General features: G+C 37.2%; 2 pseudogenes; one reads left to right on the forward strand and one right to left on the reverse strand.

Moving 5' to 3' along the window:
* Positions 1 to 37,713: 37,713 nt before the first annotated feature.
* On the reverse strand, positions 37,714 to 39,114 carry LOC116536533 (annotated as a pseudogene).
* Positions 39,115 to 42,535: 3,421 nt separating this feature from the next.
* On the forward strand, positions 42,536 to 56,676 carry LOC116536534 (annotated as a pseudogene).
* Positions 56,677 to 72,089: the final 15,413 nt, after the last annotated feature.

A 72,089-nucleotide genomic window follows, 5' to 3' on the forward strand; every position in this document is an offset into this window, starting at 1 on the left:
AGTATAAGGCTGTGGGCTGGAGGCTCAAGCTTTTAATGACTATAAGGGACTGATCTGAAGGACAATGGTCTATAGAGAAATAATGGAGCTTATAGAGTGTTATGGTTTGAAGCTTCGAGCCTCAAAGAAGAGCAGTTTCAAATGAGGGCAGAAAAAGTCAAGATCTGGAAAGAATAATGAGAGAGAATGCAGTTGACACCTTGTCACCTCCTGGCCTTCTGGTAGCTGGGATATGAGAAAGAAGAAGTTACAGTGAAATTGGAGTTTTCAATAGAAAACTCATTTTACATTAAGATAGCACTTTTGAAAATTTAGTCATTCAAGATTTTTGTCACTTCTACTTTCTATGTATACTGTTCATTTCTCATTGTTTTTCTTTAAATTAATTTCTACCTTCCTCCCTTTTTTCTTTAATTAAAATACTTCCATTAATTTTAACCTATGTGACAATGTATGTGCAAACATGGCTGATACATATTTTTTTGAATACACATTAAAATAAAATGCAAGTATTAAAATTTAAATATTTATATATGGATATCCTGAAATTGTCTTTGGGAAACACTGCTTTAGAACAAGAAAGTGAAGATAATATTCTCTGAAGAGAATGATTGCGCAGAAAAAAAAGTTGACGGTGGAATGTGACCCCAGGGAGCAAAGAAGAAAGGGTTTGGAAGGCGGTCAACAGCAAGAAGATGAAAGATAGCTTGGAAAGGGCAGAACAGATTTCAAATGAAAGGACAGAGTAAGATTCCAGAAAAGTCTGCATTTTGGGTAGATAAAATAGCATGAATTTTTAGATAAAAGAGTCTGCATTTGGGTAGATAAAATAGCATCATAATTTTATGCTATTTTATCCGACGTATAACCATTCACATTTGGCTAAAGTGCATAATAGACAATGCAAGGTCTAAGAACAGCATGGACCCTGAGATATTAGAGCTTGGTGGGAAATGCCTGTGTGGCTGAATAGTACAATGACTCCAAGTAGCAACTGAGGCCTGAGCTAGTCAAAGGCAATGTCAAATTGTTGGCTAAAATTCTTCCCTGGTTTCAAATTTCCTCCCAAGGTATTTATATCATAACACAGCTAGGGTCACTATTTTACATGGTCCCAAGAGTGTGCAACTAATTTTGAAATGGAGAGGAGAGGAAGGTTATACCCACCTCTTTGGAAGAAACAATTGGTTGTATAAGTTATTTACCAAAAAATGACAGAGGTTTCTGGTTTTCTGTATTCTGGGGTGCTATTTTGTACTTGTACCTAAAAGATATGGGAAGAAAAATAAGGAAGAAAATGAGTGATATTCCCCATATTAATAAAAATTATCTTTAAACTTGTTAGTGTTATTTGAATAGTGACCTAGATCCCATCTCATTAGGGGACAATTTAATAAATATGCTCCCACAGTCCATCAGCCTGAAGAGATAAAAATAAATCAATAATGCAGGAAAAAGAAAAACAATAGAAATGCACAATTATTTCTGGCTGAAGCCCTCAATAAATAATTTCAAGAATTCTAATATTGCCCAAATCACTTACGTTTCTAATACGCTACCATTTTCGTCCTTACTATTGTACAATAAAAACTTACAATACAAACTTCTCTTTCTCTGTGTGAGTAACTCAAATATGCACATCTCTGTTTGTCACCGCCTTAACTGCATCCTTTTCTTTGAATACAGGGTTTCTCTCTTAAAGCGTCTGATGCTATCAATGAATGTTACACTGAGTCACTGTGTGTTTCAGGCTAGAGAGCCAGCCATTCTCCCCTCAGGCTAGTAAATCAGTTCAAGCCACTGAACTGTGACTAAGTCATGTAATGATTTTTCTCAAGGCTGTGAGACTGCTAACACCCATCTTCATCTGAGTGCTATGGCAAAGATGAGACTGCCTTTCCTCTTTTTTCTCTCATTCCTATAATCTTCTGCTTTAATCTCCCTCCCCTGAGGCTCAAGACAAATCCCTGGAATACTTCTCCACAATTTATTTAATTATTCACTTAGTCATCTAACAAATATTTATTTATTGAGCCTCTATTCTGTGTCAATTCCTCTTCTAGTTAATCAACACATTAGTCAACAAGACAGAAAATTCCCTCCTCTCAAGGAAATTATATTTCTGTAAGCAAATAAAATAATATTCAGTGATATGAACAAAATAAAAAATAGTGCCTGCAAATAGTTAATAAATCAGCTGTTATAACTATCTCATTTCTATAGTATTTATTTGTTGCTGTAATTTAACAAGGTTAATATTCATCGCAATTTATGAGTAGATCCAAATATTTGGGACTAGCTACATTTCTTTTATTTGCCCGTGAATGAGATTGGGCTTTTTCCCTCAAGATTCTTTTTTCAGCTGAGCAGTGGCATTTATCTTGGTAACCACAAGCTTCCTACTTCAAGATTACTCTGGAGTCATTGCTTGCAGGATCTCTCTCTTCTTGCTTGCTCTCCAGGTCCTAGGGTTTCCTCCGTTGGCCGACACAGTCCCTGTTTATGAGTGTACCTCAGTGCTCTGTTACCACTATGTGGCTCTGTTGCCTGAGGCCCAGCTTCTTCCCTCTTTCTACCCTCAGCGTCTTGTTTCTGGTTTAAAATGGCTCTTTTGACTAGCATTCCATTGAGATACTTTCGCCTACCAGCACCTTTTAAGACATGTTCCAAGATCAGGTCGGGAGTATACAGTGCAATCAGTATTATAGTAGTTCTCTTTTCATGGATGTGATTATATCCTCATTCTCTGCAATGCCTAGCCCTTTAAAGAACAGCTTAGCTATCTGCATTGAAGAACTGATGACCAATGTTAACCAGCACTGGTTATGGACTGAAACTGACTAGACTCAAATTCCATTTCTACAACTTAAAGATATGTACATTTGAACGGAAAAAACAAGTTAGCCTTTTAAAACCTCATTTTCTCTTCTGTAAATGGGATATACATGCCCTGGGGAGTGGTGAGAACTCCACGTGGTGCAGAGTAAGCTCTTCTCCAATGTCATCCTCTAACTAGAAAACTCCTAGGTGAGAGTAAAGAGAGAACTAAACGGGTAGAGTATAGGCATATTCTGCTTTCTGAACAGGAATGCACAAGGGCTTTCTGATTTGTGCGTCTGCTATTTTGCTATTTGTGGCTGAATAGGTATTTAAGAGATAAACTTGACCCATTGCGACAAAGACACATGGTTAGTTTCCAGAATTTCCAGCAAGGCAGAGAAACAGTGTGAATGACCTGAGGAAGTCAGGCAGACACGAATATGATAGCATGATGACTCTGGTGAATACTGTCGTGGATACGTTATTCAAAAACACTGTGGGCTTTCCTTTCCTGCTTCTGTGCTTTAACCCAGCATTTGAGTACGCCAGGTATCCAATTGCTAGAGGTAGGTCACCTGTGTTTGGATTTGGACATTGTCATTTATTGGTTCTGTGGTCTTAGACAAATAATTTACTCTCCTGTACCTCAGTTTCCTGATTTTTAAAATGAAGTTAATCACATTTCCTACTTCAAAGAATGATTTTTCAGTATCTCTATCGTTCAAATGTTTTGGAATTTTGAACAAAAATTCAGAATTTCATGTGTTGGAAACGTAATCTCCAATGCCACAGCGCTGCAAGGTGGGGTCTAATGGGAGGTGTTTGGGTCATGAGGGTGCCACCCTCACGCAGGAGTTAATGTTATCTTGGGAGTGCGTTGTTACTGTGGGAGTGAGTTTTTCATAAAAGTGAGTTTGACCTCCTACTGGCCTCTTTTGCCATCTCTTCCATGTGATCTCTTCCACACGAGAAGGCCCTCACTAGACGTGTTCCCTTAATCTGGGCTTTTCAGCCTCCAGAACCAGGTACCAAGCATATTTCTGTTCATTTAAAATGATTCAGTCTGTGGTATTGTGTTGTAGAAGCATAAAATAGACCACGACCAGGATTACAAGTGTTAATACAGCTAAAGTGCTTACAACTGTGGCTGGAATGTAGTAAGCACCATATGAATGTTAGGTACTGTGTTTATATGGGGTCCCCAAGACTACCCTTCAGACTCAGAAAAGCTGTCATCTACACAGTTGCAGTTCATTCTAGTGAAAGGAAACAGATTAAAATGAGCAAAAGAACAAGGTGCCTGGGATAAGGTCCAGGAGAAACTAAGTTCAAATTTTCAGGTGTCCTCTCCCAGTGGAATTGCATGGATATGCTTAATTATCTCAGAAATGATGTGTGGCAATATATATTGCTATGATTTGAATGTCCTTTTCAAAACTCATGTCAAAATTTAATTGTCATCGTAACAGTATTAAGAGGCAGGGTTTTTAAGAGTGATAGGTCATGGGGGCTCTACCCTTATAAATGGATTAATCTCATTATCATGGGAGTGGCTTTGTTATAAATACAAGCTCTATCTCTCACATATTCTCTTGTTCTTCTGCTCTTTCATCATGGAATAATTAGGATGGAAGATCCTTGCCAGATACCAGTACCAAGCTGTTGGACTCCTCAATCTTCAGAGCTGTGAATCAAGTAAACTTGTTTTCTTTACAAATTTCGTAGTCTGTGGTATTCTGACCAACTAAGATGCAGGCAAAGTGTTGCCAACCTGGGAATCTCACCAGAACCATAATGTCCAGGGTTTCTATTAGAAATCAGTCATGTATGCATACAGTACCTGAGTGACCAACCACAGATACTCACTTAGACTATAACATCCCAGAACAAAAAGGGGCATTTACCATAAATCTTATTTTTAGCATTAACTATCTCATCAGACTGGTACTGTGTTGCTAAATGCCTCAGATCTACAAAAATGTCTTTTATTAGAAAGAATATTTCCAGGGATCAGAGTTCATATCCCAGGATTTGGCCCAGGGCCAGTCTTGAAAAGATTTTTGAAACGTACAGGGTTAGAGCAAGGCAGGCCTGCACATCACATTTGTACAATAGTTTTCCTGCACAACTAGAATTACTGTCATTGCAATAATGTTACCTAGTATTTTGTCTATACCTTGAGGAAAGGGAGAGACTCACATTAATTGTTATAAAATTTCTGTCACCCAGGTGGCAGAAAGTTCTAATTGAAAAATGAGTTATATACAAGATACAGATTTTGGATTATGAACTGCTACACAAACTGTTATTATTGCTATTCTAGGATTCCTGACAGGAGGGAGACAGTTACCCTAGCTTTTACCTAAGATACAGAATCCTTAGGAAAATCTTCAGTAACAGGGTTCATGTATTCAAATCATCCAGTCTCATACTTGCGAGAAAAGGGAAAGGAGAAGGTTAACCTGCTCTGTGAGTTTCTTCTCAGCTTTCTTCTGCCTGAGAGTCTTTGAACATACTGTTCTGTCTCTTTCAAGTTCCCTCTTGGCGTCACTCTGTTAAAGCAATGGAGTATTTCTTGAGTTTCAGGCTTTGGCTTTAGGGAAACTTTCCCTAACCATCCTCATCATTGTCCTCTTTTCCTAGACCCAGCCTACTTCATAGCACTCATCACCATTAGTAATTGTATACTTATTTGTTTTCTTGGTTACTATCCACCTCTTCCACTAGATTTAAGATCCGTATGGCAGAGAGCCTGTTTTTGTTCTCTTCTGAATACTGACTGTTCATCATTGTGCCAGGCCCAGAGGCTCAATAACTTTGTTCCTGGTTTTAAAATGAGATAGGCCATTACCTCACATGAGTTCTTACTATATCAGTCCATTTTTCTTAGATCAGGGACAAAAAGAATTTGTTTTGCCTGTTAATCTAATACGTTATTATTAAATTTGCAGGACCAGAGAAGTTACACAAAGCGGCATGGGGTGACAGGTGAAGCTTGAGAGTGTTCTTAAATTGTAGTTGAACAGATATAAAAGGTACTGTTTTCCCATATAAAATAGAATTATTTTGTTTCTCATGATGTAAAAACAATCTCTAAACTTAAGGAAAAATAAACAAAGTCATAATAAAACAATATTTGGCTGAAATTTTAATATATTTGTACACAGAGGAATTTTTAAGTCATCATAATTTTACATTCTGTAAACTGGGGTATCCAGTGGAATGTTTAACAATATTTTTATCAAGTTAATACACCTTTATACACAGGTACATTGGTACACTATTTTTTAGTTTTCCCTTGATATTTTTATTCCATAATGAGAATTGGGGGGTGTGTAATAGGTAAGGATGTAAAGGTAAAAAGCCACGGAGGGGACATTACACTTTTGTGTGGATAACAAGAGAGAACATTTTCAATTGAAATGTCATACTTACAGTGAATCTTTTTTTTCACTTTCTGTTCTCTTGATGGGAACAAAGAACTAAATAGCAATTGCAGTCATAGGTCACACCAGCAGCATCTCCCTAAGAATTCATGTTGTACAATGGAGGCTCTGTAGCCACACTCTGGAAGGGTGGGAAGCAATCTGAGTGTGTGTTTAGAAGTCAAGGATAAATACATCTTTCTTTTGCATAATGGTATTTCCTGAAAACTGTAACAGGAAACCTCTCATATTAAACAATTTTTCCTTTAGTTTAAATGGGAAAATTTATTATGTGTTCCATCTCATCCCAAGATAACCAAAGACGCTCACAGATAGAAAAACATGTAAATTCAGCAAGTTAATGAAAGTAACAATAAAAAATTCGAAAATAAATATAGTTTGTACCTAAATGCAATGAACTAATGTTTATGGTATCTGCCGCAGGAGAGAAAGAAAATTTGATAGAATAGTAGAAAAGTGCAAGGAAATAAGTTTTTTGGGGGTGCACACCATATTTAAAAACCATTTTTGATAGTTTTCCTTGAAGAGGTCCTTCACTTCCCTTGTTAGCTGTATTACTAGGTATTTTATTCTTTTTGTGGCAATTGTGAATGGGAATTCATTCATGATTTGGCTCTTGACTTGCTGTTGTTGCTGTATAGGAATGCTCAAAATTTTTGGACGTTGATTTTGTATTCTGAGACTGCTGAAGTTGCTTATTAGTTTAAGAAGGTTTTGGGCTGAAATGATAAGGTTTTCTAAATATAGGATCATGTCATCTGCAATCAAAGATAGCTTGACTTCCTCTCTTCCTGTCTGAATATACTTTATTTCTTTCTCTTGCCTGATTACTGAGGCCAGAACTTCCAATACTACATTGGATAGGAGTGGCGAGAGTGGGCAACTGTGGGAAGTAGAAAATTTCCTTTTTAAAGTTTCCTTTCTTATTAAAGAATAAATCATAAGTGTGCTAATAACTCTTTATTAAGCCCTATCTTATGTAGCTGTTAAACATGCCATGCTTACAGGCACATAGTACATTCTATGTCCTTGTACTTTAGCCAAGGTATCTGTGCTGGATGTGCTCACAGGCATGACCCAGCTCCATTGCTTTTGTCTGTTTGTTAGCCAATTGGGTTTTAGTTTAGATTGTGAGGTCTGGCTCCAGCCAATGGAGATCAGACACAGCCATAGGGAAAACCCCAAATGTGTAAGGGATAAATTTGTCTGATTTCCCTTTGTTCATTGTACTCTCATGGCAAGATGGCTAGTGAGAGTGCCCTTCCGGCAGTCCAGGAAGTAAAAACTGCATCGCTAAAAGATCCTTTGTCTCAGTGCTAATTTTTCTTTGCAGCACCAAGCAGCTATTTCCAATAGCAAACTTATCTTGTGCTGGTTTTCAAGGGGAGTGCTTCCAGTTCTTGCCCCATTCATTATGATATTAGCTGTGGGTTTGTTATATATGGCTCTATTATTTTGATGTATGCTCCTTCAATACCCTAGTTTATTGAGAGTTTTTAACATGAAGGGACGTTGAATTTTATTGAAGGTCTTTTCTGCATCTATTAAACTAATCATGTGATTTTTGTCTTTAGTTCTGTTTATGTGATGATTCACATTTATTGATTTGCATATGTTGAACCAACCTTGCATCCTGGAGATGAAGCTTACTTGCTGGTGGTGGATAAAATTTATGATATAGTGCTGAACTCAGTTTGCTGTGTTTTGTTGAGGATTTTTGCATCAATGTTCATCAAGGATATTGAATTAAAGTTTTCTTTCATTGTTGTACCTCTGCCAGGTTTCAGTATTGGTATGATGCTGACCTCATACAACGATTTAGGGAGGGGTCCCTAGTTTTCAGTTGTTTGGCATAGTTTCAGTAGAAATGGTACCAGCTCTTCTTTAGTGGGTAATCCCATTACTGGGTAATCTATACCCAAAGAAATATTACTGTATATAAATTATTTTACATAGATTGCATTTATATAAAATATAAATGAAATCTAAATACAGATATATCCAAATCTAATAATGTGGGACAGTTTTTGGTTGTATAGGACACCTAACAGCGACTTCCACCCAATGAATACTAGTAACTTCTACAAATTATGGGACAAACGACTTCCTTTTCCTCTTCCCCTACATTTTAAAAACATTCCCTAGAGGACAATACTGCTTTCATGAAAACCTACTGATTTTATCCACAATATGCCAATAGGAGTAGTAGTAATTAGATAGACAAGATATATTATCAAGAGAAGAGAAAAATGCAAAAATAGCACAAGTAAATCATGTGGATTAATAGATCTCATCACCATTTTCCCTCGCTATCAAGAAGAAAGGATAGGAAACACTCTAGTTTATACATACTCATTGTTTTGTAGTAGTAATTGGAATGGTAACACATGTCTGAGAAGCTAGAAATTTTACCTATGCAAAATGAGACCTAATGATATTGTTTAAATTATTACATAGGACAAAAGTTACCATATTGGACCGATTTACTTTTACCATTACACATTAAGTGAGGACTTTCATTTCATACACCTCAGCTTCTCCCAAGAAATGGTTATTAAAAGTTGAAATGTCCCAAGGAATAACACAAAGGCAAATTACAATATAGAGACTTCCTGTGACTTTAGGGAGAAAAATTTTCATGGAGTTATGTGTTGCCATGGGAGATGTGCTTGGGATTTGGGGATATGCAGCCAAGCAAGCCTGGCTGTGAGAAGTGGAAAAATGATAGCATATTGGGAACTAAGAAGCAGAGAAGTATTTGTTGTTTCTGAAGATGGAAACAACTTAAACATGTTTATATGCTAAAGGGAAAGAATCAGTAGAAAGGAAATAATTGAAATAATGAAGAATTGAGCTCATGATTGAAGTGTACATTCCTTGGACATACAGTATGATGAGATAAGAAGCCGTGATGAAGAAAATTTCCTTGGATCAAAAGGGAACAGCCATGGCAATCAAACAAAAATATTAAGTCATTTGAAATCAGCTGAAGTAAAAACCTCAGAAATTTCTGGTACATTTAATCATCAAATTTGAATTGTATTTTGAGTAGATCTTCAGTAGGTTTACTAACGTAGTTTCAAGTAATTCTTCATACTTGGATTGATTTAACTGAACTTTTAAATTATAACACATATAAATAAAACTGCATAAATCATGAAAGTACAGCTCATTGTATTTTTACAAACTGAACAAATGTCTATAACTACCATTTAGGTCAAGAAATGGAATGCTACCAGCATCCCAGAACTTTTCTCTTGCTCTATCCTAGAAACAACCTGCCCCCAAGGACAATCACTAATCTGACTGCTGACCCATATATTAGTTATGTTTTTGAACTTTATGAAACTCATGGAATCATAAAATACATACTCTTGTTTAAGTGACTTTTGCTCAACATGTTTCTGCGATGTATTATGTGTTGTTGTAGTTTTTTTTTTTTTTTTTTCATTTTCTTGCTGCATAGTATACCACTGTCTATATATACACCCAATGTATTTATTCATTCTACTTTTGATTGGCTGGCAGTTGGGTAGCTTCCTGTTTGGGATATTACAAGAGCTTCCACTATGAACATTTTTGGATTTGTTTTTTGGCTTACAAAGGTACACATTTCCATTCAGTATACACTTAAAAATGGAAATGGAGGGTAAATTAGGCTTTTCCAAAATATTTTTTAGAGACAGGGTCTTGCCATGTTGCCCAGGCTAGCCTCAAATGATCCTTCCACCTCAGCCTTCCAAATAACTGTGACTACACTGGCATACCATCATGCTGACTTTTTGGGTTTTTTTAACTGCCAAAATTTGTTGGTTCATTTTACTAGCATGGAGAAACAGTGACATCTGGTGTATGAAATAATAAATTTCAGGTCTTAGTGTATATTGGAAATTTAAGGCATCTACTCTAAAAGTACTCTGGGTATTATAAGAATCCATACATAGGAAGAGTTTATAGTTCTGTTTCTACTATTAAAATTAATCTAAATTTTTTTCACTTTGAACACAAAAATAATTTGGGAATACTTAATCTTTTTATACTTATAGAGAAGAGGTTTTGTTATGTTGCCCAGACTGGTCTCGAACTCCTAGACTCAAGCAATCCACCTGCCTTGGCCTCCCAAAGTGCTAGGAGTACAGGTGTGAGTCACTGCATCCAGCCCAAAATTTGGTATGTGAGTTAGGGCTCTTTAGAGGGACAGAATAATAGGAGATACATATATCTCCAACTAATAGAAGGATAGTTGTGCTATGTTAGGCCTATATGTTAGGCATAACATAGTTATGCTATGTTAGATATGTAAATATATATCCTATTAGTTCTATTCCTCTTGCTATATACATATAAAGGGTAGTTTATTAAGTATTAACTTACATGATCACAAGGTCCTACAATAGGCCATCTGCAAGCTGAGGAGCAAGTAAAGCCAGCCAGAGTTCTGAAACTGAAGAACTTGGAGTCCAATGTTTGAGGACAGGAAGCACCCAGCATGGGACAAAGATGTAGGCTGGGAGCTAGGCCAGTCTAGTCTTTTCATGTTTTCCTGCCAGCTTTGTATTCTAGCTGTGCCGGCAGCTGATTAGATGGCACCCACACAGATTAAGGGTGGGTCTATATTAATGTTAATCCTCTTTGGGTACACCTTCATAGACACACCCAGAATCAATACTTTGCATCCTTCAATACAATCAAGTTGACACTGCATATTAATTATTCTAAGTCCACCCCTTGTCAACTTGAGCCCATACACATCTTCTGCGATCATACATAATCTTTCAACAAAGACCATAATGTCATAATTATTCCTAACATAGCACAACTATTCTTCATACAACTGGAAACACACCAGTCCCCAACCCAAATGCTGTTACATAAAGTTAACAATACTTAAATGCTGATGTAAAGTCAATAATCTTATGTTATGTGATAAAGAAAAAAGGAAATAAAATAAAGACATTTTCTTAGTAAAGTGTATACATGCACAAACATGTTTTTAACAAAAGGGGGAAACACTCATGACAATTACAGTCCCCATTTCTGTAGCTGGTCACGTGGTTGTAGCTGATATTGATGACCACCTTCTTCTACTACTCATTCTGTATTCCTGTTGCCTTCAGCAAGCACCTCAGCAGGTCATGGTTTTTCTTCTGGTTAAGTGACCCAAACCTTCATTCATGAAGCATCTGGGTCATTTGTAGTCCTGCCTGAATTGGGCTGTTGTAGACTCCCATTTACCTTAATCGAGCAGCATGATAATACTAAGAGATGCCCTAATGGATCTCCTGTATTCCATGCATATTCTTCTTTTCCTCCATTGTGGAGTTGTAGACTAATTTTATCTTGATAGTCCAGGTCAGTCACCCCAGCCAACACTATAACTTTCTTCTTAGCCTGTCCACTTAAAGGTAGCAGGAGCTTAAAGTGTTCAGGTAGCAATCTTTACTTCCAATTTAATGGAATTATTGTTGTGTCTCCTGGAGGCAGCATTCCTCCCTCTGGAATTAAGACCTCTAGGCCAGAAGAGCATAATGTCTTGGAAGCAGGAAGCAAAAATTTTGCTAGTGGATCATTAGAGGGAATGGTGAGTGATGCCACTTCCACTTCCACCCGTTGATCCCTGGACCCATGAATCCTGGCTGTGAGAGATAGAGTACCATATATTGGATGTTGATTCAGAACACACATGACCTTTTAAGAACTTTGCCTCAGCCCTGCAAATAATTGTCACCGAGTTGGCATTGCAATTGTGACTTCAAAAGGCCATTTCACCAGTCTATCAATCCAACTGCATCAGGATGATGGAGAATATGGTAAGACCAGTGAATTTCATGAACATGAGCCCACTGCTGCACTTACTTAGCCCTAAAGTGAAAGCCTTCATCAGAGGCAATGCTGTGTAGAATACCGTGATGGTGAATAAGGCATTCCACATGTCCATGGATGGTAGTCTTGGCAGAAGCATTGCATGCAGGATAGGAAAACCCATCTCTGGAGTAAGTGTCTATTCCAGTGAGGACAAACCTCTGCCCTTTCCATGATGGAAGAGGTTCAATATAATCAACCTGCCACCAGGTAGCTGGCTGATCACCGCAAGGGATGGTGCCATATCGATGGCTCAGTGTTGGTCTCTGCTGCTGACAAATTGGGCATTCAGCAGTGGCTGTAGGCAGATCAGTCTTGGTGAGTGGAAATCTATGTTGCTGAGCCCATGCCTAACCTCCATCCCTGCCATCATGGCCACTTTGTTCATGGGCTGATTGGGTGATGACAAGGGTGGCTGGGGAAAGAGGCTGAGTGGTGCCCACAAAACTGGTTGTCCTATCCACTTGATTATTAAAATCCTCCTCTGCTGAGGTCACCCATTGGGACCACTAATATGGAATACAAATATCTTCATGGTTTTTGACCATTCAGAGAGGTCCATCCAAATACCTCTTCTCCAAATTTCTTTGTCATTAATTTTCCAATCATGCTTCTTCCAAGTTCCTGACCATTCAGCCAAACTATTGGCTACAACCCTTGAATCAGTATATAATTGCACATCTGGCCATTTTTCCTTCCACAGAAAGTGCACAACCAGGTGCACTGCTCAAAGTTCTGGCCACTGGGAAGATTTCCCTTCATCACTGTCCTTCAGGAATGTCCTAGAAAGGGGCTGTAGTGCTGCTGCTGTCCGCTTTTGGGTGGTGCTTGGATATCGTGAAGAACCTCCTGTGGACCAGGCCCGAGTCTTCTCTTCCTCTGTCAATGGATCATAGGGACGTCACTATAAGGCCATTGGTGTAGGCTTAGGGAGAAAAGGCAGGGTGGCAGGAGTGGAGGCCATGGTCATTTGAACCACTTCTTCATGTAACTTACTTGTGCCTTCAGGACCTGCTCGAGACCAATCACATATATACCACTTTCATTTGATGATGGAATGCTGCTGTGGATAACCCACTTTATGGCTAGATGGGCCAGAAAGCACCCTGATCATGATAGTCAGTTCAGGTCACATGGTGACTTAATGACCCATAATCAAGCATTCAGTTTCCACTAAAGCCCAGTTAACAGGCCAAGAGCTGTCTCTCAAAAGGAGAGTAGTTATCTGCAGAAGATGGCAGGGCCTTGCTTCAGAATCCTAGAGGCCTTTACTGTGATTCATCTATGGAGGCCTGCCAAAGCCTCCAAGCAGCATCCCTATCTGCCACTGACACCTCAAGCACCATTGGATCTGCTGGGTCGTATGGCTTCAGTGGCAGAGCAGCTCACACAGCAGCCTGGACCCACTGCAGAGCCTTCTCCTGTTCTAGAACACATCCAAAACTAGTAGCCTTTCGGGTCACTTGATAAATGACCTGGGGTGATACACCCAAATGAAGAATGTGTTGCCTCTAAAATCCAAATAGGCACACTAGGAGTTGTTCCTCTTTCTTGGTTGCAGGAGGGGCCAAATGCAGCAAGTTGTCCTTTACCTTAGAAGGAATATCTGGATAAGCCCCCACACCACTGGACCCCTAGAAATTTTACTGAGGTAGAAGATCCCGGAATGTCAGTCAGATTTATTTGCCATCCTCTGACATGCAAATTTCTCACCAATAAGTCCAGTGTGTTTGCTACTTCTTGCTCACTGGATCGAATCAGCATAATGTCATCAATGTAATGTACCAGTGTGATATCTTGCAGAGGTGAAAAGTAATCAAGGTCTCTCCAAATAAGATTATGACACAGAGCCAGAGAGTTGATACATCCCTAAGGTAGAACAGTTAATATACACTGCTGGCCTTCACAGCCAGCAAATTTCTTCTGGTGGGGCTTATGGATAGGAATGGAGAAAAAGGCATTTTCCAAGTCAGTGGCTGCATACCAGGTACCAGGAGATATGTTAATTTGCTCAAGCAATGAAACCACATCTTATACAGCACCTGCAATTGGAGTCACCACTTGGGTAAGCTTACAGTAATCCACTACCATTCTCCAATCCATCCATCTTCTGCACAGGCCAAGCGGGAGAGCTGAATGGGGAAGTGGTGGACATCACTACCCCTGCATCTTTCAAGTCCTTGATGGTGGTACTAATCTATGCAATCTCTCCAGGGATGCAATATTGATTTTGATTTACAATTTTTCTAGATAAAGGTAGCTCTAATGGCTCTTATTTTCCACCAGAATAGCCCTCACCCTACTAGTCAGGGAGCCAATGTGAGGTTTCTGCCAGCTGCTAAGAATGTCTAAGTTGGTAGTGCAGCCACTCACATAAGAGCTTGTGCTCGTTTTTCCACAATTTTAGCTCTTTCTTTACAGGACATAAGACTCTCGTTCAGGGCAATCTTAGCAGATTTGAGACCCAGTATCTGTTTCTGAAGCCAGGAGACAGAATCCCTGCATTTGTCATTTTCTTTTATCATGTCCATTAAACTTAGAAACAACCAATAGCTTCATTATGTTCCAAATATGCCAATTATGCATTTTGGCCCTAAGGAAATGACCACAAGATAAGTCTTGGCCCCACTGGACCCGCTGTAAGTAAGACCTGAGCTAAAACTCCATTAATTACTTGGCCTCCTTAAGCCCCTACTTTAACTGGAGGACCACAATGACATTTTGGGTCCCCTGGAATCAAGATGGGCTCTGGATCAGTGTCCAGTAGTACCCAAAATGTCTGATCATCTCCCTTTCCCCAGTACACAGTTAACCTGGTAAAAGGCTGGAGGTCTCCTTGGGGAAGGATGCAAGAAAGATTAACAACTTAAGTTGATGGTAGGGTAGTGGTGTCCTTCCTCAGTGGGACCTGGTCTCTCCTTCATTCAAGGGGTTCTGGGACTGTAAACTGGCTCAAGTCTGAAAATTGATTGAGGGGGCATGAGTCTTTGTTTTTAAAATTCAAATTAGTCTTTTATCCATTTGACCTAGAAGTTTTCTGCTTATATAAATTAAGTAGGAATGCAGTAGGCTTCCTATCAATTTTATTTATAGAAATACCATAGTTAATTACCCAATGCCAGAACTCTACATAAGTCAGACCATTCTGATTGCTGCTTTGCCTCTGCTGTCCATTACAGTAGCAACACCCACCTTGTTTTTGATGGTTGAGTGCTGCCACTTGGCCCCTGGTATGTTGGAATTCAATTATTCCCATAGTATTTAAATTTTGTAGTTAAGTGACTGGTTCCCACTGTTGGATCTGACATACAGTGAAGAGCCATTACAGAGCTCTTGAAAGATGCTGGTGCTGCCTTTACAAATATATTTTGCAAAGTGTTGCTCAAAGGTATATCTTCTGGACCCTCCCAGCTGGGATGAGTAGGTCTAAAGTGACTAATCCACTCCACCATACCAATCCCCCTAAGCCTTTGGATCACTTCTCTACATTAAACCAAGGGAGATCAGGTATTTTCAACTCATTCAAGGTGGGCCATTGTTAATCCATATTTCAGCTAAACAAGCAAATAAGCTATTAGAACATTTTTTAACTCCCCAAGCCACAACATTAAATGCAGTGTCTTTACTTAGTGGGCCCAAGTAAATAAATTCAGCCTGATCCAACTCTATGATTTTTCTACAATTATCACACACCCTTAATATCCATCCCCATGCCTGTTCTCCAGATTTCTGTTTATATAAATTAGAAAACTCAAGTAGTTCTTTTTGAGTGTAGCATACCTTCTCATGGGTCACACTCTCAACCTCAACTCTAGGGCCCCAATGAGACTTTAGTTACAGGTCTAGAAGCAAACAGGGGTGTTGGGGGTGACTCCCAAGGAGGATCAACATTATCTTGCCTGGCAACTGCCTCAGGGGAGGCCATCACTGTTGCCTCAGGCAGTGTAGAGTTTGTCTTCTTAGACAAAGGTGGAAAAGCTGATGGCAGCATGGGTCGGAGATGTCACTACTGGGGATAGGGAAGCTGTTTCTTCTGGCAAAAAAGGTTAATCAGATTTTACAACCTCAGTGTCTTCAGCTTTATCAGGGTCCTCCCACACATCCCCATTCCAAGTTGCAGGGTCCCATTCTTATTCATTAATGCCGTCACTTTAACAGTAGACACCTGGAGAGGCTGTGCATGCAACTTTCATTGCAGCTCGGCCACTCTCATCATAAGTACTTGTATCTGTTTTTCCACAATTTTAGCTCTTTCTTTACATGAGATAAGACTCACTCAGGGCAGTCTTAGCAGATTTGAGACTCAGTATCTGTTTCTGAATCTGGGAGATAGAATCCCGGAGTTCATCATTTTATGACTTTGTCCACTGAACTTAGAAACAACCAACCAACTTCATTATGTTCCTTGGTTCTCCACATATGGTTAAAGGTATTGCGTATAGAGTCACTAAACTCCTTGCCTCTCATGAGCTGTGAATCAGGAATGTCAAATGCATTTATTTTGCATAATTCTCTAAACAGTTAATTCTCTAAACAGCCAAAGATTATCAGTGTTCTCCATACTATTAGAAATAGGACCCTTAGTATTTTCAGGTCTAATTTTATTAAATAGTCAACTCCGGAAACCCCAAAGTCAATGAAAGAACTCCAACCTTAATATTCTGTTCCTCTATAACCATTCCTGGTACCTAAATCTGTATTAGTCAAGGTTCTCTGTAGGGACATAACTAATAGGATATATACATATATGTATATAAAGGGGAGTTTATTAAGTGTTAACTCACATGATCACAAGGTCCCACAATAGGCTTTCTGCAAGCTGAGGAGCAAGGAAAGCCATTCTGAGTCCCAAAACTGAAGAACCTGGAGTCTGATGTTCAAGGGCAGGAAGCATCTAGTGCAGGAGCAAGATGTAGGCTGGGAGGCTAAGTTAGTCAAGTCTTTTTATGGTTTTTTTGTTTTTTTTTTGGCCTGCTTTATACTCTAGCTTCGCCAATAACTGATTAAATGGTGCCTACATAGAATAAGGGTGAATCTACCTTTCCTGACCCACTGACTCAAATGGTAATCTCCTTTGGCAACACCCTCATAGACACACACAGGATCAATACTTTGCATCCTTCAATCCAATAAAGTTGACACTCAGTATTAATCATCACATTTGGGAAGTTTATAAGTAATAGATACAACCAAGTAATTAGACAAGATTAACAGAAGAAATGCTATTTTGATGTGCACTAATGACAATTTTTTAAATGCAAATCACTCCCCTTAAAGTAGTCACATGATGCAAGATTTTTAGGATTGTGAAATACAAAATGTGCTTTCTAAGCTAACCCCATGGGCTGGATGCAGCAGCTCATGCCTGTAAGCCCAGCACTTTGAGAAACTGAAGGGCGAGGATTGTTTAAATTCATGAGCTTGAGACAAACCTGGGTAACATAGTGAGACCCATGTTTCTAAAAAAAAAAAAAAAAAAAATTAAAACAAAACTAACCCAATGAAGTTGGAACAAAATGAAATATAAACTGTATATTTTTAAGGTAATAAGAAAGTTAAACAAATTTATATATTGGAATTCTTTGGAACTCAACTAAGGGAGCTATCGGTTTCTTTGTAAATTTTCTACCTCTGCTGAAAGAGATAAACTTCTTCTTTCATTACAATATATTATTAGGAAACATGTATGTGCATTCTACTTTGTTGTTTGTCTCTGATCTTTGCTGTAAAAAAACAAAAACAAAAACAAAACAAAACAGGTGGATGAGTCATGTCAAGTATGTCCTTTAAGGCATTATTTGGATTCATATTTACAGTTCCTGAAAGATAATATTGTTTTCTTCTTTGACATCATGAAACTCATAAATCAACGCTTATCACACTGCAACATAATGCTCTTCAATATTTATTTCATAAATATTTATCATAACCCCTTATCTGCCAGGCATACTAACTAGCAGCATCCCAAATAAAGTTTGTCCTCTCACCTTCTCTGACACCCTTGTTTTCTTCTTTCCTTCCTTCTCACTCTCTTTCCGCTGTCTCTCCTTAATATAGAGTAGCTTATGTAAAATTAAATGCTGACAAGAAATTTGATCGTGGGAGAAGGCACATGAGAACTACAGTGATTGGTAGAGCAGGAGAGCATAAATGCAAAGAGAGAAGCCATTTTCCATTTAGTTAGAGAGACAATTCCTTACTAGTTGTGTCAGGGAGGAAAGAAGAAAAAATGAAAAATCAAAGTAGAGTTGTGGGAGGCTGAAGAAGGTTTGGCTACGGTTTCCTATGAAGTAATGATTGAGATCATGTTCCGAAAGTGATTTTGGTAGTTTAGAGAAAATAAAGATTCTATTAGTAATTGCTGAGAATTAGAGTAAGAGAAAGAAAGTAACCAGAGGAAATACACAGAATTTCTGAGAAGCACTGAAGGCTCACTTGAGGCAAAAGACCTTGCATTTCTAATGGTGCCAATTATCATCAGTGCTCATTAAGCAAAGTTTTGCAAGAGAGAAGGAAGATTGGCAAATTGAGCTGCTTGTTTTAAAAATTTATACACACAAATGCCCTTAGAGACACACACACAATCAATATTATATATATACATATATACATACACACACATGCATATATATATATATATATATATATATATATGACAAGAGATAAGAGTCTGATCTGAAGGATGATTATCAAAACATTTCATGGCATTGAGGTGGCTCTGAAGAGGCGTTTTATAGACAAATTATATATAGCTTTTGACAGAGAGAGGTTGATATTTCTTAACTTGGCAATTAGGTAAAGACAATGTATTGCAGTAATAATGAAGTAGGAGAGCTGGAATGGTGAAAAGAGATCAGAGAGGTATTGGACATTTAAGTCTTCAGACTATTTGTAATGAGGGCTGAGGTAGGAGAGACTGAAAACAATGAAGTGGAGGTAGAAGTCCATGGAAGTGAGGAAGTCAATAAAATGAGCGGTAAAGCTATTAGAGAGACATTGATAGACAACCAGAATAACTGCAGAAATTAAAAAAGTCTAAATAATTTCATAAAGTCATTACTGATTTAGGAACAGTTATCAGAATGTTGGTAGATGGGAATAGTGGTGGGTAGGACCAAAAGGAAATGAAAGACACTAATAATATTCAATAGAAGAAAATTAATTGATTAATAAACCTATAAAACAATGTCCAATTTTATCGTTAGTGAGTTAGTAACTAAATTAAAAATTTAAATTTAGCTCAAGACTTAAATTGAAATTAGTTCTATTTAATTAAATAGAAATTAAATTTAGCTCAATAACTAAATTGAAAAAATGAGAAGCCATTTATTTTTGTCCAAGAAATTAGCAGAGATTTTTTTTAAATAGTATTTTCATGGCTATAAAGAAGCAGACCCTTAATAATGTGAATGTAAAGTATCAAAACATTTTGGAAAGCATTTCAGCTATATTTATTAAATATGTATCTTTGACCAGATAATTCTGTTACCAGAAAAATGGGTCTCAATGCAGACAATCAATAGAACAATAAATTTGTTCTATTGATTTTTAAAAAACCTGTTCTTGACACTGTACAGTGTGAGTACATCAAAACATAACCTCAATTATATAAAAAACACGTACCGTTATGGGTATTTGGATACCTGGATTTTGTTGATATAAGAGTGTTTCTTTGTAGGTATCCTTAGGCTATTTTCTCAACTATAAACATCTTATGACCATGGGTTGTGACTAAAGGAATGTGCCTGATTTGTCTCAAGATGAAGCTGAACTTAAAATTGACCTTATTCTGGCTCTCCTAGGTTCCTGCTTCCCTAACAGTTCTACTTCTAGAAAATTAGAAGTACAAAATCACTGCAGAGCCATTTAAAGTAAATAAAACTGAAAAGAATATGGATATTTAATAAGAAAGAAAATGCTTCTCAATTTTTGTTAAATAGAATAGTATATTTCTATAAAATATGATCAAATTATTTAAAACAAAGAATTGTGCATACAAAAAGGATTAAAATAAAATAGGACATCCTAAGATTTAAAAATAAAATAAAATTTTTTCTTTTGTGCTTTCAAATTTTTTCTACATGTTTTATCAATTTATGCTAGAAATATAAAGCCAAATGTATTAACAACAGGATCGACTACCAACAGCACTACCAACAAACATTCAAATAGGCTAAAAATATAAAATTAAAATAAATATAAAACATATAAATAAAGTAAGAAAATGCTTTTCTTAATTTAATTCTGAGCATTTAAAAACTGAGTTTGATAAGTTGATTCTAAGCTTACTGTTGACGAGTAGATGAAACAGGACAATATATTTTGTAACACTGAATTTGGTAAAGGCTATTTGTAAATATCTATACAAATTTTAAATGTTTAGACCCTTCTGTACAGCAATTTCATTTCTGGGAGTCAAATGTACAAAACTATTAGAAAAGTAAAAGACATATTTATAGTATATTATTTATTTATTATCACATTTCTAATAGTAAAATTTTATAAATAATCATCTTTCTTGAAAAAATGGTTAAATAAATCATATTATGTTTGTGTTATGAAACATTATGCAGGTACTAAAGAATGAGTTGTGATAGTTAACATTAATGAAAAAGGTCTCTGAGGCTGGGCACGGTGGCTCACGCCTGTAATCTCAGCACTTTGGGAGGCTGAAGTGGGTGGATCATGAGGTCAAGAGTTCAAGACCAGCCTGGCCAATATGTTGAAACCTCGTCTCTGCTAAAGATACAAAAATTAGCTGGGAATGGTGGTGGGCATCTGTAATCACAGCTACTTGGGAGGTTGAGGCAGGAGAATAGCTTAAACCCAAGAGGAGGAGGTTGCAGTGAGCTGAGAAGGGCAACAGGGCTAGACTCCATCTCAAAAAAAAAAAGAAAAAAGAAAAAAGAAAAAAATCTGAGACACTGTAGTTAAAAAACAAGTATAGGAATTCTGGCTTGTATTAATAAAGGAGTATTGGACTCATCCTCCTGCAAACAATTATAAATTCTGGGGAAAATATTCAAAACGCCTGTTTAAAGGCAACCAAAGTAAGACAGAAATTAGAAGGATTTGAACTTTGGAGGAAGGAGTCCCCGTTCAGACTATGAAAACTTCTCTCTGGGTAGTCTTTCTCTGAACTCTGAAAAGTGTAGCTGTATTGGCTTCTAGTCTGTGTTTTCTCAATTCCTTGAGATCGTTGGACTTTTTTTTTTTTTTGGTCTGCCTTCTCTGTGCCCAAATCTGGGAATAATTTCCACTCAGAAAGTCACAGGAATGGCAGGACTCACCTCATGTGTTGTCAGTTTCTCTGAGATCAGAGTCCTGTGCTACTTATTGTCCATTGATGTAGTTTACATGTGTCTCCATTGAAATCTCATGTTGAATTATAATCCCCAATGTTGGAGGTGGGTCCTGGAGAGAGGTGATTGGATCATGGGGCTGATTTCTTATGACTGCTTTAGCGCCATTCCAGTGGTGCTGTCCTCACAATAGCAAGTGAGTTTTAATAAAATTTGGTTGTTTAAAAGTATGTGGCACCTTGCTTGCTCCCTCTTGTTCCTACTCTGGCCATGTGACATACCTGCTCTTCCTTTGCCTTCCACCATGATTGTAGGTTTCCTGAAGCCTCCCCAGAAGCTGAACAGATGCCAGCATCATGCATCCAGGACTGCCTATAGAATTGTGAGCTAATTAAGCCTCTTTTCTTTAGAAATTACCTAGTCTCAGATATTTTCTTTATAGCTGTGTGAGAATGCATATAGAAAATTGATACTGAAGAATGAGGCATTGTTATAAAGATAAAAATGTAGAATCAGATTTGAAATTGGGTAACAGGCAGAGGTGGGAAGGGTTTGGAGGATTCAGAAGAAGTCAGGAAAATGAGGGAAAGTTGGGAACTTCTTAGAGACCAGCTAGATGGTTGTGACCAAAATTCTCATAGTGATATGGAAAGTGAAAGCCAGGCTGACAAGGTCTCAGATAAAAATGAGGAATTCACTGGGAACTGGAGCAAAGATCACATGAGTTATACCTTAGCTGAGAGTATTGCTGGATTGTGTCCATGCTCTATCAATATGTCGAATTTTGAACTTGAGAATGATGGCCTAGGATACCTGGGAGAAGAAGCTTCTGAGCAGCAAAGTATTCAAGATGTGGTGTGGCTGCTTCTAACAGCCTATGCTCAGATAAATAAGCTGGAACTTTTATATAAAAAGGAAGCAGATAAGAGTTTGGAAAATTTGCAGCCTGGCCATGTGGTAGAAAACAAAAGCCCATTTTCAGGAGAAGAATTCAAGAAGACTGCTGAGCAACCGCTTGCTAGAGAAATTTGCATAAACAAAAAGGAGGCAAGTGCTGACATTCAAGACAATGGGGAAAAGACTTAGAAGGAATTTCAGAGAACTCTGCTGCAGCCCCTTTCATGACAGGCCCCAAGGTCTAGGAGGGAAGGACAGTTTTGTGTAACAGGCCCAGGGTTCTGCTGCCCTGCACAGCTTCAGGACACTGCTCCCTGCATCCTGGCCAATCCAGCTCCAGCCTTAGCTCAAAGGGGCCCAGGTAGAGCTTGGGCAGCTGCTTCAGAGTGCAAGTTAAAATCTTTGTGGTTTCCACGTGGTGTTGGGACCATGGGTGCACATAGTGCAAGAGTTTATGCTTGGGGACCTCTGCCTAGATATGAGAGGATGTATGGAAAAACCCGGATGTCCATGCAGAAGTCTGCTGCAGGTGCAGTGCTCCCATGGAGAACCTCAACTAGGGCAAAGGGGAAATATGAGGTTAAAGTCCCCACTGGGACACTGTCTATTTGAGCTGTGAGAAGACGGCCTTCATCCTCCAGACCCCAGAGTGGTAGATTTGTTAACAGCTCGCACCCTATACCTCAAAAGCCACAGACACTAAATGTCAGCCTGTGAGAACAGCTGCACAGGCTGTACTCTGCAAATACAAAGAGGCAGAGCTGCCCAAGGCCTTGGAAGTCCTCCCCTCATACTAGTGTAGTCTGGTTTTGGGACATGTAGCCAAAGGAGATTATTTTGGAGCTGTAAGATTTAATGACTGTGCTGCTGGGTTTTGGATTTGTGTGGGGCCTGTAGCCGCTTTCTTTTGCTCAATTTCTTTCTTTTGGAACAGGAATATTTACCCAAATGCCTGTCCTCTCATTGTATCTGATGTGGTTAGGCTTTGTGTCCCCACCCAAATCTTATCTTGAATTGTAATCCCCATAATTCCCATAATCTTCACATGTTAAGGGAAAGATCAGGTGGAGGTAATTGAATCATGAGGGTAGTTTCCCTCATATTTTTCTTGTGATGGTGAGTGAGTTCTCATGACACCTAATGGTTTTATAAGGGCTCTTCCCCTGTTGCTTGGCACTTCTTTCTGCTGCCTTCTGAAGAAGGTGCCTTGCTTCTTCCCCTTTGCCTTCTGCCATGATTGTAAATTTCCAGAGGCCTACCCAGCCATCCTGAGCTATGAGTTAATTATATCTCTTTTCTTTATAAATTACCCAGTCTCAGGTAGTTCTTTATAGAAGCATGAAAATGAACTAATACAATACCTTGGAAGTAAATAACTTGTTTTTACTTTTACAGGCTCATGGGTGGCAGGGATTTGCTTTGTCTCAGATGTGACTTTGCACTTCAGACTTTTGATTTAATGCTGCAGTGATTAAGACTTTGGGAGACTGTTGGGAAGGCATGACTGTATGTTGCAATGTGAGAAGAACATGAGATTTGGAAGGAGGCAGGGGTGGAATGATATAGGGTGGATGTGTGTTCCCACCCACATTGAATTATAATCCACCATGTTGGAGGTGAGTCCTGGTGAGAAGTGACTGGATCATGGGGGCAAACTTCTGAATGGGTTAGCACCATCCCCTTGGTGCTGTCCTCATGATAGTAAGGGAGTACTTGTAAGATCTGGCTATTTAAAAGTGCAGCACTTGGCTTAGCTCATTCCCTTTTGTTTCTGCTCTGGCCATAGGCCATGCCTGCTCTCCTCTTTCGTCTTCTGCCATGATTGTAAGTTTCCTGAGACCTCCCAAGAAACCAATCATATGCCCACATCTACTTCCTATACCATCTACAGAACCATGAGCCAACTGAATCTCTTTTTTTATGGATTATCCAATCTCAGGTATTTCCTTCTAGCAATGTGAGCACAGACTAATACACCCACCAGTAAAATTTTATTTTCTAATTGACAGCAAGAGGTAATTCTAGATTATCTTATTCCTTCATGGAAACAAGTGGAAGTCTCACCTAGAAATCTAGATCCAGCAAAAATATCTTTTGAAAATGAAAGCAAAATATTTTCAGAAAAAGGAAGCTGAGAGAATTTGTTGCCAACAGAATTTGCCACTGTAAAGAAATGCTAAAGAAATGTCTTCACACTGTGAAAATTGATACCAGATGGGAATTCAGATATCCATGAAGGCATGTAGAATACTAGAAATATTATACAGATAGGTAGATGTAAAACATTATCTTTTATTTATTTTTTAAAAATCCTTAATCCATAGACTAAAACAAAAGTAAAAACAATAAAATGTGAGGTTTATAATGTGTAGAAGTAGAATATATAGTATAATATTACAAAGAATATGAGCGGTGAAAATTGAATTTTACCACTTTTTACATAAAGTGGCATAATATGAATTCAAGAGGACTGTGATTAATTAGGAATATACATTGTAATCCACAGAGGAAACAATAACCTCCCCAAAACTACACTAGCTAAATAGCCAATACAGAAGATAATTTGGGATATTAAAATTTTTATTAATCTAAAGGAAGACAGAAAAGGAACAACAAAGAAACAAAGAGAAAATAGATAGCAAATGACATTGTGATAGACTTAATTTTACTTATGTCAATAATTTAAATTCAGAGTTTTTCAGACTACATAAGAAAACAAAACTATTTGCTGCCCGCAAGAGAGCCACTATAAATATATTGACAAAAACAGGTTGAACATGAAAGTATAGAAACAGCTACATCATGCAAACACAAAGCAAATGAAAGCTAGTGTGCTACCTCAATGTCAGACAAAATTGACTTCAAGACAAGGAGTATTACCAGACATAAAGAGAGTCATTTTATAACCGCAAAGGGTCAATTCATCAAGAACATGTAACAATCCTACAGTGAACACACCTCATAACAATACTTTAAAATACAAGAAGCAAAAATGAATAAAATTAAAGGGAAAAATAGATAAATCCCCAAAGCTAGACATTGTAATACTTCTCTCAGTAATTGATAGAACAAGTAGACAAAATGTTAGTACAAATTATCATAGACAATTTAAATGTCTATCAATGAACTTGATCTAATTGATGCTTATAAAACACTATTCTAACAACTGCAGAATACACATTCCTTTCAAGAGTACATGAAATATGCAGTAACATAAATTATATTCTGAACCAAAAAACAAATATCAACAAATGTCAAAGCTTGAAATCATATACTCTACAACCAAATTAATTAGTAATATAAATAGCAAAACAATATGTATGATATGATTCTATGTATGTTAAATATTATTAATCCAGCAAACCAACTGCTGTGATCTAAATGTTTGTGTCTCCCCAAAATTCATAGGTTGAAATCTTAACCCCAAAACTGATGGTATTAGGACATGAGAATTTGGAAGGTAATTGGGTGATGAAAGCAGAGATTTCATAAAGGAAATTAATTCCCATATCAAAAAAAGACCACAGACAAATCCTGATATGGTTTGGCTATGTCTCCACCCAAATTTTATCTTAAATTCCCATGTGTTGTGGGAGGGACCCAGTTGGAGGTAATAGAGTCATCGGGGCAGGTCTTTCTTGTGCTGTTCTCATGGTAGTGAATAAGTCTTATGAGATCTGATGGTTTTAAAAACAGGAGTCTCCCTGCACAAGCTTTTTTCTCTTGTCTGCTGCCATGTGAGATGTGCCTTTCACTTTCTGCCATGATTGTGAGGCTTCCCTAGCCACATGGAATCGTAGGTCCAATAAACATCTTTATTTTGTAAATTGAGCAGCATGAAAATGGACTAATACAAATCCCTTACCTCTTCTACCATGTGGAAGAACAGTGAAAGAGCATCCTGTTAACCATGAAATGGGAAGTGGGCTCTCACTAGATGCTGAATCTGCTGGTGCCTTGATGTTAGACTTCTTAGCTTCCAGAACTATGAGAAATAAATTTCTGTTTCTATAAGCCACTCAGCTTGGGGTATTTTTTTATAGTAACCCAGACAAATGAAGACACCAATACACTGTAAGTATACAAAAGTATACATGTACACACATATAAAAAGAACTGACCGAATATAGATCAAAGATCACTTCTTTACAGGAAAATGGAAATGAAAAGGGATTAAAGAGGAACATTTATGCTTTATTTAAATGTATTTTATTATTTGTATTTCCATGTTACTTGTATGTTTAGAATAAATAAAATAAGGCTGATAAATAATAAATATGGAGACTAGCTGATACACATTTTGAAATAGAAGAGTAGCAAAGAAAGATTTGCCCTGCTATTATCAAAATATTTGTACAGCTATGGTAATGATGAACTTGAGGGCCAGTTACAGGAAGCAACACAAAAACTAAACGGAATAGAATACGGACTGGTAATCGACTCATTACATGTGAGATTTTGGTGGACATTAAAGGTGGCATTTAAAATAGCTGGGCAATGGGTTTAATCTTTAATAAATGGTGTTAGAAAAGTTGGCTAACTTTTCTAACTCCCTAATTTGCCTAGGGACAAATTAGACCCTGCTGTGGTCATGAGTGCTGTCCATCATATACTTTTAGCTCTCTGTTTTGGGGCACATAGTACGATTGTATTTCCTCGTGACCTTTGAAGTTAGATGTCGCCTTGGGACTTTTTTTGGCCAATTAGACAATACAAGCATAAGTGGCAGTTATCACTTTCACATAGAAATAAAGTGTGTTTATTGTGGCAGGACACTAGATTTTGCAACCCCAGCATTACCCAACTCATGTGACAATTGGTGTCTGAAATGTGGGGGAATAGTGTAACAAAAAAATACATTTTTTTGCATTATCATGGACTCTAGGAAGCAGAGGGGAAGAAAATATTAAACGTCGAACTATTTCTCCATTCTCTGTAGTAGCAAAACTTTTGGTAAAACTGTTGCTCTCAATGAGGTGGATGGATGATTATGTATCTAATGAACTTTTTATACTAGAAGAAAAAACATTGCAATAGAGAATGATGGCAGCATGCTTTCGTAGACATAACGTGAGTCTAGAAAACTATTTGCCAGAAGGTTAGCTTAAATAGAAATTGCCGCTTTGCAAGCAGGGATGAAAGGGACTAAAATAGAGAGAATCTGAATTTTTGGATTTGTAGGGATAGAAGCAGCAACTGATTCTAAAACTCAAATAGTTAAAGTTGAAAAATAATTTGAACAACAAAAGTGCTTTAAAACTCAGCCTTGGTTTATCTGTAAATGCCAAGGACCAGAAATAACTCAAATGCCCCACAAGTAGACAATGGGTGCTTAACATTTCATCCCATTCGGTGGGACATTACTAAAAAGAACAACTGATACATGCAACAACATGGATGAGTCTCAAATGCATTTTATGACAGAAAACAAATCAGCAATTTCCAGGAGCTGGGAATGAGGGAAGATGCAGAAGAATTTTGCGCACGTTGCAGTGGTAGTGGCCGAATTTTTATATATTACTGTATAACAGCAACTATCTGTACATGTTGGTAACCCCAGTAGGAGCCTGTTGTGAATGATTAAACAAACAACTGTCAGTCTTGAATGGTATTGAAATATTTGAAGAGAAGTATATAAACCTGATCGTCTCTGGAGATTTCTTCAGATCTAAAGTCTAACAATTTTATCCCCAACATAGTAGGTGAATGTCACTTAACATGTGAGTCTCATCAGGGTAGAGTTTATTATCCATGGTTTCATGAAATTTTACTGTATTGCTGTTGGTTCACACATGTGTCATAGCATACTAAAGGTAGTATCAAGTCATAAGTAGATGATCTTTTGAACTTTTGTAAGAAAATAATTTAAGTAGAGTTGAATTGAGTAACAAAAAATTGTTCCTTCTATTCTTCTGAGCTCTTGGCTGGTCTCTGGATTAAATGGGCATAAAACAGGTTAACAGGAAAAGAGCAGTTTTAATTATGATGTGTGTATGCACAGGGGTCCTACAGAAATATGAGACTTGAGAAAGTGCAGATGACAGACTTTTATAACAGGGGAGTGGGGAGATAAATTATGAGAGGTTGAGGGGAAGGAGGAAACATAGGGTGAATGAAGATTGTTTTGTTATGCAGATAAAAATCTCAGCTGATGAACATTGCCTTGGAGTAACTTTCTTCCTAGTACCGATTTACTAATGAAAATTTCCTTTACTAATGAAAATTTCCTCTATATAGTAAATTTATTTTTACAAAAGGGGGAAATTTATACTTTGTTAAGTTGAAGGCGAAGTAAAGAGTTTCCCCTTTGTTAAAGGAAAAACCTTAGACAAATGAAATTTAACAGAGTTTGAGCAAAGAAGTCACAAATCAGAAAGCCTTTCAAGTCAAAGTAGATTTATAAATTTTAAAAAGATAGTTCAGATTTTTAGGAAAAAGAAAAAAATACCATATAAGTTGTATCTGGACATCTCCCAAAACGAATATACATACAGCAGTCTGCTAGAATTTGCACAGTCTTTATGTTTGACTTCCTCTTTTATGGGGATATTTATTTCATGGCAAGGTACATATATAATGCCACACTCCCTGGAGGACATGGAAGGAAAAACTCAAGGTGCCAACTCTTTTACCTGCATACTCAACAGTGTTATAATCTTCCGATAGAAGAAAGAGAAAATAAAAATATGGTGATTCTTCACTCTTTTTAATTTTTCATTACTTATATTTATTTCTCTTTTCCTTTTTAGTTTTTCGGATCCCCAAAATACAAAATATCATCTTGTCCTTCTTCAGTGAAATGTCAGTTGGAGTTTTCTCTAATGGGATGATAGCTCTTTTCCTTTATGGCTCAATGATGTAATTTCATCTGAGCTTTACCTTTCTTTTTCTGCTTAAAATCTGTGTACTTTATGAAAATCACTTTATTTTTTGAAACATATAGTAAGCCTTTTTGTTGTTGTTGTTATTTGTGGTGGTTTTTATTTATTTTTTTTTTTTTTGAGACAGTTTCTTGCTCTGTTGCCCAGGCTGGAGTTCAGTGGTTCAAGCACAGCCCACTGCAGCCTCAAACTCCTAAGAAAAAGTCATCCTTTTGCCTCAGACTCCTAAGCTGGGACTACAGGTGTGCACAACAACACTCAGCTAATTTTTCTGACTTTTAGTAGAGATGGGGTCTTGCTATGATGCCCAGGTTGGTCTTGGACTCCTGGCTTCAAGTGATCCTCCTGCCCTGATTTCCCAAAGTGCTCAAATTACAGGTGTGAGCCATGCACCTAGCCAATAGGAAAGTCTTTCATTTATAAAGATGGTGGCTTGAATATTTTACCCCAGTCCAAATCAATGACAAACTGTCTTTCCTGCGTCAAGCAGCTGCTGGATTGGCTCACAGGGGATCTAGAGGGTAGGAATCAGGCCTTGGCTCTTCTATGAACAGATTGAGAGAAATGGAGGACCTTTTCCCCTTCTGCTCTTAGGAATGCCTCCAAAGACAAGTAATAGAGAACTATAAGTTGCTGACAAAAAATTCTATGAGTCCTAAAGGGAGCTTGCCCTATGGAGATCCACAAATCTCCAGTAGAAAAATGAGTGTTTCTAGAAAAATATGCTTGTCTTCTCCACCAGCAGGAATTGTCAAACAGGTGATAGAGGTGCTTTCTAATGCCAAGGCTTGGAGAATGCTAGCATTTACACATGAGGAGATTACAAGCAGAAAGAAGCTTCTGTGACTTTTCTATTTGGGACTGACACCCTTCTGGACAGCACCTGTTAGTCCCTTGGTATGCATAGTATGGTCCTTGATCCAGGCAACAATGGCATTATCTGGAAACGTAATAAAAATGCAGAGTCAGCTCCATTCCACACCTACTGAATTGGAACCCAGGTGAATCACAGGGACGTTAAAGTTTGAGAGACCTACAGATGCTGACACATCTGCATCATCTTTCAACTGTGGTATTATAACCATTAAATCAGATTAGACCCAAATCCCACTGAGACAATTTAAATACCACCAATGCTGGTTCTTAGCCAAGTACTGCCAGAGAAGGCTGATGAACACTTTAGGAGATGAATAATGCCCGTGTGTGTGTAAATATATGCATACATATATATATTTTTGAATTTGAGAAACTTGGTGTTTGAACTAAACAAGTTAATAGATCATTTTGAGGTGAAAATGATCACTGTTAGGACCTGAACTAGTTGCCTTGAAGAGTAAACAAAAGAAAGATTTCCAAATAAAGAGGAAACACAAAAAAATGGAAATAATAAGGGGAAATTATAAAAGGCAATAAACTTAGGAATCCTAAACTCTAAATAATATGGGCTGTAGAGGAAGAAAAAAATTGATAGGTAAAGGGAAATAATTTCACAAGGAATAGAAATAAATGTCCTGTTGTAAAGATAGACTGGGATCTGTAGACTGAAAGGGCTTAGGAAATCCCTTGCTAGATTGAGGGAAAAGATAGCATGGTCATAGTATAACAAAATCTTTGAATTCTAAGAATAAAGAGAGCATTTTACCAGATGCAGATGGAAAGAAAAGGCTGCTTACCAAATCAAAGAAATCAGATTGTCACTGAACTTCTCATCAGTAGGAAGCTGGTGAAGCTACATAGATACCTGAAAAGAAAGGATTGCAGTTCAACCTAGACATCACCTGCTAAAGAGAAAGAGTACTTTCTGCAGAGCTTCGGGAGTTGTTAAGAATGTATTTCCACTTACCTGTGTGAAGATAAGGGCTGAGAAAGAATACTACCTACCCAAAAATAAATCAGAAGAAAGCCCCTATGATAAGGAAGAATGAAGAGGAAACAGCTGTAAGTAGATGGGTGGATGGATGAATGGATATATAGATCTATAGATTGATCAATCAATCAATAGATAAATACTGTCTAAATAAAAATTATATTTCTAGGGAAAACTTGAAAACAGTCTGACAACTAAAGTACTAAACTACCTCAGTAAAAACTAAAGATGGGTTGGTGAGGGATGTGTGGTGGGAAGTAAAAGCATGATAGGTATTATCTTATTGAGACAAAAGGAAAAAGCAGATGGAAAATATGACTTTTTTGTTGAGGGGAAAAATTGGTATCTTGTTTTCATATTTTAGAATACATACGTATTTGATGATGAGTATTTTAAAAATATGGTGATGGTTGGTAAATGAATATAGATAAATGAAATAAAACCAAGTTAGCAAGAAAAAAATTAAAGAAAAAATGAATTTTAAAACCAGAGTGCATAAGCACAAGGATGAAGAAAAAGACAAAACAGTAAAAAAGTGGGAAAGAAAATAACATGAAATGAATAAAATCAATTATATCAGTTATTATCTAACTATGAATGTGATGAATCTTCTAATGTGAAGATACAAATGGCACTAAAAAAAAAAATTCAGCCGGGCGCGGTGGCTCACGCCTGTAATCCCAGCACTTTGGGAGGCCGAGGCAGGTGGATCACGAGGTCAAGAGATCGAGACCATCCTGGTCAAAATGGTGAAACCCCGTCTCTACTAAAAATACAAAAAATTAGCTGGCCATGGTGGCTTGTGCCTGTAATCCCAGCTACTCAGGAGGCTGAGGCAGGAGAATTGCCTGAACCCAGGAGGCGGAGGTTGTGGTGAGCCGAGATTGTGCCATTGCACTCCAGCCTGGGCAACAAGAGCGAAACTCCGACTCAAAAAAAAAAAAAAAAATTCAGTGCAAAAAAACCCAACCCTATCTAAATGTAGTCTGCAAGAAACACAAGGTGATTAAGGAAATTGAAATGTAATTTTTTTAAAAAGGGGGTAGTCAAAGAGATATAGGAGTTAAAAAGAAATTATTTAGGCAGATTTTGAGGATAAGGAAGTTCTCAGTAAAGTTTTCATTTGAGTGAAAACCAACCCCACACTCATTTTCTTGTCTAACAGAGCAGTCTGTAAAATCCAGCTGCAGACATAGACAAGCAAGTTGGAAGCTTGCACAGGCAAATGCCAGCAGTTGTGCCAATAAGAATATGCTACCTGACATAGAGATGTTCAAAATGGCAGCTCCACCTTTTCTTCTCTTTGTCAGCCACATGTACAATAAGGAGCAGACAAGATAATGCTGGCCAAGTAGAAAGCCCGTTTGCATAAGAAGATTAGGGTAGGACCATCAGCCTTCTCGTGCAGTGTAAACATCACACCTGATCCAACCAATCTGTGGCCCTATGTAAATCAGACAGCATCTCCTCAAGCCTGCCTATAAAATGTGTCACAGTCCACTGCAGGCTGGCTTTTCCTGTTCAGATGCCTCTCTCTCACAAGAGAGAGAGAGAGCTGCTATCCTGTCTCCTTTCTTATACCTATTAAACTTTCTGCGCCTTAACCCACCCACATGTGTTTGTGTCCTTAATCTTATTGGAGCGAGATGAGGAACCCTGGGTATTTACGCCAGACAACGATACCACTTCAAAAGCAATACAGAGCAAATAAAACCTAAAAGCAAGCAATAGTTGAAATGATCATATGGGTTAATTTTAAATTTAATGTTAAAGATATTAAGAAAGATACTGACAGAGAAGAAGCGCTGTTATCTTGGGCAAACACCAAACACGGCCACTTGAACTTCCAGCTCCCTTTCTCACCTTAAGCATTTCAAGGAAATCACTTCTCCTAACAAGCAGCCAGAAACAGCAGAGAGTAAAACACAGAGAAGTCAGCTCAGGTACGGAGGGAAGGCGAAAAGCCTCTTGAGCAACCACCAAACTTATTATACAATGGGCCCCAGTAAAACAGTGGGCCCTAATAAGCGCATTTCCTTCCCTTTAAGTGCACTAAAATAGAGAAGCTAAAAGCAGACTCGGTGTGGGGAGCGGGGTGGGGGGTATGCCTGCAGATGCAGGAGGATGTATGGGAACAGACACAAAACCCTCCCTTCCCGATAAGCAAGACAAAGAGACACAGAAACATGCGGAGACTGTGATAAGCTCTGCCACCCTGAACCCTTAAAAATTCTTAGTCTGATTCTCAACAAACTGACAGAAGAGCAGAAGATCAAACACCGCATGTTCTCACTCATAGGAGGGTGTTGAACAATGAGAACACATGGACACAGGGAGGGGAGCACTACACACTGGGGTCAGTTGGGGGGAAACAGGGGAGGGACGGTGGGGGGTGGGGAGCTGGGGAGAGATAGCAAGGGGAGAGATGCCAGATGCAGGTGATGGGGAGGAAGGCAGCAAATCACACTGCCACGTGTGTACCTATGCAACAATTTTGCATGTTCTTCACATGTGCCCCAAAACCTAAAATGCAATAAAATAAATAAATGGGGGAAAAAAAATTCTTAGTCTATAAGAGAGAGTGCCTCTGACCCGACTTGGCCAGAAGCTCCTCTCAGGTTTATTCTCCAAAATAAACCTGTCTTTGCTGAGTCACTTTTCATGTTTCTGCCCTCTGTCTTTAATTCTTACAGGTACATTAGTGATTGAATGCACAATAAATCTTTATGCATCAAACAATGTAGCCACCAAACATTATGAAGCAGGAATATTAAAGATATAATAAAGGCCAATAAAAGTAAAATTATAGTGGAAGATTTTAATACACATTTTTTCGGGAAATAGATTTTACTAAAAAGAAAATACATAACCACAGAAAAATTAAAGGAGCTAATCAACAGACTTGATTATATTTACAGATATGCATACATATAATCCTTAGATTCTTTAAGAGAAAACAATTTATATTTTTAAAGAACATTACAAAAGTGGATCCCTCCTTTACCACAAATGAAATTAACAAAGATTAGTATACATTGTGTGACATAATTGCAATCTAATGCAATTGGAAACAGACAATAAAAGTTTACCTTAAGACATGAATTGCTTAGAAATTAAAAAATTCCACTCAGATAATCCTCAATTCAAGGAGAAATTAAAAGCTTTAATACAAATTATTAAGAATAAATATTTCAAAACATATCGTACACTGCAATAATACTCAGGGGAATGTATCTATTCTTAAATGTTCTTGTGGGTAAAGATATTTAAAAAGAAGCTTATTATTCATGTCAAGGTATTTTGTAAAAGAACAAAAAAATTAAAAGTAAATGGAAGGGAATTGTTAAGGCTTTAACTAAAATTAATTAAACAGAAAAGTAACAACTATTATAGATAAGATAAATTCAAATGCTCATTCTTAAAAAGTCCAATAAAACCAGTAAACACTTAAGAAGCTTGGTTAATACATTTCTATTGGATATAGTTAACAGGAAAAAGATAATACTATTTTGGAAGAAAAATGTGACGTTATGTGTAATGTAGGCTTTGGAGAGAATTTTTTAACCAAGAAGGGAAACCAAAAATATATTAATGAAATGATAGACATATTTAGCTATATAAACATTAAGATATATGGCCTGGGAAAATATACCATAAACAAAGTCGATAGGCAAATTATAGACAGTAAACATATTTGAAACACAAAAACAGATAAAATGTTCATGGCTACTGCAGAAAGAGCTCACATAAATTAGCAACAAAAAACAAATATCCAATAGAAAACGCTTAAGAATATTAACACATAGTTTACAAAAAACACATCTAAATAACTGTTAAAACCTGAAAATGTGATAAACATCCCTAGTAGTAAAAAAAAAAAAAAAAAAGTCAGTTAAGAAAACAATGAGCTATACTATTTATAACCATCAGATTATTGAGCCTTAAAAGCAGCATTAACCCCAAATGTTGGTTAAGCATGAGATTAAAAAATGTATATATTGCTGATGGAAATGTCAAAAGTCAATCTTTTTGGAAAGCAATATGGAAATAGGTTTTAAATTAAAAAATTACAAAACATAGCCTTTCGTCTGGCAATTTTACTCTTAGAAATCTATTCTATAGAACTGAAAGCATCAGTATGTAACACTAAATTCATTATTACAGTATACAGTATTTACTAATGTTTTAAAAACTGAAAGCAAGTAAATTCTTGTCAATATGAAAAAGTTTGAATGCATATTTAAAGAAAAAATAGTTTAGTATGGAAAATTTCAAACATATATAAGTAGACATTATAGTATAATGAACTCGATGAAGTCATCCAATCACATTAAATCATTATCAACATTTTTTTCCAAGTTTATCTTATTTATCCACTTCTTTACTTTTTTTCTTCCTGGACTGTCCAAACATAACTTATCATTATATCGTTTCACACCTAACTAGTTCAGATAAGGATTTTTTTAAAAAACCCACAATATCATTATTAAACCTAGGAAATTAGGTTGAACACAACGGCTCACACAAATAATTCCAGCGCTTTGTGATACCAGGTGGGGAAATTGCTTGAGGCCAGTAGTTCAAGACCAGCTTGGGCAACATAGTGAGACTACCTTCCTTGCAAAAATTTAAAAATTAACTCGGCATGATCACATGCGCCTATGGACCTAACTATGCAGAAGGGTAACTTGTGCCCAGTAGTTCGAGGCTGCAGTGAACTGCGATTGTGCTACTGCACTCCAGCCTAGGTGGCAGAGTGAGAACCTGTCTCTAAAAATAAACAAATAAATAAACCTAGTTAATTAATAGTAATTCTTTGATATCTAATACTCACTTGGGGTTCAAACTTTTTCCTGGATTTGAACATCGTTTTTTGCAATTAATTTGTTTGAATCAGAATCCAGACAATATCTACGTGTTGCATTTTTGCTTATGTGTCTCAAGACTCTATGACAGTTTTGATCTATAGCAGTTTCTCTCTTTTTCATGCCATTTATTTGTTGCAGAAACTTAAGTCACCTTTTTTTTTATTTTGGATTTTGGATTTTTTTTTTTTAATTTTTCTTAATGTTCTGGGATACATGTGCTGAACGTGCAGGTTTGCTACTTAGGTGTACATGTGCCATGGTGGTTTGCTGCATCTATCAACCTGTCATCTAGGTTTTAAACCCCGCATGCATTAGGTATTTGTACTAATGCTCTCCCTCCCCTTTTCCCCCACCCCCTGATGGGCCCCGGTCTATGATATTCCCCTTCCTATGTCCATGTGTTCTCATTGCTCAACTCCCACTTATGAGTGAGAACATGAGGTGTTTGTTGTTCTGTTCCTGTGTTAGCTTGCTGAGGATGATGGTTTCCAGCTTCATCCGTGTCCCTGCAAAGGACACGAACTCATTCTTTTTTATAGCTGTGTCACTTTTTTTTGGTTTCATTTTTTGCATCCTAGATTTAGCTGTTTGTATCCTTACCCTACTTAACATGCTACTTGGTTCCATATTGTTTTTCTTACCAACTTGTAAGACTTTAAATACTGAGGATCTACTAGATATTAGTTGAATACTTGAATAAAAATGTTTCATACATGGTGCTAAATACTTTCTATTTATCGCTTGTGTAAGTACATAATATCTAGATGTTCCACTTTTTTTTTAATGTTAATGAATGAATTCAGGTGTTGTCTATCTCCTCACAGCCCCCCACCCAGACTGTTCATCCAAAGAGTTTAGTATTCTTTGATGATCATTACTTGGTCCATTATTTAATTAGGGTATTTCTGGTTGAATATATTTTTTACTTCTATACCATGAAAAAATATTCTGCACCTATTATAAATTATAGCTAATGCTTTTACAGTGCTTATTTTGAGTAAGATATGGTTCTAAGCACTTTAAATAGACTAATATATTGTGCCTAGTAACAACCCAAGGAAGTAGTTACAGTAATTATCCCCATATTACATACAAAAACTCAGAAACAAAATAATTTGCCACAAGTCACTGCTATTAAATGATGAGTTGGAATTCCAAAGAATGAATGGGATAGATATAAGTTTGGAAAAAGAAAGATGTGAAAGACTTATATGTAAGATGATTCTGTTTTTATAAAATAAACAATGGTAAATTGATATGTGTGCTTATATGAGAAAGACAAATACCACATTATGAATTGGTTACACAGTGAGGGAGGGAGACATAATATTGGGGATGTGTAGAGACAGAGTGAGGGAGTAGAGGGAAAGAAGAGAGATAAGCAAAAATTCCACAAAAGACAGCACTTATGAAAATTCAAAGTAAAACAACATATGTGATTTTTAATATAAAATTATTTGTATGTATGTATACACACAACTACATATATGTGTATAGATTTATATTGATAGAGAAATGCATGAACATACGGTTACTAAATGGCTAATGTTTTTTTTATCTCAGGCTAGTGGGATTTTAGTTGACAATTTCTTCTTTATCCTTTTGTGTACCATTCAACTATTTTACAATGATCATATATTTATATAACCAAAAAAATAGAATAAATCTATTTTAACAGTGTAAAAACATTTAAGAGAGTTAGGAATAAATTTAATTTAATTTAATTATTTATTGGTGGCAAGAGGACACACTTTATTGAGCCTCTCATCACTAGTTCTCTTTCTCCTGCACAGTCTTGGTTCCCTGGAGAGGTCCAGACTGGGCACAGCAACGACACCCACTTTGCGGCCAGCAGGGACATCTCTGCCGATGGTGGAGGGCTTGCCCATGTGCTGGTGGTTGCCACCTCTGAAAGGATGCTCCACAAGGTTCATGGCCACACCCCGTACTCCTGGCCAGCAGTTCCTCTTTGCCTTATATTTGTGGTGGGCCCTGCCAGCCTTCAGGATGGGTTTTCAGTTCGGCCACCTCTGGCCACTACACCACCACAGCTCTGTTGGCTGAGGAGATAACCTTCTTGGAGCCAGAGGACAGCTTCACATGGGTCTTCCTGGTCTCAGGGTTGTGGGAGATAATGGTGGCATAGTTCCCTGATGCCAGGGCCAGCTTGCCACGGTCTTCAGGCTTCTCCAAGCAGCACACGGCGATACCCTCATGCATGGTGCGCACAGGGAGCACATTGCCAACGACGAGCTGGGCCTTGGGGCAATACACAAACTGGCCCATGCGAATGCCCTCGGCGGCAGTGAACAGCTCCGTCCACTTCTTAAATCGGTACAGATTCCAGAAGACCGTCTTGGTGAGGGGCGCGCCGAGGCCCGGACAGTGGAGAGCGTGCTTCACGATGCCCTTGTTGTACCTGCTCGGGGAAGTCCACGGCGAGCAGGTGCGCGGGGCCCTGACGGTGCCTCACCTGCGCGGAACGCGGACCCGGGGCCAGTCCACTGTCCACAGATCATGCAGCCCACGGCGACGGGCCCTGCTCACACGCACAGCCGAAAGAGCAAATATGACCTTTTAAAACTACTAATATATCAGTTATATAAAACAATTCTACTATTAAACTACAAGTGTAGTTCAAACCCCTCAAAGCTTCAGTTGTTAAATATTGAAGGTAATAGCACAGAATTTGAACCAATAGTAAAACTTCACTAATTAATACTATTTGTCAAGATCTATCTAAATTCATGAAAGCACTGAATTGTAGAATGTGAAGAAATGTCATTTTATTAGCTCCAAGCTATTTAACAAAAGAGAGAAAGCATCAGTTCAAGTGGAAGAATTATGTTTATTCACTGTTGTATAGTTCATTATAAGAGAAAAAGATTTTGTGCTATTGCTTCTCAAGATGAAGACTTCTGTACCTTCCCTAAGACCTTATCAAATGAACAAAGTTTATGGTAGATTCTTATGTTAACTAAGTGGATCACTGTTTTTTTTGCATTTCTTTTATGATTGTGTAATACATCTAAATAATTTAATTCTCATAGCCATAGCAATCCAACATAGAAAGATAAATGACTTGTTTGCACCATTGTTCAAAACTATCTTGTACTATTTTATATTTTTAATCAAATTTTAGCTTCATTAGTAAAAAGGCTAAATACCCATAGATATAAATATTTCTGGGACTGAAAACATTTCTTCAAATATCAAGTACTGTATATACATATATATAAAGTATATATACCCAATATAATACTGGGTACCGTTTAAGCACGTTGAGTGAATTACCTCCTATAATATGCATGATACAACTTTAAGGTAGTTACCTTTGCGATTTAACAGGTAAGAAAGTGGACATGTATAGAGGTTAAGTAACAATGCTAGGAAGCAATTTACACAAGTGTGCATTAATATGTATGTGTGTATATATACCTACATATTATATTCCACTAATTCTTTTATACAACAGCTGGAGAATAAATAAATCAAAATATATGTTGCCTGCTTTCTTCCAGCCTTTGACTGGGCTCCTTGACTCCTTGTTCAAGAGGATTGCCTGCTGCCTAATTCTTCTACTTAGTCTTGTCTTCTCCTTTTTCTTGTGCTGGATACCAACTCTGCATATACTTGGATCTTGTGCTGACAAGTTTTCTAGATACTGAACCTACTCAAGTGGGCAGGATGTATAGTGACAGTCTTCTATAAAATGGGTGGAACTGGAATCCATTTTGTTGAGGGAAATAAGCCAAGCACAGGAAAATGAATATCACATGTTCTCACTTGTCTGTGGGAGCTAAAATGAGATCTCAGGAAGAAAGAGGGAAAATTGGTGGTAACCAGAGGCTAGGAGGTGTAGGGAAGAACATCTTCAGGTAAACAGGTAGGAGGGGAGACATAGGCCCTTTCTTGTCTTATCATTTTTTAACAATCAAAGATTAACAACCTCAAAAATTTGAACTCTGAAATACCTCATGTGTGCAAAAAAGCAGAGATTACAATAATTGGCTTTGGAGCATGACAGACTTTGATTTGCATGTGGGCTGTTCTACTCACTAGCTATAGATGAAAGCACTGTATCCTTTTTCTCATCTGTGGAGTGGGGGAACAGCTGTTTTTACTTAATACATTTTATGAAGGATTAATGAGGTAATAATGCATGCTGTATATAAAGCATGAGTCCTATAATATATTAATATCTCAATTCACATTATCAGTTATTACTAAGATTATTATTACAGTATTCTTATTGTCTCCATCATATCGAAGTCTGCATTTTCTCCATATTTTGAGTATCTAACTATAATAAATTATATAGTTGATTCTATATGAGATGGTAGAAATTTTTATTCTGTTCTTTTACTAATCTTTTAAAATAAAGGGTTAAAAGCAGTTCCACGTGAAAAATGAAAATATTTTGAAATCTTTTTGATATAGAACAAAATCCTTTAACTGGGAGAATATGAACAAATATTCACACACACACACGCGCGCGTGCGCGCACACACACACACGCACGCACACACGCACACACACACACCATTTATCTTTGAAGGATGATTCCTTGTAAGCCCACAAAGAAAGGAGGCCTAGGAAAAAGGGTTTCTGTGCTTCAGTGAAGTTCTTTCCCATTCATTATCTCCAAAATTATTGCTTTTCCAGGTTAATATTAGGCTTTTTATTTATACCTGAAATAAGTCTTAGTTATTAAAATAAGAGTAATAGTATCCAATATTAGTGACATTGTCAATGTTTACTAACACATTTATTGGCTGTAGACATAATACATGGCAATGGTAAATAATTTAAAATATGAAACCTGTAACTAAAAAAATAAATTACTATACTGTAATCACCCAAAGATAATAGGACAAATATTAGCATTATAAACTATTCATTTATATACCAGTCACTGTCTTTTGGGGAGCCATAAGCTACACACTGGAGAGCAATACAGATCCTACACAGTAAATCTTGGTGAGCTTTCCAAGTTAATATATGTAGGTAGACTTTATGTATAATAGCTACTTAGCATTTCATCACATGCATATTATGTATCTAACCATTGTACCTTATAGGAGATTAAGGCTGTTTCCTCAGTTTTACTTAATCTAATTAGATAAGAATGCAATGTTATTGAGGATAGAGACTTTTTCTATTCCATGACTTCAGCTTAAAATAGCATTTAAAAGTTAGACAAAAAAGAAAAATCTTTCAGAGTTCATTGAATAAATAATGTAATATTTATCATTGTTTTAATATTTTTTGAGTTAAAACATACATATAAATTTTATCATCTTTATAGTTCAGTGGTAATAAAAACATTTATATTATTTTCTTTCTCTTCATCTCTTCTTCTTTTTCTACCTTTCCTGACCTCTGGTTATCAACAATTACTCTCTATCTTCATGAGAAACACTTTTTAGCTTCCACATACGAGTAAGAACATGTGATAATCATTTTTCTGTGCTTGGCTTATTTCTCTTAACACAATGATCTCCAGTTGCGTGCATGTTAGTGCAAATGACAGGAATTCATTGCTTTTTAATGGATGAATAATATTCTACTGTGTATATATAATTTTTTTGATAGGCATTTAGGTTGATTCCCTATTTTGACTACTGTGAAGAGTGTTGCAGTAAATAAGAGTGTGCAGATATCTCTTCAATATATTGATTTTCTTTCTTTTTGGGTATACACCCAGCAGTGGATTTTCTGGATCATATAGTAGTCCTATTTGCAGTTTTTGGAGGAAACCCAATACTGTTCTCCATAGTAGCTGTACAAATTTATATTCCCACCAACAGCATACATGGGTTACCCTTTCTCTACACAGATAATAACAGATCTTTGCCAGAATCTGTTATTATCTGTGTTTTTGATACAAGCCATTTTAACCGGGATGAGTTGATATCTCATTGTGGTTTTAATTAGCATTTATCTGATGATTAGTGATGTTGAATATTATTTTTATAATCTGTTTGACATTTGTCTTCTTCCAAGAAATATCTATTCAGATCTCCTGCTGATTTTTAAATCAGATTATATTTTTTTCTGCTATTGAATTGCTTAAACTTCTTCTGTATTCTGGTTATTAATTTCTTCTTAGATGAATGGTTTGCAAACATTTTCTTCAATTCTGCAGGTTGTGTTTTCAATTGTTAATTGTTTCTCTTGCTGTACAGAGGCTTGTTAGCTCCGTGTAATGTCATTTGTCTATTTTCGCTTATGGTGTCTGTGCTTTTTGGGTTTTATACAAAAAAAAAAATTTGCCCAGATCAAAATCCTAACACTTACCCAATGTTTTCTTCTGGTAGTCTAATGTCCTAGATTTAAGGCTTTAATTTATTTTGATTTGATTTTTGTGTGTGGTGAGAGACAGGATCCAGTTTCCTACTTCTGCATTGAGTTATATAGTTTTCCCAACACTGTTTATCCAAAAGTGACAAACATTTTACCCATTGTACGTTCTTGGTGCGTTTGTTGGAAATGAGTTTGCTGCCCTCGCTCACTGCTGATAACCTGTCTTTCCGCGCGCACACCCCGCTGCCGCCCGCAGAAACGCTTCGGTTACTCAGTCTTTTGCCACATGAGACCGGTGTCCAGGGTTCTGGCTCCCCATCTCACTCGGGCTTATGCCAAAGTTGTAAAATTTGGTGCAGATGCCCGAGCTTAATGCTTCAAGGTGTAGACCTTTTAGACAACGCCGTAGCGGCTACAATGGGGCCAAAGAGAAGCACAGTGATTATGGAGCAAAGCTGGGGAAGTCGCAAAGTCACAAAAGACGGTGTAACTGTTGCAAAGCCAATTGACTTAAAGGATAAATCTAAAACTATTGGAGCTAAACTTGTTCAAGATATTGCCAATAACACAAATGAAGAGGCTGGGGATGGCAGTACCACAGCTACTGTACTGGCACAGTCTCTTGCCAAGGAAGGCTTCAGCAAGATTAGCAAACGTGCTAATCCAGTGGAAATCAGGAGAGGTGTGGTCTTAGCTGTTGAGGCTGTAATTGCTGAACTTAAAAAGCAGTCTAAACCTGTGACCACCCCTGAAGAAATTGCACAGGTTGCTACAATTTCTGCAAACGGAGACAAAGAAATTGGGAATATCATCTCCGATGCAATGAAAAATGTTGGAAGAAAGGGTGTCAGCACAGTAAAGGATGGAAAAACACTGAATGATGAATTAGAAAGTATCGAAGGCGTGAAGTTCGATCGAGGCTGTATTTCTCCATACTTTATTAATACATCAAAAGGTCAGAAATGTGAATTCCAGGATGCCTATGTTCTGTTGAGTGAAAAGAAAATTTCTAGTGTCCAGTCCATTGTACCTTCTCTTGAAAATGCCAGTGCTCACTGTAAGCCTTTGGTCATAATTGCTGAAGACATTGATGGAGAAGCTCTAAGCATATTCATCTTGAATAGGCTAAAGTTTGGTCTTCAGGTTGTGGCAGTCAAAGCTTCAGGGTTTGGTGACAATAGAAAGAACCAACTTAAAGACATCGCTGTTGCTACCGGCGATGCAGTGTTTGGAGAGGAGGGATTGACCCTAAATCTTGAAGACGTTTAGCTCCTGACTAAGGAAAAGTTGGAGAGGTCATTGTGATGAAAGATGATGCTATGATCTTAAAAGGGAAAGGTGACAAGGCTCAAATTGAAAATGTATTCAAGGAATCATTCAGCAGCTACATGTCACAACTAGTGAATATGAGAAGGAAAAACCGAATGAGCAGCTGGCAAAACTTTCAGACGGAGTAGCAGTGCTGAAGGTTGGTGGGACAAGTGACATTGAAGTGAAGGAAAACAAAGACAGAGTTACGCACGCCCTTAATGCTACAAGAGCTGCTGTTGAAGATGGCATTGTTTTGGGAGGGGGTTGTGCCCTGCTTCAGTGCATTCCAGCCTTGAATTCATTGACTCCAGCTAATGAAGATCCAAAAATTGGTATAGAAATTATTAAAAGAACACTCAAAATTCCAGCAAGGACCGTTGCTAAGAATGCAGGTGTTGAAGGATCTTCGATAGTTGAGAAAATTATGCAAAGTTCCTCAAAAGTTGGTTATGATGCTATGGCTGGAGATTTTGTGAACATGGTGGAAAAGGAATTATTGACTCGACAAAGGTTGTGAGAACTGCTCTGTTGGATGCTGCTGGCGTGGCCTCTCTGATAACTACAGCAGAAGTTGTAGGTACAGAAATTTCTAAAGAAGAGAAGGACCCTGGAATGGTGCAGTGGGAGGTGATACGGGAGATGGCACGTTCTAACTCCTACCATAGTGCTTTACCTTTATTAATGAACTGTGAGAGGAAGCCCAAGATGCAGTGTTCCTCACCAATAACTTCAGAGACGTCAGTTAGAGAAAATGAGGGAAAGGCTAGCTGATGTTTAAGACATCACAATGACCATCAGTTACTAGTTTCAGTTGACAAAATACATAATGGTTTATTGCTGTTATTGTCCATGCCTACAGATAATTTATTTTGTTTTTTTGAATAAAAAGACATTTGTACATTCCTGATATTGGGTAGAAGAGCCATGTACCAATGTGCTGCTTTCAGCTTAAATCACTGAGGCATTTTTATTACTATTCTGTTAAAATCAGGATTTTAGTGCTTGCCAATGCCAGATGAGAAGTTAAGCAGCCTTTCTGTGGCGAGTGAGAATAATTGTGTACAAAGCAGAGAAATATCCAATTATGTGACAACCTTTGTGTAATAAAATTTTGTTTAAGGTTAAAAAAAAGAAAAGAAAATGAGTTTGCTATAAATGCATGGATTTATATTGGTGTTCTCTGTTCTGTTCCATTGGTCTATGTGTCTATTTTTATACTGGTATCATTCTGTTTTGATAGCTTCGTAGCAAATTTTGAAGTATCTGTGATGTCTCTAGCTTTTTTATTTTTGCTCAGAATTGTTTTAGCTATTTGGTTTTTTGTGTGGTTCCATATACATTTGATAATTTTTTCCTATTTCTGTGAAGAATGTCATTGGCATTTTGATATAGATTGCATTGAATCTGTACATTATTTTGGATAGTGATGTCATTTTAACAATATTAGTTCTTCCAGTTCATATGCATGGCATATCTACCCACTGTTGTTGTTCTCTTCAATTTTTTTTCATTAGAGTATTATAGTTTTTCTTATATAGATCTTCCACTTCTCTAGTTAGATTGATTCCTAGGTATTTTACATTTTTTGTAGCCATTTTAAATAGGATTTCTTTTTCAGATTGTTCACTCTTGGCATATATAAATGCTAGTGATTTTTGTATGCTGATTTTGTATCCTGCAACTTTACTGAATGTATCAGTTCTAACAGACTGTTGGTGAAGTCTAGTTTTTTTCTAGGTATAAAATCATATCATTTTCTAACAAGGTTAATTTGACTTTTTTCTTTCCAGTCTGAATGCCCTTTATTTCTTTCTCCTGCCTAATTACTTTGGCCAGGACTTTCAGTGTTACGTTGAATAAAAGCATCCTTTTCTTGTTTTAGCCCTTAGAGAAAAGGCCTTCAGTTTTTTCCCCATTTATTACAATGTTAGCTGTGAGTTAGTCATACATGACCTGTATTATTTTGAGGTATGTTCCCTCTACACCCATTTTGACAGAAGTTTTTATTTATAAAGAGATGCTGAATTTTATCAAGTGCTTTTTCAGCATCAATTGAAATAATCATGTGGTTTTTGTTCTTGGCTCTATTAATGTGATATATCCTGTTTGTTGATTGGTGTATGTTGAATCATTCTTACATCCCTAGAATAAATCCCACTTGATCATGTTGAATGATCTTTTCAATGTGTTGTCAAATTTGGTTTGCTAATATTTCGTTGAGGATTTTTGCACCTATGTTCATTAGAGATATTGGTCCAGAGTTTTCTTTTTTTGTTGTATCCTTATCTGGTTTTGGTTTCAGTGTAATGCCTGGCCTTGTACAATTAGTTTGGAAGTACTCCCTCCTCTTTATTTTTTTTAGTGGTTTGAATAGAATTGGTTTTTATTCTCATTTAAATGTTTGGTAGAATTCAGTAGTGAAGCCATCAGGTCATGGACTTTTGTCTGATGAAATACTTTTTATTATAGCTTCAATCTTGTGACTCAGTGTTGGCTTATTGAGGTCTTCTGTTTCTTCATGGTTCAATCTTGGTAGGCTGCATGTGTCCAGAAATGTATCCATTTTTTCTCAGTTTTCCAATTTGTTATCGTGTAGTTTTCACAATAGCATCCAATAATTCTTTTTATTTTTGAGGTCTCAGTTATTATGTCTCCTTTTTGCCTCTGATTTTATTTACTTATTTCTTTTATGTTTTTTATTAATTAGTCTTGCTAAAGATTTGCTTACCTTAAAAAAAACCCAAAGTTTTGTTTCATTGATTTTGTTTTAGTGTCCATTTATTTCTGCTCTAATTGTTATTTCTTTACTTATACTAATTTTTGTCTTGGTTTGTTCTTGTTTTTCTAGTTTCTTCATGTGTATCATTAGGTTGTTTATTTGAATTTTTCTACTTTTTTGATATTGGTATTTATTGCTATAAACTTCACTCTTAGAACTGCTTTTGCCACATCCCATAGATTTTGATATGTTATATTTCCATTTTCACTTGTTTCAAAACAGTTTAAAATTTCCTTCCTAATTTCTTCATGGCCTATCAGTCATTCAAAAGAATGTTTTTAACTTCTGTGTGTTTGTTAATTTTTCACATTTCCTCTTGTTATTGTTTTATAGTTTTATTCCATCATGTTTATCAAAAGTACTTGAAATGATTTCCAGTTTTTTGAATTTATTCAATTTCGTTTTATAAAGACCATGCCTAAGACATGGTTTATTCTGGAGAATGTCTCATGTACAAATGGAATGAATGTGTACTCGGTAGCAGTTGGGTGAAATGTTCTGTAAATGTCAGTTAGGTCTGTTAGATCTAGTGTGTAGTTTAGCTCTGCTGTTTTGGTGGTGTTGTCGATTTTCTGTCTGGATGATCTGTCCATTACTGAGAGTAGGATATAAAGTCCCTTACTTGTACGGCATCTCTCCCTTTAAATTTACTAACATTTGATTTATATACTTGTGATCTCCAATGTTGGGTGCATAGCTATATATATATATAATCGTTATATCTTGTTGCTGAATTGACTCCTTCATGATTATATGTTGACTTTCTTTGTTTTTTTTTTTTGCAGTCTTAGATTTGTTGTTGATTTTGTCTGATATAAGTATAGCTACTCATGCTTTTTTTAGTTTTCAATTTCATGGAATATCTTTTTCTGCCTCTTCATTTTCATTCTGTATCTGTCTTTATGGGTTAAGTGGGTATCTTGAATATTGTTGAATCTCATTTATTTATCCATTCACTTATTTTATGTCGTTTAATTGGAGAATTGAGATCATTCCTATTCAGTGTTATTATTGATGAGTAAGTACTTACTGCTGTCATCTCGTTGCCTGTTTTCTAGTTGGTTTGTGACTCTTTACTTTCTTCCTTTCTTACTGTCTCCCTTTGTTGTTAAGTGGTTTTCTCTAGTACTGTATTAATTGGTTCTCAAGCTGCTAATATAGACATACCCGAGACTGGGGAATTTATACAGAAAGAGAAGTTTAATGGACTCACATTTCCACGTGGCTGAGGAGGACTCACAATCATGGTGAAACACAAAAGGCACATTTTACATGGCAGCAGGCAAGAAATTATGAGAAACAAGCAAAAGGGGAAATCCTTATGAAACTATCAGATTTTGTGAGACTTATTCACTACCCCAAGAACGGTATGGGGGAAACTGCCCCCATGATTCAAGTTTCTCCCACCAGGTCCTTCCCACAACATGTGGAAATTATGGGACCTAAATTCAAGATGAGATTTGGGTGGGGCCATATCCAAACCATATCACATAGTACGTTTTAATTTGTCACCTTTTATTTTTCATGACTCAATTACACTTTCTTTTTTTTTTTTTTTTTGCTGTGGTTACTGTGAGGCTTACACAAAAACATCTTACCACAAGTTACTTTAAAAGTGACAGCTTATCTTAAATCACAAACAAAATAAATGAAACAAAGGCAACAAAGAAAAAGAAAAGAATCTACACTTATCCTTATTTCCCTCATTTTGATTTTTCATTGTCTCAAACTACCCATTTTTATATTACCTATCTCTTAACAGGTTTCTGTAGCTATTATTGTTTTTGATAGATTTGTCTTTCGTGCTTAGAGTTATGAATGAAGGCACATCACAATTGTAGTAATAAAGTATTCTGGGTTTGTTCATGTACTTAATTTTACCAACAGGTGTTATACCTTGACAAGTTTTTTTCTTTTCTCTTTTGTTTTTTGCACATTAGGTTTTTTTTTTTTTTTTTTTTTTTTTTTCTTAGATTCAAGAACTTCTTTCGGAAGACAGGTGTGGTAGTTTTGAATTTTTTCAGCTTTTCTTGTCTGGAAAAGATTTATTTCTCCTTCATATCTGAAAAATAGTATCCTGAGTACAGGATAGCAGTTTTTTTATTTGAGTACTTTGAAAATGTCATTCTACTTTTTCCTGACCTGTACGGCTTCTGTTGAAGAGTCTTTTCCTAGATGAATTGGAGCTCCATTATATGTTATTTTCTTCATTTATCTTTCTACTTTTAGATCATCTTTTCGTCCTTAACTTTGAGAGTTTTATTATTCTATGCCTTGTGGCCTTGTGGTAGTCTTATTTGGGTCCATTTGATGTGATGTTTTCAGACCTTCCTGTAGCCAGATATTTCAATCTATCTCAAGTTTTAGAAAATTTTCTGTTGTAATTTCTCTGAATAAGCTTTCTACCTGTTACGCTTGCTCAATTCTCTTTTGAACACTAATAATTCTTAGATTTGGACTTTTAAGGTAATTTTTTCTGATAGGTGGTCTTCATTCCTTTTGTTTTTTTTCTTTTTTATCCTCTGACTGTACTTTCAAATAGATGGTGTTCAAGCTCAGTGATTTTCTTTTTTTTCCCTTTGCTTGGTCCATTCTGCTGTTGAGAGGCTCTAAACAGTTCTTCATTTTAGCAAATGTGTTTCTCAGTTCCAAGTTTCTGTTTGATTTTTTGTTATTATTTCAATCTCTTAAGCTTCTCTGATAAATTTCTGATTTGCTTTTCTCCACTATCTTAGAGATTACTGAGTTTTCTTAAAACGGCTATTTTGACTTTTTGGGAAGAGAGCTCACAAATTACCATCTCATTGGAGTTAGTCACTGGATATTTGCTTTATTCTTTTTAGGAGGTCATGGCTCCCTGTTTGCTGGTATTTCTTGTGGGTATATGTTTATAATTTTGGATTGAAAAATTACTTGTTATTCTAGTTTTCTCTGTCTGGCTTGTTTTGATTTTTATTGGATAAATTTATTTAGCAAATATTTGCTGCTAGGTCACTGCCTTTTTTTCTGCCCTAGGTGGTGCCATAAGCCCAGGTTTACCTTGGTGCTAATAAATAATTAGAGAGCTAATCATGAATCATCAATGGAGAAGGTCCCAAAGAGATTATCGTAGCAGTATGGAAAGGCTAGCTAAAACCTGTGAAACACCTCATCTGTATATTTGAATTCTGGATTGTTGCTGATGAAAATCTTGAGACTGTTGATTTGTTTTTGGTTTTTGGTAGGGGATGGAGAGTGAAACTTCTTCTGTGCCACTTTTTTAAAACTGAAATTCCCATACTGAATTCTTTATATAAAATTCTATGTATGTTTCTGATTATTTCTTTAAGGTTTTCTTTTTTTTTTTTTCTTAAAGTTAAACTTCTTGGATAAATAGTCAAATGTTCTTCCTAACTACATCCTTTCTCTCTGCCTGTCCTTGGGGATATTTCTCCCTTCAGGCAGTCACAATGCTTTCCATGGGTTATGGCAACACCTCTCCTGCCAGGGAACCCAAGATGGTAAGAAACCTGGTTGACCAGCTTAGTCTCACCTTTTCCAGTGTAGAATCTATAAGTTGGGAAAGATATTTCACATGCTTGTTGCTTGGCAGAGGAAGTAGGGAGGGGGCTCCCAGATATGTACGTTTGATTCTCCTACCATCTGCATGGAGTTTCTTCAACTGGGTCTGTGGCCCTGGGATCTGTCTCATCTGCTTATTTGAGTTCTGGACTGCTGCTGATGAAAATCTCCATACTACATATTTGTTTTTGGTTTACAGTAGGGAGATGGGGAGTAAAGGTTGCTTCTATGCCACTTTCTAAAAACTGGAACTCCCATAATGAGTATCTTTACATAAAATTCTATGTATATTTCCAATTATTTCTTTAAATTTTTTCCTTAAATTTTTTTTGGCCAAATATTAAGAAATCTGTATCTATTTCTTATAGGCACTTTACAATCTCTATAATTCACTGAAAAATGTTTCAAGTGAAGTAAATGTATCTATGCACATGGTAATATGTACAGAACATACACTGCTACATACTTTATTTGCTTAAAGTTTCTTGTTCATGTATAACATCTGAAAAAGTGACATACATTACATAATTGTACTTTAAAATTTTTTAAGAAAAAAATATTATTTAAAAAGGAGATAAAAAGCACACTAATGGCCTAGGTGTGGTGATTCATGCCTGTAATCCCAGCACTTTGGGAGGCCGAGGTGGGGTGGAACACCTGAGGTCAGGAGTTCAAGACCAGTCTGGGCAACATGGCGAAACCCTGTCTCTACTAAAAATACATAAATTAGCTGGGTGTGGTGGCACATGACTGTAATCCCAGCTACTCAGAAGGCTGAGGCAGGAGAATTGCTTGAGCCCGGGAGGCGGAGGTTGCAGTGAGCTGAGATTGCTCCACTGCTCTCCAGCTTGGGTGACAGAGTGAGACTCTGTCTCAGAAAAAAAAAAAAGTAAACAAAGAAAGACCATTAAAATATCAGTCCAGGAAGACCAAGACCCAGCTAATATATATACCAAAAAGAGAAACGATGAAACATTAATGAGATAACATAAGCAAAGCCCTCAATATGAAGACTCTATAATCTTTCTGTCACTTTAAATGCCATTTGTTTCAGCCTTTACTCAACAACATTTTCTCTTGCAAAGTTTATATTTGGTTAATCTCTCTTTCAGTGCATGAGTGTATTTTAGTTCCCTTCCTTGTAATATTTGAGTCCCTTCCTTTTCACCCTTTTCCTTTTTCTCATTTCTACTGCATGCTACAAACACGTGTCTTCTCCTTTTGTGAGCCACTCTTCACTCAACCTGGATATCAATGAGCAGATGATACTCAGGATCATTTTCACTTTGTTGGGATCACCCTTTCTTAATTTTACCTGCGGAACATTTCAAAGTCCTTGCAGCGTGGAAAGGCTGGCTAGGACTTGTGAAACACGTCACCTGCATATTTGAGTTCTGGGTTGTTGCTGATGAAAATCTTGATACTGTATATTTGTTTTTGGTTTTCAGTAAGGGGTGGGGAGTAAAATTTGAAATTTTTACCTATTCCAAAGATATCAGATTAGATTATAGCTTCCTGTTATTTTAATCTCTCTTTATCTAAGGGTTGTTATACCTGGCTCCTGTGGAATTTATATACTGAAGATACATCCTAAACAGAATTCAGGATTAAACAGCAGAGTAGTAATATAGCTGTTGATCGCCAAATTTATATCTCCTGAATTTTTTTCGCTCAAGTCCCAAGCTCAGGTAGCCAACTGCAGACTGTATTAGGCATGTCAAACTTGGCAGGTTCGCTAACTGTAGGCCTCTTCTCTCTACCCTCTTATCTTTTTTTGTACCATTCTCTTCCTGGTTCTTTACATTCCTTCTTTCTTTTACTAGAAAACTCCAATATTGTTCCATATTCAGGGCCTTTGCACTATCTGCTCTTTCTGTCTCAAATACTCTTGCCTCAAATCTGTACACGACTGGCTCCTTCTCTTCATTCAGGTGTCAGCTTTAATGTCTTGCCCTCAGAGGGGCATTCCCTACTAAGGACGTAAGGCAGGCCCTTTCTCCATAATTCTCTATCCCACTATTCCACCACTCTGTTTCACATTATTCATAGAGCTTTCTTTTTTTTTTTTAAGTGTACTTTTTTGAGTCAGGGTCTCATTCTGTTGCCTAGGCTAGAGTGCAGTGGCCCAGTCATGGCTCACTGCTCCCCAGACTCAGGCAATCCTCACATCTCATCCTCTTGAGTAGCTGGGACTACAGGCACTTGCCACCTTGCCCATCTAAGTTTCGTATCTTTGTAAAGACGGTGTTTCACCATGTTGCCCAGGCTGGTCTTGCACTCCGGGGCTAAAGTGGTCTGCCCACCATGGCCTTTCAAAGTGCTGGGATTACAGGCCTAGCACTTTTACTATCTGATTTTTTAATCATATTTATTTGTTTATTGTCTTTCCCTCCTCACTATGTACAAGCTCTATGGGAAACAAGATATTATTCGTATCTCTATGTAACAAGTAAATACTATGTGGTACATAGTAGCCACATAGTAAAATTTTTTTACTAAATGACTAAATGATATAATTTTGCAGTAAGTTCAACACAAACGTTTATTTTTTTCACTGTAGAACATGTCACTGTTCTTGTGTTGAATATTAAAGGAAGTCATTGGCTTGAATTTAGAAGTGATGTTGTACAGACAGTATGCAGTATGCATTTTTAATCTCCAGGCTCAAATTAAGGGTGATAAACTGTGGTGTAAAGAACCTGAAATCCACAGAGTAAAAAGCAGATTCCAGTCTTCTGTTTTTCACCCTTATTCTGTAGCATATACTTATTGACAGGTATGGTAGACAAAAACTGATGCCACCATCTAAACTAATTCTCTCTCTTCGGAAAATGTATATGTGAATTAGAATAAATTCTAATTATATGTGGTATTACTCCCCCCCACATTTTCCTAATTTTTTCATTCTAAGTTGGAACAGGGACATTGTTAGGGAGCTGACAAACAGGCTTGGTTTCAGGTCACCGTCTTCTTAAAAATTTGGTTCCTGCTTACAAAGAAGGTATTCAATACTTTTCAATTTAGGAAGCAAGGACTTTGATTGTTTTGGGTCCTCAGGTTACTTTAGAACCTGATGAGGCAGAGGCATCAAGTTCAAAAGCTACTGTGCATGGGTTGAGACCTAGTATGATGAATTCTAAGTCTCATCATGTGCAGTTGAAACAACCGCAGATAAGAGATAGCTTTGCACCTACTTGGCTTACAGAGATACCAAAATTTGACAATAACATTTGGTTCTTCCTCTAACCTCTACCTTCATCAGATTTCTCATCTAAGCTTTAACGTGTTTGTTTGTAATTACTAAGTACTAAAGCATTGCCATTGGAATGTGTCCTGTTCTCCTTCCTGAGATTAGCTGTTATAGAGTCATGCTCAGATATCAATTATTTTCACCAATATATGAGCGAGATATATGGGATATTGATGTTCAGAAAACTGAACAAACATGTGGGTGCATATGGTAGTATAATTCCTAGTGGAGGAGTGGGTTTACAGCAGGAATGTCACATATTGGCTTCAACCGGCCCTTTAGTTTTGCCTGCACTATCCTGAATACATCCCATCAAGTTTGATTGAAACTTCCATTTATGAAGTTTTAACTGTGAATTGGAATGATTTTAGATTTTCATAATCCAGTCACAGGACTCCCCACATCCCCCTTTTTTTGCAGTAGTTAAGTTTCAAAATCTCTTCTCTAATCTAGCTGAATATTCTACTTGTTTTGCTTGGCTGAAGCTCAGAAATGTCCGATAATCAACGCAGGTATTTTTTAAACCTTAGACTTTTTTTGCACTATAAATAAGATTGTCTTCAGCAAGCTCTTGGTGGTGTTATCAGCTGCTTTGTCACTCACATCTAGGACTTACGTTCTCTTGTGAACAGAAACAATTTCATAGAACCTCGACATATGATAAGACCACTCTGTGACCATAATTGATCAAAACAAAGACTGTTCTAAAACTACGTCTGGACACAAAGCATGAACATTGTCCAAGTCATAAAATGCTAAATATCTCTCTTTGACTAATATGAATGACAACTGTGCATGTGTGTATTTTTTCCCAACTATGGTTTTAGCCTCACTTTAGTCTGCCCTTTCTATAAATAAGATTTATTGAGATATGCAATTATAAAATAATCCGTTTTGTGGTAACACTCAATGCATAGGAAAGCCCTACTTCATTAGGCCCTCCTCAAAATTTCTCAACTGTAGCCCAAGTCCTTTAAGTCTTTCACTGAGATACCCAGGAGACCCCATGATATACATTCTCTCTTGAGGCAATGAGTGTTAAGTCCAACTTGTTCAACTATATTTGTTCCTGATGGTCTTTGGCTGGAAGGCATTGACAGAACATTATATCTGCTGGCAACTGGTAAAATTTCACTTACTCTCAGACAATGTCAATAAAGGGAAGTTCTGGGGCTTCTCTTTGGATTAACTCACATGAGAGTATACACTGTACAATCATGCAGACAGCCAAAGCTTCTGAGATTCGCTAATAGAAATAAGACTTCCTTCTCCAAAAGACCACAGCTCTGTGTCTGAGGACAGTTACACTCAACTTGTAATGCGCATGTGAATCATCTGGTGATCTGGCTTTACACAACGCAGGTTCCTATTCAGTATGTCTGGGTGGGGTCTGAGATTCTGCCTTTCTTTTTTTCTTTTTTTTTTTTAACTCTTTTTTTTTTCTTTTTTGAGACAGAGTCTTGCTCTGTCACCCAGGCTAGAGTGCAGTGTACAATCTCGGCTCACTGCAACCTCCATCTCCCGGGTTCAAGCGATTTTCCTGTCTCAGCCTTACATGTAGCTGTGATTATAGACGTGCGCCACCACACCCGGGTAATTTTCATATTTTTAGTAGAGAAGGGGTTTCGTCATGTTGCCCAGGCTGGTCTCAAATTCCTGACCTCAGGTGATCCACTTGCCTTGGCCTCCCTAAATGCTGGGATTACAGGCGTAGGCCACCATGCTTGGCCTGAGATTCTGCTTTTCTAACAATTTCTCAGGTGATGTTGAGGGCGAAACTTTGAGTCGCAAGTTTTTAATGGGTCCACAGGCTATAGATTTGAGCTCCTATTCCCCCTTTTCCCACAATTGGGGAAAAAGATGACTACAATACCAGGTAGAGCAAGGAGAGAGGCGATCCTAGCAGGAGTGTAGGAAAGTGTCTTACTCATCTCAGGCTACTCTAAAAAAATACTACAGACTGAGTAGTTTATAAACAATGGAAATTTATTTTTTACATATTTATAGGCTATAAATCTAAGATCAAAATGGCAGCATGGTCAGGCTCTGGTAACGGTCCTTTTCCAGGTAGCTGACTGCTGATTTCTCATTGTATCCTCACATGGTGGAGAGCAGAGAGAAGCAACTTGGGACCTTTATAAGGGTAATAATACCACCCTTGAGGGCTTCTTCCTCATGATCTCAACTAATCCTAATTAACGACCAAAAGCCTCACTTCCTAATGCCATCACATTGGAGGATAGAGTTTCAACACATGCATTTTGGGGAGGAGATAGTCCTTAAGAGTGAGGCCAGAAAGGCAAAAACAAAACAAAACAAAAATAAAACAAAAAACAAAACAAACCAATAGAGGGCAAATTATCAAACAAGATCTGACTGTGAGCAACTGGAGCTCACTGCTGTAGAAGAACTCAGGTGTCTGGCTAGACCATGCCTTGGAATTAGCTCGAGGAAACGGTGAGGATTCTATCCGTTGAAGTCTGCCTCTAGGGACAGTAACTCCTATCACTTTTTTCTTGTCTTGATAGCAAGGCTATTGTGCTACCAAACCCAAAACAAAGGAAAACAAAACAAAAACATCCAATAGAAAGTTGTGTTTATTTATAGTGACCAACTTTCAGCTTAGAGGTGAACACCAAGAGGAGATGGGTGGGACATGGACATCATCTGTCACTTGAATGCCAGGTGATTTATTAACACACAGGTGAGAAGCAATTCACCTATCCCCTCAAGAAACTCTAGGTGTTCCAGATGAAGGGGAGAGTATCCTTGAACTAGCTTCTGTCACAAACAACCTTGTCTACTGTGGGTTGACAGGAGGACCTCCTGAGAGACCCTCATGCATCATCTCAAGTAGATGAAATCTTGCTGGTCAGATAAACAAAGCTCACTTATCTTCATCTTCATCAGCTGTAACTGCTATCTGGCAATAGCCATTCTGCAAGTCCAGCAAGGTGAACTCTAGGTGCTTTTACAAACAGCTTATCGATCACTTCTAATTCAACAATTACGGTATAATAATGCACACACTTTCAATTTTTTCTAGTCTCCTTTCTCACTATTGCAATTGGAGAAGCACATGGGCTATGACTCAGTAATGATCCTATTAACCAACAGTTCCTCAAGATGATCCCGGAGGTCATTAATCGCCCCACAAAAAGCAATCCTCCTAGATTGTTCCAGAAATGCCCTTGAGTCATTTAACATGGTGGTATGCTGGTCTCCTTGGGCATATCCCACAAGCCAGGCATGCAGGGATTGACTTCAGTTTTCACATTAACCTATTCTGCTCAGATGCTAAAGAAACCACAAAGTGCAAGAATACTAGGCTCAGGTCATGGGTGTTGTTTTTAGGGATTATTTTCTTTTCTTGTGTCCATATGCGATTAGGCATTATACCTTAGACATGTTTGATGTGACTAAATATCTCTTATGCCTGGCCACAGTGTGCTACAAGATGAAAAGAGAGTTATCTTTTCACTATTGCCAAATCCAGTACAGGACGCATGACATAGCTGCTTCCTAGGTATTACTTTACGATCTCTTCGGGAGTTTTTAATGCCAGAATAATGCTCCTGTTAGGACAAGCTTATTTTACCCAAACTCAATTTTGGTAGATCATATGTTAACCCGAAAAACACCTGGACATCATATTTATCTGGTTTTATATGGCATGGCCTGTCTTCTCATTTAGTTTCTGGATTGGTCTACCGTTCCTGAGGGTAAAGATGATAGATTTAGGTTGAGACTATTCTTAGGAGAGGCAGGGATAAACTCCTGCAGTAACTTTTTGATATTCCCATTGTTAACTCTAGTTTCTCTTTTTCCTGATTGTAAGAGGGTAGGTCCCTAGCATTACAGCTGATGAGGACTTCCATGAAATTTCCCTACATTTCTAGTAGAAAGAAAAGTTCAGAGTGACTAAGTCTTGTTTCTTTCTTGTTTTATTGGGGTAGAGGGAAAGAAAGAAAATCAAGTAGTACTAGGGGGAGAGGAAAAACCACCATGCCACACACACTTAAAAAAGCTTCTAGGCCATAGACATGATTCCAGGTCTATAGCCACAGCAAGGCCTCCCCCATCAAAGACTGTGCTGGGACACAGCTCCTAGTTCTGATACTTGGTCTCACAAGCTTCTAAAGCTGCTGCTTTTGCTTTCTCTGGGGTAATATTTATTATTTGTGAGAAATAAGAGAAAGGTGTCAGTTCTTCAAGTGTCATGCACTCTAAAGGTTCTGAATTTTAAGTTTGAGAATGCTCATGTTGTCGCTGTAAATGGGACTGATTTGCTAATTTTAGTTGTATTTTTTTCTGGATTGCCCTTTACCACAGCTTTCCCAGTACCAATGCTGAACTGAAAATCTTTCTCTTCCTGCCCGTGTTGTTGTGAATCAAACTTCTAGATCCCTATCATTTTCATTCTCTTAGTTGACTTTGATCTAATAGGCTATAGTCCTAGAAATTTCCATAAGTGGCCCTAGCTATCCATACACATCTAGTTTGGAGACTGGATTCTGGTAGATTACTCTGCCTCTTTGTACTAGTCCTCTGCTGTGAGAGTGAGGATGCTTCATGTTGCAACTGGTGCTATTGTGACTTCTCAGTACCCAGGACTGATGTGCCAGGACGTCACTCCTGCCCTGGATGGCCTTTTCCACTTCCATCCATTCCCTCTCTCCCTGCAGATGTCCATTCAGAAAAGGGGGTTAGGGGATGACTCAAAAATCTTTTTTCTTTTCTAACCAAATACTGTCCATCAACATTTCTATCTGCCTTTAACCTGACACCTTCCATCTAATCTTATAAGCAGGTGCTGTTTCCAGGTGTTTACTTCACAAATGTAGGTGTCGTCATCACTGTGCTTTCTTACCTGTGAAGCTGGCGTGCACTCTTCCCTTATGTAAAGAGTGTGCCATCAGCATCAATTAAAGTCTACTGTTGTGTCTTCAAGAACATCTGTATTTCTACTCTTTTTAATCATGGCTTCCTTTATTACTTGAAATGCACTCTGATTTAACTACCTCCCCAACTTAAAATATTGAAACGTAGGGTAATATTGGCAGAAGAAGTATTAAAAAACATTTACTGTAACCTGTCCTTTCGTAGGTGAAGATACTGAGGCCTAGAAAAGTTGTGACTAAGCAAATGGTAAACAGCTGTCTAGAATCAGAATCCAATATAGCAGAAAGGTATTACATGCTCTTTCCTCAGAGAGAAGCCCTGTTGAGTGTAAGCACCTGACTTTTTGTCAACAGATGACACATTACATTTTGCTACTTACTTATCAATATTTGCTTTTGTTGGCGCATGTTCCCTGTGAGATTCTAAGCTCTTCATAGGCAGAGGCTGTGTCTCACTCATTTCTGCTATTCTCTCTATTATTAAGCATAACATCCTGCACTGGGAAACAGCTGGTGCTCACTAAGTGTGTAACCAGTAAACAATGCATGAACAAATGAGTGAGTGATCTTTTGCTAACAGTTATAAGGCAATATAGCTTAATAAGAAGTAATGGGTGGTTTGGAATGCCAGTTGTTTTGCACCACATTACCTAAACAGTTGGTTAATTTAAAAGTGATATGAGTTTTATCATCACGTAGACAAAAGCAGCTTATTAATTGGATTGTTCACTTTCTAGTTTGTGGCTGTGAGATCATGTAGATGGAAATTCATAGTGTTTTGTTTTGTTCTCAGATAAAGCAATGTTTAATTGGACGATATTGACCAAGTAAATTAAAGTCTTTCTGGGTCTTCTCCTCTCCATCTGCTAACAAGTGTAGCCAAGTGAGCCTGCTCACTGCTTCACAAGAAAATTGTCATGCTAACATCTTTGTAAAAGACAACTTCCTGGAGAGATATAAAAGGTCAAGTGGCTTAGTTCTTATCTCTGCTTAAGGAAGAGCCTGTAAATGAATGGTTTTATTCTTATTTATCAACACAACTTTGTGTCACTTTTGGCAATTTGTGTGGCCTGGAACTCTTCCTCATCTTCTTAATTTCACATTCATATTTACCAAGTAATATAATTACAAAAATTGCAAGTAAGACACTTGACGGATATTCTGTGGTTCTTTGGCTCCTGTGGTTCCTTGGACGTAAACACACACCCACACACACATGAAGAGAGGAAGAAAGAGAAATACAGAGAGAGAATGAATAAAATATTCACTTTCAATATGTTCAAGTTCTTTAGTTATTGAAAGTTTTTGTCAAGAAAAAATAGATTAAAAAATCAATTATTGACTTTAACACATAACTTATTCCCATGAGTTTTCCAAAGGGAAACATCTAAGTTCTAAAAGTGACCAACATATGATCTAAAAACCAAACATATCCATATTTTTTATAGATTTATTTTTGGTGTTCATGCTTTATACCAAGTCTTCAAGTTCTTTTGTTGTTGAAAATTTTTTCAAGAAAAAAATAGAAATAAGTAATCGATTATTGACTTTAACACATTACCTATTCTTGTGAGTTTTCCAAAGAAAAGGTCTAACTTTGAGTTCTAAAAGAGACCAACATATGACCTAAAAACCTGACATATTCATATTTGTTATGGATTTCCCCTTTGTCTTCACGCTTTGTACCACGTCTATTGAGTCTTAGTCTTCTCAAACGTTCTCTGCCTGTTTTCTCCCTCCTCCAAATCATCATGTATATCACTACTATCATCTAAATAAAAACACATCCTTGGCCGGGCGCAGTGGCTCACGCCTGTAATCTCAACACTTTGGGAGGCCAAGGTGGGTGGATCACCTGAGATCAGGAGTTCGAGACCAGCCTGGCCAACACAGTGAAACCCCATCTCTACTAAAAACACAAAAACTTAGCTCGGTGTGGTGGTGCATGTCTGTAATCCCAGAAATGGTGAGGCTGAGGTCGGAGAATTGCTTGAACCCAGGAGACAGAGGTTGCAGTGAGGTGAGATCACACCACTGCACTCCAGCCTGGACAACAAGAATAAAACTCCGACTCGAAAAACAAAAATCCTGAGCTAAATCCTTCTCAAGCGCCTTCAATCAATCACATACTATGGACTACAGGAGGGGTTGGCAAGCTATGGCATGTAGGCCAAATCCAACCTGCTGCCTGTTTCCATAAATGCAATTTATTGGAACGAAGATACGCTTATTCATTTACTAATTGCCTATGGCTGCTTTGGTACTACAGAGGCAGAGTTAAGTAGGCCCCACGAAGCCTAAAATAATCACTTTACAGAAAAGAGTTTAGCTGACTTCTGCACTGAAGCATAAAATAAAGACTCTACAGCCTGGCATTTATTGCCTTTCATAAATGATATCTAGCACATAATAGATTATGCATAAAACTCTAATCTAGGTGACAATTCATGTTGAAAATATATCTGCACTATTAATTCCTAGCAAAGTTTCTTAGCTGTAGCAGTCTCTGGTCCTGGGATACAGTGGGCAGTGCAGTGTTATGGCAGGCACATAGCCCCTGTAGTCAGACATGTGTAAGTTCGAATTCTATCTCTGGCATGTAGTAGCTGCATGAATTTGAGCAAGTTAGTTTTCTTTTCTGGTTTCTTTATTTGTAAAATAACTATACAAATGAAGGTTCTAAAAATAAACTAACATATTAAAGTGCCCAGTACATTGGCTGCGTGTGATAACTCACATCTGCAATCCGAGAACTGGGAGGCGGAAGCTGCAGTGAAAAGAGATCATGCCACTGCACTCCAGCCTGGGCAACAGAGTGAGACTAAGTTTCAAAAAAAAACCTAGCACGATACCTGAAATATAATAATTCATACTCAAGAATGATATGATATGCTTTCTTGATTAGCCCAGAGGTAGGTTAGCTTGGAAGATATTAATCTGTCTGAGCTACCATAATAGAATACCATAGATTAGGTAGAATAAACAACAGACATTTATTTTTTCACAGCACTGGAAGCTGGAAAGTCCAAGATCAAGGTCTTGGGCAATTAGTTTTTTGGTGAGAATTCTCTCCTCATACTGCAGAAAAAAAGAGAGAGTGAGCCCTTTGGTGTCTTTTCTTTTCAGGACACAAATCCTATTTGGTCAAAGCCTCACCCTTATGACCTCATTTAACCTTAATTATCTCCTTATAGGCCTTGTCTCCAAATGCAGTCACCTGGGGGTTAGAACTTCAATATATGAATTTCGAAGGGAAATAATTTAGTCCATAGCATATGACATACAGACAGTGGTGGTTTATTATTCAGTTTTTACTGCATGGATTGGCCATTGTATCTTCCAAATAATGGATTTCATTGTTAAGTGAGGTGGGCATTTGCTTTTCAAATTTCAATGCCATGTCATCTCATTAACATAGTGTGATATTCATGTGCATTGTTAACCTGCAAAAGCATATTACACAACCATGTACATGGTATGATTATGCATTTGGTAAAAACACAGAAAAAATAATCACAGGATATATGCCCACAAATTCACTGTTATTCCTAAGCGGTGGAATAATGGACAATTTTTTTAAAAAACCTCTTTTTTAAAAAAATTTCCTGCTTATTATACAATGAATGTGAACATATGAAAATATAAATACCTGAATAAAAACATCATACAACAAACTGAAATATATACACATTCTGACAATGTCCATAGCTTTCTAGTGCTTTTTAAAAACTGAGGTAACATTTACAGAACACAATATTAATCATTTTGAAGTGTACACTTCAGAGGCATTTAGTACATTCAAATGTTGCACAACCATCACGTCTATCTAGTTTATGTCCATAACTTTTCAAAACAACTTTATTGAGGTATAACCAACATCTCATAAAATCCCCCATATAAAATGCACGATTCAAATATTTGTGTTAATTTACGGTTATACAACCATCACCATAATCCAGTTTGTACAACAGCTCCATCTCCCTAATAAGATTCTTTGTATCCATTTAGATTTAATCCTCATTCTCACTTCAAAACCCAGGGAACAACTAGCAACTGTCTATTTTCTCAGAGTTCCCTTTCTTGACATTTTACATATATGAAATCCTATAATATGTGATCTTTTATTTTTGGCTTCTTTTAGTTTTCATAATATTTTTGAGGTTTATCTATGTTGTGGTATTTTATTCCTGTTTATTGTTGAATAAAATTCCATTGTATGGTTATACTATGTTGTGCTTATCTACTCACTCATGGACATGGATTTTTTCTACATTTTGTAGATTAGGGATAATTTTAATATTAACATTCATATGCAAGTATATATGGACATGAGCTTTTATTTCTCTGGGGTAGGATTTTAGAAGTGCAATTACTGAGTTGTATGGGAAAGTTATATATGCATGTTTATAAAACTGCCACATGGTTTTCTTCAGAACTAGGCTTTTGATTTACACAAACATGTGGGAAGAATCACACTTTTAACTTTTATAAATTATGCAGCATGGTCTGTTTCTTATGGCCTCTACATCTATTTCCTTTCCTAAAAAATGAGGCTACAAATCAAACTTATTTCATAGAGTTATTGTAAAGATTAATGGTTTAAAGAACAATTAAAGGATTAAAGAACAATGCTTACAGGCGTGAACCTTGTGTTAGCTGTTATTATGGAATATGTTCATGTGACTGGGATTCCACATCAAATTTCTTGCATAGACATTATATGAAACATGATTTATCACTTGTTCTTTATAGTTTTTTTTCAGTTAAATAATAACTTGTAGACTCTTACATTTTTCGGAATTTTTTTCCAAGTCTTCTCAAAGCACCTTACTTAGTAGAGTGCTTTGAGAAGACTTGGAAGAAATATAAAAATTATATTTTAATTATATCTCTATGAAGATTAATTTATAAAAAGTAATCTTCATAGAGATACCAACTCATTTATTTTGCACTCATATAGCATATTTATGCTTCACTAGTTTATGAAATTGTATGTCTCAAATGGCTGGAGCTGACAGCCTACTGGACATGAGTGTTCATATACTGGGGATATTGGTAAGTTTTATGAATTAAGGGACATTTTCTGGTAAATCTGTTGCTATTTGTGGAACACGGAAAAAATCCTTTACTGTATATGACAGTTCCTGAGGAATTTCTACTAGTTACAAAGTTAAAGAAAAGGACATGACAATACATGCTTGACTCTACATTCTGCAAAATCTGAACTAGAACTTAGCATATTTATTATGTAAGATACAGTATAGCCATTATAACCATGAAACAGTATTTGGGAGTAATTATTAATGAAAATGGAAAATATATTAAAATTAAAAATTTCAATAAAATTAGTCTTGAAGAAACTGTGGCCCTAAGCTAAACAAATGGAAAATCAACAACTTTTCTTGAATCTCTCAGGGAACAGAAGTTACAGAGCAAACTGACGCCCAGAAATCTGTAGAGAAAGGCAAATCCAGAGTCAAAACCAAGGTCTCCTTACCTGGAGTAGAAGCACGTGGAGCCATAAGCCGGAAGGAATATTTAAATGGTAATTTAAAATCATTTAAATATTTAAAAGCAGGAGGCTGAGTGTGTACACATAAAATCTGTAATTGAATATTGGTAGTGGCTTTATTAATAATCACCTGAAACTAGAAAAAACCAAGATGTCCTTAAACAGATGAATGAAAAAAACAAACTGTGATGTATGCATATAAGAGAATATTATTCAGCACTAAAAAGAAACAAACTGCCATGCCACAAAAAAGACATGGATGAATCTTAACTCATTCTTTTCTATTTTTTTTCTTTTTTCTTCTCTTTTCTTTTCCCCTCCCTCCCTCCCTCCCTCCCTCCCTCCTTCCTTCCTTTCTTCTTTCTTTTCAAGACAAAGTCTTGCTCTGTCACCCAGGCTAGAGTGCAGTGGCATGATCTCGGCTCACTGCAACCTCCACCTCCCTGGTTTAAGTGATTCTCGTGCCTCAGCCTCCCAAGTAGCTGGGTCTACAGACATGTGTCACCATGCCTGCATTTTTAGTGGAGATGGGGTTTCATCATGTTGGCCAGGCTGTTCTCAAACTCCTAACCTCAAGTGATCCACCCATCTCAGACTCCCAAAGTGCTGGGATTACAGGTGTGAGCCACCATGCCTGGCCTTAACTGTATATTTCTAAGTTAAAGCAGTTCATCTGAAAAGGATACATACCATACAAATCTAGTTACATGACATTTTAAGAAAGGCAAAAACTACAGCAACGGTAAAATGTTAGTGGTTTTCCAGGGGTTTGATAGGGAAGCATCAGCTACAAAAGATAATTTTAGGGTGGTGAAGCTATTCGGTATGAGACGGTAATGGTGGATACATGACAGTACGCATTTTCCAGTACATAGAATTTTACAGTACAAAAGTGAACTTTAATGTACACAAATTCAATTTTAAAAAATTAGGAGATTGGTGGTTTCCAGGAATGATTGTGCTCTGTGACAAGATAATTTAACTGTATTGTAAATGAATGAAATAACTTTACTAAATTGGGTGTGAGGGGAAGTGCTGCCTTAGTACCTTTGAAAGTAAGTGAAGTCTGTAAGACCAACAGCAAAAGAAACTGCACAGAAGCACTGTATTCTACTTGATAAAGTTGTTTCCCATGAGGGATGTGTGAATACTTCTGAAACTTCTATACATGTATATTGGAACTGAACAATAAAGCAAATGATGTGTGCTATATAGTGGGAGCCACATTTCCTTGTTAGAGTACAGGAGTTTACAAATGAGCAAAGGGAGGAGGTTAGAATGATCCTTTTAATTGGTAATGATTAGAGACAACAGTATAATCTTAAACTTTGGTTAGTATATACAAATATATTTCCTTGTTCTGTCAGCTGAGAGGACCTAGAAGCAATGACACATCTGGCACTCAGATATTTGTTTCTGATAGTATTTTCCAGTAAAAGGACCCAGGGCTGCTTGGAGAAATATTTGATTTGAGGGGCAGATGGTACAGAAAATATGCAAGATTACTCTGGAGAATCTAGTACTGCCAAAAAACAAGGAAGTGTTAAAAAAAAAAAAAAAAAAAAAGAGAGCGAGACAGTAAAACCCGTAAGACTGGACAAGAGTATGCCAATGATGCCAATGTAACACAGGAGCCAAGTGAAAGAGCTCTCAATGACCCAAACTGGAGCAATTAATTGCTAAAATAAGTAAAGTACTATTGAACTATAAAGGTATAAAATAAGTATGTCAGCTCATACTGAAGTAACTTTTTCAAAAGTAAATAGATGAAGTATTTGGGGTAAAAGAATACATATAATAAAGCCCAGGGCAAGGTTCATACAAAAATTTTATAATATTTCTAATGTTCTTATAGATGGGGGAAATATTCTTTTCTGATATCCTAGCAGACAAAGCAGATAATTAAGCAGGTCACAAAGTTCTCAGCATACGTATATCCCAAAACAAAAAGAAATTATTTGTTCAGAAGGCAGAAGAAGGTCAGCTTCTCTTGAAAAGAGATTCAAGAGACATTTCTTTCTTTGGTTTTCACAGAAGAGGTATTGATAAATATAGTTGACTGTACGCTCAGCAACATTCTTATAATAGCTAAGGATGTAATAATACCTTTCATTATGGCATAATTAATAAGAAGTTTGTTTAGTTAATCTCTTATGGCACAAGAACATAATAATGCTTATAGGTACTATATAATCTGTATGTATATAAAACTTGAAAATATTACTTGTGTTTATAAGAGGAGTTTTTTTTTGAAATCATGATTCTTGAAATCCTAAGTGACAGAAACTAGCAAAATTAAAATGTTGAAATATTACTTCAAATTTTATTTATTTATTTTTACTAATATTGACATTTTCATGATAAGTAAAATATTGCCTTCTTAAAAATACAGATTTCCTCTACCAATCATTGGTTTTACACACATATATTTAAGGAATGGTTAAGATCCCAGCTATTAGCATTAAATTCCCATTGATATGATTGCATTCTATTCTGGTCATAAACCTCTGCCTGTCCCAGGTGCTCACACAGCTTCATCTACAAGCCAAAGGAGTGATAGATCTACTTAAAATAGCTTGCTTATGGATTGAAAAGCAGATATTTTCATCCTCTAGCAGCATTACTCTGAACTTTCTTTCTAATTGTGATTGGTTTGACTTTCTACTGTACTGGAGTCACAGAACAAAGCTGCAAGATGGCGCTGGAAGCGGTCAATTGGCACCCAACAGTGTTCACTTCCTTACGAAGAGCTCAGAGCTCTTAGATCTAAATAGAAAACCAATCTATATTCACCCCCATTGAGGATTAAAACTGGGAGGGCTAATTTGTTTCAAGTGGGGAAGAAACACTACAGACTCCCTGCTCTAGGCTGTGTGGGCCCTTATCATTTAGCGCATCATGGGGTCTCCCATAGAATCTGACCTGGAATTGTTTCAGAATGAGGCTACAAATACAGATGCCTAGTTGGTGCCCTGTGTAACTGTTTCCATCAGCTGTCGCATTTAAATTGCATTATGTTTTAATAGTCATTTGTGTGCTGTTCCTGCAAACAGAGCTGATGCTTAATTTGTAACACTTTTATTACTTGTAACATTTTATCCAAAACGGGAGATTACATCTAAGGAGATGATTGGCAAGTTTACTGAGGCTCCTTTTCATTGTGTTAAAAGACCAAGAACCATATGCTCTTCACTATGTAATTTAGTAGTCTATGATTTCAATGATTGTCTTAGATCCAATCATTTTGTCAGGTATCAAATAAACTCTGCTAAAACTGAACATTACCCTCTTGGTGTTTGTAACTAGGGCATTATTTAATTTAAGATAGCTTTAGCAATTTCCCTTTCAAAGCTTCAGCAGATACTTTGAGAAATAAATTCTCTCAAACTATGTCTTTCCTGTCACCAAACTTCTGTTATTGTGTGTTTTATTTCCATGGAAATACATTTCTTTGAATTAATTGTGCTTTTTAAAGTGTGTTATCACTTGGGGACATCTTTTCTCATTTATTACCTTGGAAGCTTAAGAGAACAAGACAAAAATACCAGATTAATCTGTGGAATACTTAGACAAAACCTAAATATTTATATTTAAGGCAGGCCCCTTTTAAATGTTTATTGATGAATATGAGTAAACACTGTGATACAATAGAATGGCAAAAGGGCATTGTACTGTTATCATTTTGGTGTAGACTAGGCAAAATAGAACTTCAAATTATAGTAGGGGTTCATTTAAGTATCTAGAGCAGAAGGAAAACCATAATAGCATAACTGAAAAGTAAATTGGGGAAAAAAGACACTCACTGACTCACTTTTATTTAAATTGTTATCAGATTCCAAATTTCATTCTCCCTTGCCACTTTGAGATGTTTGCCTCAGATATCCCTTTTCTTTTTTCCTCCCTCCCTTCCCTCCATCCTTCCTTCCTCCTTCCTTCTTTCCTCCCTCCCTCCCTCCTTCCTTCCCCCCTCCTTCCTTCCTTCCTTTCTCCTTCCTTCCTCCTTCCTTCCTTCCTCCCTCCCTCCCTCCTTCCTTCCTCCCTCCCTCTCTCCCTCCTTCCTTCCTTCCTCTTTCCTCTCTCCCTCCCTCCTTCCTTCCTTCCTCCCTCTCTCCCTCCTTCCTTCCTTCCTCCTTCCTCCTTCCTTTCTTCCTTCCTCCCTCCCTCCCTCCTTCCTTCCTCCCTTCCTCCCTCCCTCCCTCCTTCCTTCCTCCTTCCTTTCCTCCCTCCCTCCTTCCTTCCTTCCTCCCTTCTCCCCCTTCCTTCCTTCCTTCCTTCCTCCCTTCTCCCCCTTCCTTCCTTCCTTCCTCCCTCCCTTCTTCCCCCTTCCTTCCTTCCTTCTTCCTCCTTCCTTCCTTCCTTCCTCCTTTCTTCCTCCTTCCTTCATTTCTCCTTCCTTCCTTCCTCCTTCCTTTCTTCCCTCCCTTCCTCCCTCCCTCTCGCCTTCCTTCCTTCCTTCCTTCCTTCCTTCCTTCCTTCCTTCCTTCCTTCCCTCCTTCCTTCCTTCCTTCCTTCCCTCCTTCCTTCCTTCCTTCGTTCTTTTTTTCTTTCTTTCACTCTCTGTCTTTTACAGACATGGTCTCACTACATTTCCCAAGAGGTCTCAAACTCCTAGCCTCAAGCGATTCTCCCACCTCAGCCTCCCGAAGTGCTGTGATTACTAGAGTGAGCAACCAAACCAGGCTAGGCCTCTTTTTCTTCTACCTTCTGTCTCTTCCTCTCTGCCAGACTCTTCTCCTATAAACATTCTAAAGTCATTTTTGTTCAAACACCATCTTCTGTTGAATATTGTCCCTTCTTTCTATTGCATTGTTAACTGTACTCCCATTTTCTTATAAACATGGGAAAATCTTACTAATTTATCATTCATGTTTCTACACTTTGCAAGCTGACATTTGCAACTTTTTGAATCATCACTATCTTCATATTGTCGAACCTCTTTAAATCGTTTTTTGACATAAACTCTGCTCGATGTACATACCCCATCTCCTTCCCACATGAGATGGCTTCTTTTTTCTTGGCTTCTTAGATAGCATTCTATTTTTTTCCTACTAAGCTTTTCCACTGTTAATTTCCTTCTTTCTCACTCTTTCTTTTTTTGGATGTCTTCTCTGTTGCCTGACCTTAAAGCATCGGTTTGCTCTCTCTAGCCTTCTCAATCTGTGTTTCTACTGAGTGATCTCATCCATTCCCAGGGCTGCAGCTCCCATTAATGTGCTGTTGAATCTGAAATCTAAATGAATCAGACAAAGGAAAGCTGAACTACTTTAAGAAGAAAAAGTGAATATTCTGAGTAAGAAAAATGAAGGATAACTTTTGACAGATTATGAAGGAACAGTCAATACATGTGAATACAAGATAGATTTATAGGCTCTAGCTATTAGAGAAAAAAATTCACCTAAGGCACTGAATTCAGATGATGTAGAAAATAATGGAATGAGCACTTAAATTAAGATAAAGAGGCATACATAGTATGTTAGAGCTTAAAGATGCTCTTTCTTATGCTCTGAATGGAGCAGGAAGCTCTTGCCTTACAGTTTACAGGTCGCTTGTACTAAAAACCAGACAATGACATACTATGAATTTTCCTTGCTTGTTTGTGGTATGGGGCTCGCAGGATGAGGGGAGCAAATAGCAAACACTAACAAACATCAGGATTTCTGAGTCAGTTGTAAACTATGTTATTACCACATCTCAAAGTGACAAGATGAGATGAGTAGGAAGATAAGACATAAAGGTAAAAAGTCCAGGGCTTCATTACTGATTCCCTGGGAGAGTTAAGATGAGATGCTGAAAGCAAAGCCTGAATCAGGAGTGGGCGTTATGGGGTAACTGCAGCACACTGGGTCTGTAGTTAACCTTAAGGAGACAGCCAGTTTCATGAAAAAGATTGTATACAATATAGCACTAACCTTCATATTTTAGATGTAAGCGAAAATGAGAGCTTCATTGATTAAGTAAATTGTAAAAAGTCAAGTCGAGGGTTTACTAACAGATCTAATACTTGAATTCAGACGACTGTCTTGCAGACCATCGTACCACAGGCAGACTCTAAAAAGTGAGCAAGGATTAGGGACATTTAAGAAATGCCTTTCTGTTTGAAAATCATTTTAACAATGCTTTGCTCCAATCAAGTAAACATCAACATTTATTAAACAAAGCACCATAATTCACAGGGAAAGTGATAGGGATTCAGGGGTGGCTGACAAATATTTCATTGCTCTTTCTACTATTTTGTGCCCTGGAGCCTGTCAGTATTGTTGGTCTCGGGGACAATTCACTCCTTTCAAAGTCTGTAAATTTAGTGTTGAGCTGCTCAGAAAATCATTCATCACACATAAATGAACAGCCTGATTGTTATTTCCAAAACACTGAAAATCTTGGATGAGAACCAGAACACAAGCTTTCTTTGAAGAATGTCGTGTCTTTGCTGAGTGGGCCTCAGCAGTTTAAGAGGCTACTTTGGCCTCTGCTTTAGATAATTCATAGCTTACTCCCATTTGACAAATAAAATAGAGTTTTTTTTTTTTCAGAGAGATTATTCTTTTGTAGACTTTTTTTTCTCATTTAGTTTGACTATTAGTAATTTAGAGACATTTAGACATATTGCAAATGATCTAATATAATTAAAAATACAGTATAGATGAGCTGTATATTTTGGTGTTTTTTTGTGTGTGTGTGTGTTGTTATTTTTTCTTTTTCTTTTTCTTTTTTTTTTTTTTTTTTGAGACAGAGTCTCACTCTGTTGCTAGGCATTAGGCTGGAGTACAGTGGCCGATCTCGGCTCACCACAACCTCCGCCTCCTGGGTTCAAGTAATTCTCCTGCCTCAGCCTCCTGCATAGCTGGGACTACAGGCACGCGCCACCATGCCCAGCTAATTTTTTTGTATTTTAGTAGAGATGGGGTTTTACTATGTTGGCCAGGATGGTCTCCATCTCTTGACCTCATGATCCGCCCTCCTTGGCCTCCCAACGTGCTGGGATTACAGGTGTGAGCCACCGCACCTGGCTGAGCTGTATATTTTGAATGAGATTTTGTAATAAAGGAAGTCAGTCTTTGAGTTAGAAAAGCCTACTTCATACACAGCCCATGCATAAATTGGCTGTTCTCCTGGCTGCTCCATTCTCTCAGCATAACAAATTCCTATACAAAGTGTTATACAAAGACTCAAAGCTTTAACGGAATAGGCCATGTTGACTGGGTTTTGGCAGTTGATTTTTTTCATTTCATTTTGTTATGCTACCTGAAATTTCTATAATTGAAATATCTGGGCTAAAAAATACCCAATAAAATGGCAAACATTTCTGGAAATGTTAAATGGTGTGTGGGCATTTTCATGTTAGTATGAATTAATTTAATAAGAGTATTTGTCTTCTAAACTTAGTAAGGGTCTTGACAATATGAATTTGTCCAGAGAGAAGAAGTCAAATCATGTGAAAACACATAGCACTTTGTTGCAGACTAGGCCTAGGTGGGTGCCGTGGTGGGACAGGAAAGGACACTGATCTAATCTAAGAAAAGAGATTAAAAAAAAATAAAACTGTCTTTGTCCTCAGCACTTTGAGAGGCCAAGGCGGGTAGATCACTTGAGGTCAGGAATTCAAGACCAGCCTGGCCAACATGACGAAACCCCATCTGTAGTAAAAATATACAAAAATTAGCCAAGCATGACACGGTAGGACCTGCGTGTAATCCCTGCGACTCGGAAGGCTGAGGCATGAGAATCACTTGAACCTGGGAGGCGGAGGTTGCAGTGAGTGGAGATCTCAGCACTGCACTCCAGCCTGGGCAACAGACCAAGACTCTGTCTAAGAAAACAAAAGATTTCTGTATTATCAGGACACAGAACTCAGGAAATATTAATACCACCGTAAAGAAGAGCTGTAAGAGACTTAACAGCTTTTATGGACTAGCCTAGAACATGGTTCTGAATTTCAAATTACAGACCAAATACAATAAACCATTGTATTGTAATTGATTTATACATTTTAGAATCTCTGGACAAGATAAATAAAAGTTCTCTGGATAATGTTTTAAATGATAATTTTTTTGTTTTTAGAATTTCATACCCCAGAATACTTTCTCTCTTGAAGAATAAGCTTCCTTTAATCCGGTAATAAGAATTTTGTACCTATTTTGTTCTGGCCTGCAGCAAATTCAAATTTGAGACCTAATCACAGTAACAAACCTGTTATGCCACTCACTCCTTCATATGGCTTTGATTCTCAATTCGCATTTAACTAGCATAATGAGAAAATGACTTAATGCTTTATCATAAAAATGGTAACTAAGAAAAGATACAAGAAGCAACAGACCGTTTTTATGAATTATGTGATTATACACCCATTGTCTTAGTTATTCCCCCCAACAGGTTATGACATAGGTCTTATGATCCTGTGCTTGTAAATCAGGAAGCCGAGTTCAAACAGATCTGAAGTGACAATGTTGACATTCAGCCTTCTCAATATTTAACCAGTTTATTGAATGAATGATTCCCTGATAGATTATAATCAGAACACAGCTTTAT

This window comes from Sapajus apella, unplaced genomic scaffold, assembly GCF_009761245.1.
Source record: "Sapajus apella isolate SASKATOON/1434 unplaced genomic scaffold, GSC_monkey_1.0 scaffold101, whole genome shotgun sequence".
Taxonomy (NCBI): domain Eukaryota; kingdom Metazoa; phylum Chordata; class Mammalia; order Primates; family Cebidae; genus Sapajus; species Sapajus apella.